General features: G+C 41.1%; 4 protein-coding genes and 1 long non-coding RNA gene across 19 annotated transcripts; 3 read left to right on the top strand and 2 right to left on the bottom strand.

The window, feature by feature from the left end:
- Positions 1–291: 291 nt before the first annotated feature.
- On the bottom strand, positions 292–3,823 carry LOC131251504 (uncharacterized). 4 transcript variants are annotated; one of them, XR_009173904.1, is made up of 5 exons: positions 2,890–3,823; positions 2,745–2,858; positions 1,694–1,769; positions 1,302–1,325; positions 859–1,226 (listed from the first exon to the last, which is right to left on the bottom strand). It is a non-coding gene; the product is annotated as an uncharacterized LOC131251504 (long non-coding RNA). The 4 variants fall into 4 exon arrangements; XR_009173902.1 differs by having other exon boundaries at positions 2,745–2,810; positions 3,054–3,710; XR_009173903.1 differs by lacking the exons at positions 859–1,226; positions 1,302–1,325 and adding an exon at positions 292–413 and having other exon boundaries at positions 2,745–2,810; positions 3,054–3,710.
- A 2,607-nt stretch (positions 3,824–6,430) lies between these two features.
- On the top strand, positions 6,431–21,522 carry LOC131250675 (uncharacterized). Its single transcript, XM_058250959.1, has 8 exons — positions 6,431–6,547; positions 10,206–10,356; positions 19,872–20,000; positions 20,071–20,309; positions 20,413–20,622; positions 20,705–20,797; positions 20,880–20,987; positions 21,073–21,522. The coding sequence occupies exons 1-8, from the start codon at positions 6,431–6,433 to the stop codon at positions 21,520–21,522; spliced, it is 1,497 nt and encodes a 498-aa protein (XP_058106942.1).
- Positions 21,523–28,670: 7,148 nt separating this feature from the next.
- On the top strand, positions 28,671–30,880 carry LOC131250676 (protein DUF642 L-GALACTONO-1,4-LACTONE-RESPONSIVE GENE 2-like). The gene is made up of 3 exons (XM_058250960.1): positions 28,671–28,776; positions 28,859–29,246; positions 30,205–30,880. The coding sequence occupies exons 1-3, from the start codon at positions 28,716–28,718 to the stop codon at positions 30,878–30,880; spliced, it is 1,125 nt and encodes a 374-aa protein (XP_058106943.1). The 5' UTR covers positions 28,671–28,715.
- Positions 30,881–31,827: 947 nt separating this feature from the next.
- LOC131251505 (uncharacterized) lies at positions 31,828–32,661 on the bottom strand. Of its 12 annotated transcripts, none has more exons than XR_009173913.1 (3): positions 32,532–32,650; positions 32,200–32,260; positions 31,828–32,116 (listed from the first exon to the last, which is right to left on the bottom strand). XR_009173913.1 is itself a non-coding variant. In XM_058252261.1 (3 exons), exons 1-3 carry the CDS (start codon positions 32,583–32,585, stop codon positions 32,053–32,055), a joined length of 321 nt encoding a protein of 106 aa, XP_058108244.1. In that variant the 5' UTR covers positions 32,586–32,650; the 3' UTR covers positions 31,828–32,052. The 12 variants fall into 12 exon arrangements, 1 of the variants encoding a protein (XP_058108244.1); XR_009173915.1 differs by having other exon boundaries at positions 32,200–32,297; XR_009173916.1 differs by having other exon boundaries at positions 32,200–32,297; positions 32,402–32,537.
- A 14,048-nt stretch (positions 32,662–46,709) lies between these two features.
- LOC131250677 (uncharacterized) lies at positions 46,710–47,801 on the top strand. The gene is made up of 2 exons (XM_058250961.1): positions 46,710–47,047; positions 47,141–47,801. The coding sequence occupies exons 1-2, from the start codon at positions 46,710–46,712 to the stop codon at positions 47,799–47,801; spliced, it is 999 nt and encodes a 332-aa protein (XP_058106944.1).
- Positions 47,802–72,089: the final 24,288 nt, after the last annotated feature.

Here is a 72,089-nt window from a genome sequence, read left to right on the forward strand (position 1 = left end):
ATGCCTTAAAATAGTTTGAGACACTACAAGAAAACTGGCCTTTACCGGCGGTTTTAAGCACCAGTGAAGGTCCAAAACATGCCGGTAAAGGATTTCCCAGCGGTCAGGCAACTGTCGGTGAAAGCGGCGTCGGTAAAGCCTTTACTGGCGGTCAGGGACCTTTACTCGCGGTTGTGCTGGACGCCCCTAAATCGTAAGTTTTTCATAAAAAGGTAAAAGGCTACGGGTTAAATCCGTAGCCTAGCCATAGAATAATCTTTCTCATTAAAATAAAAAAATAAATAAAAATAAATAAATAAATAAAAGAGAAAAGGTGACATGATCCCGTGCCCTACTTTTTCTAATCGCCTCCGCAAGGATCTAACTCGCACTTCTCAAATAGTTTAAAGATAACGTCACATGTATTATACTTGCTGCAACAGGGTTGAAAATTCATACCTGAAGGGAGACTAATAACAACAGAATGCAGTAAGATAACTGGCAACCCATCTTCAAGACAGATGTTGCTATAACTTCAATGGATACTTTTATACTGAGCAAGAACCAATTGAAGAAGCTCGCTGCGTATTTTTGCTCCTAGGAATCCTTCTGGTTAAACTGATCTGCACCTAGAGCTGGAAGTGCCCCTCGAATCCCACCCACTCCCAATGCCATTAAGAAGATTGCACTGTAAAACAATAGAGCTTGGCCACCTTTCACACATGACGACTTCTTGCATGGCAATGCCAGCCGCAGGCTCTTTTTATGTGCTTAGATTATGAGAAATACATATCCCTGAAAACCCAAAATCAAATTATAGTTTTAAAGAAATCAGTGAAAATTGCAATTCATTTAGTTTAGAAATCAGTTCAATCCAGATTTCACCGTTTATGAGTGTGTTTGCTGTATGAATAGCTGATAATCATTATATGAACATTTCTACTTTGAGTAGGAAAGAAGAAAATCCCAAAAACCAGATCAGTAAATACTACAATGTTCAGCAATTGTTTAATATAGAAGTTCATACAGCAAACCCATTTGAGTCCCATCAGATCAACGGTTTTGATAACGTATTTAGAGGCGACCAAGGTTCAAAATATTACAAGAATGGTAGGCTTGGATGTGCCTAGTCATTAGGCCTTTCGGCTACTTGAGGTCTTTTGGCTCGCTCTGTTAGGAATAGACATAACTCAGCCCATGGGTCACCAGGAAGTCTTTTGGCTCACTCTATTCTTTTGAAAGATAAACTGCAATCGAGTTTCATATATCAAGTTAACAAAATTTACTGCCTTGCGTATATAGTTTGTGTAATGAGAACTAACCTGCAAATGATGTGTTTCTTAATCCTGCAAAAATGTCAGGTAAAGAATTCAAATGAGCATATGTTAGCTATATTTAAAAAACAATAAGAAGAAGAAGATCAAAATCAGTATTAAAACACCAAATCAAATAAAAAAAAAACGATTTTACAGGAAATCTCTGCATCCAAATCAAAAAGAAAAAATAACCCAGTTGAAAAATCATCAAAAGACGAAAACCCCATTTCTGATAAAGCAATCCTATTGGATAGGTTAATTAGATGCCACACAAATGGTGGGTAGGGCCTCATGCCACACAGAGACTACATAGATGTTACATAAATGTTTTAGGAATGCTCATTTTATCTATGAATGCTTAATTTTTGAATCTTCCTTGAAAAAGTGGTAAAACTTACAAGCGTGGAGGACAAACTGCTACATTGCTGCCTAATTGGAGAGCTCGGACTGAGGTCGATTACTCAGCGTGCAAAGCTGCAGTAAGAAAATTTTCCAGCCAAAAATTCAAATGCATGTTAGATACTACACTGGTGATTGGATACATGTTGCCAAAAGAAAATGTATTGGTAAAAGAAGCAAAAAATCCCAGTCCCGCCTTTTTCGAGGCTGAACTAAAACCAGCTCATACCAACAAGTGCAAACTCCATTCAGAAACATGCACAATTATATTAAAAAGAAAATACACAGTATTTTCATACGTGATAAGAAACATTATTAGAGAAATGAAAATGAAACCGTATCCGAGTTCAAAGCACTACCAACAATTCAAAAACAGAAAAAGCCCCACCACAAAATGACAACAACAGTTAAAAGAAAAACAAAAATAACACTTGAAAAAAAAAAAAAAAAACTAGAATCTGACAATGTATATATGGTGGTGTACTAATCTTCCTGTTTAGTCCCTGTAATGAATGCATCTATTTAGGTGATGGTTCAACAATCCAAAGTCAAAACCATTGACATGATGGACCTCACCCTAGATGGCCCATACGGTATAAATCCCCCAGACTGGAAGATCTGAGCTATAAAATTTTCAGCCTCTTTCTTTCTATTGAATGTAACCAAAGCTGAATTTTCTTTCTTAACAGTCTGTTTGCAAGGCCACCTGTTAAAGAGTAAGGTTCTTTTTCTATCTAGGATCTTTTTTCCCCATTTTTGTATTTATAGTTCATTCAAATATGACACCATGTTGACTTCATTGGTTGGACCAGTTTGACCAAACTGCCCACAAAAATGGGTCCAGATTTTAAAACACCACTTACACCCAATGGAAATATAAGCCACATGAATATGACATTTTAAAAAATGGGTCCAGATTGCGTCCACATTCTCACAAGTGCCCAGAACTAATGGAATGTGTCAGCCAACCTTTATGCATTTTGAGAGAGAGAGAGAGAGAGAGAGAGAGAGAGAGAGAGAGAGAGAGAGAGAGAGAGAGAGAGAGCTTACTTTTAGAGGAACTGAAAGGTCAGCTCTGCGTAATATGGCTTCAGCAATACCATGTGCATACCAAGGCTGCAGGAAAAGAAGTAGAAGTTGCTCAAATGAAAAAATTAAAGTTACCTCTCAAAAAAAGAGAAAAAATTAAACTTACATCTCAAAAAAAGAGAAAAAAAGAGTAAATATACACACTTGGAACAATAATACAAGAGTACAAATAGTGCGTACTAGTACATTCACTTTAACATAGTAAAATAGTATGCTAAGCACATTACACAAAATACCTTGCTACTACTAAATCCAATTTTACAAACTTACAGTCAAAGGATATGTCACAGACCAGAGAAATGCTCCAACTGCAAGTGGGATTGCATCTAGTTGAAAAGTCCTTGTTCTACCGAATTTATCAGCTAATGCTCTCCCAGTGAATGAACCAACAGTGGCACCTGCAAGGGTTGTGCTAACAACCCATCTTGTCCAAAAATTTAAATGTTATGAGAAATTGTAATGTTGAACACTTGAAAGATAAACAATGGAGATCATATGAAACTCTGTTACAACTTACAAGGCGTGAACAAGTGTGGATTGAATGAAATTGTAAGGTCAGAAGGTTAAAATAGGTTAATTGTAGCATGCCATGACACTTAGTTTAATTGGACTGATATGAATAATAAATGCTGATTTGCATCATGATCAAAGAAACGCATCATTGCTGCACTTTCCTTGTAGCACGGTGTTCTCAGCAATCGCAAGATCCTTAGAAAGGTATTCCAGAGCCCCATTCACCACACTGCAGTAAAAGAAGAATATCATGTGATATTTTAGTAAGCACCTTGTCCATTTACATTCTATGATGAGAAATCATAAAGATGTCAACAAGCAGCCTTACTCCAGAAAAACATCCTAAATGAAATCAACCAAAGTTCTTAAAGCGATGAGTTTAGAGAACAGGTGTCATTAAGAAGGTGGCTTACAATTATCCGTTGGCTAGTGAAATCCATTGCTTTGAGTACATTGTTATTGCAACATGACATCTTAAAAGACAATTTAAGGGCATGTTTGGATCGAATTTAATTACGATTACTAGTGTAATGAATGGGTACGCAGATTCAAATTTCCTTGGACAGTCTTCAAATTGCAAGAATGCTATCTTCAAGCTAGACTTGAAAAAACTTAGCTGCAATATGAGGGAACCAGAACCAAATTTGGCCATTTTCCTTCCTATCGAAATGAATTTTTGCAATTCAATTCAGTTCAATTATGCATCCAAATGCATAACAAAACAAAATCAAAATGCTATCTGATAACATCTACGTACCGCTGTGAACAAAATATAATGCTTATCATCCGTAGACAGAAACACTCGTGATTGTAGTCTTAACAAGGAGCTCACATTTGATCTCGTGATAGTTCTTAGAGGGAAAAAAAAATTGGATAGCACGGAATGTGGAATCTTGACCGATTCACACAGTTCATGAGCTTGGCCCTACACCCAGATGGGACCGGATGTTGGACTTGTGATGATTATGAATGGAATATGAAATATGACTGTTGCAGAAGAATGAAAATCCTCAGATCTTGCGACCCAGCATTTAAACAGGAAATGAAAAGTGCCCTTTTTGACAATTTCAAATCCTAATCCACCAAATTCCAAGGTGCCAAACACAAGATTTTGGCATGGATTTGGATTCAAAATCATGAAGCAAAAATGAGACATCCAAAGCTAAAGTGGACCACACTACGGAAAGCAATGGAAATTAAATGAAGTATCATTGAAACCTTCTTAGGGCTAACCGTGAGGCTTATTTCTCATCTAACCTGTTCATAAGTTAACACATATAGATGAAGGTAAAAACAAATATCAGCTTGATCAAAGTCTATGTAACCTAAGAAGTTTTCAATGTTAGCATCAATTCCTACTATTTCTTGTGGTGTGGTCCACTTGATCTTTGTATCTTCCTTATTTTTGGGCCCATATTGTAGAATGATTTAAGAAAATGGATAAACGGTGTGGATCTAAAAAAATACATTACCCTGAGCCCACCCAAATTTCATAGGTCAAGAAATTTCAGATACTCATGCGTGGTGCGGCACATTCGTGTGAGAGAAGGAAACACACATGAAACTTCCATAGGGCATGCCGTAATGTTTATATCATATCCACACTTTCTATCCATTCTCATATACCATTCTAACGGAAGTTTTCAATGGTACTCACCTGCGTTATGTGGTGGGGCCTAGTTGAGCTTTGGATCTGCCTACGGATTGGCTACCGAATGGTTCGGTAGCAACTACCAATTGATGTCATCAGGTTTAGTAGGCCTCACCATGATGTATGTATTGTATCCACACCATCCATCCATTTGGAGAAACCATTTTAGGGCATGAGCCAAAGATTAAGGCAGATCCAAAGCTTAAGTGAACCCCAACACAAAATAGTGAGGATTGAACGCGTACCATTAAAAATTTCTTAAGCCCACAAAAGTTTCAGATCAAGCTGATATTTCTGTTTTCCCTTAGTTGAAGTCTTTTTTGACTTATAATCAGGTTGGACCTCAAATAAACATCATGGTGGGCCTTAGGAAAGAATCATTGGTGGGCGTCACTCTCCTACTGTTTTCTATGGCGGGGTTCTCTTGAGCTTTGGATCTTTCTCATTCTTTTGCTCATGCCTTAAAATGTTCTCTCCAAATGGATGGACGGTGTGGATATAACACATACACCATGGTGGGGCCTACGAAACCTGGTAACATCACTTCAATAGCGAGAATCACTACTGAACCATTCAGTAGCTAAACCACGTTCATTTTTGGACTCCTTTAAAATAATTTTAAAAAATTGATGAAACGTGTGGATCAAATATCTAAATTATGATGGACTTATAGAAGTTTCACAAGTGAAAAGTTGTGCATTAAAAGTTAGAAGTAAAATGGTGTACAGGCGGCCGCCACTAGAGAAAACCGGAATTCTTTGGCAGGAAGTTGTTGAGCAAGGATGCTGGGTGGGGCCACTGCACTGTACGTGAGAAATTAATTCCGTCCATCAATTTCACATAGCGAAGTTGGGGAAAAGAAATTCGTACCGTTGAAACCGTGTTAGGTTCCGTACGGTTGAAACTTTTGTCCAAACGTCATTCAGATGCAAGTGAAAACACAAAAAATATAGTCTGATTCAAAACTTTTATGGCCGTAAGGATGCTTAAACCCTATCTTAATGTTTATATGCTATACAAACCGTTTATAAGGTCGTTCCCAATGGGATGAAGTGAAAACCAAAAACCATCTATGGCCATAAGATTGCTTCAATGCTGCTCATTAAATTCCCACCGTTTCCTCTCGTGTGGCTCATCTGAGTGTTAGATACATCTCATTTTTGGTCGTACGTCCTAAACTGTGCTCAAAAAACGCATGGACGGAGTGGATTTTTCTCAAACATCGAGTTAGGCCTCACCCAACATGCTTGCGCATGAACTTCTTGGAAAGGCTTTTTGCAGGGAACCGGTTCTCTTCCTCGAGAGAGCCAAAAATCACCTCGCCGCCATTTCTCTCTCCTTCTTACTCTTTCTCTTTCTCCGCAAGATGTACTCGTTCCAGAGTTAGCGGCGGTGCAAGCTCTGCGTGTGAGTTTGGTTTCAACCTTCGCAGCTTCACTCGTCACTCGCAAGCATTAATCTTTTTACTAGATTTACAGTGAAAATGGAAGTCGACGGTGAAATTTTTCCAAAGGTCCCTCCGGGTTTTTCGGCTGCCAGAGGAGTCACCTTACTGAGGGTTGATGATGACGATCTTGTCGAAGAAGATGGCCCTTTAAAGGTATGTATATGTATATATGCTCACACACAACTAATGGATGGGAAGTAAATAGGAAAAAAGCTCCTATAAATATGCGTGAGAAATTATCCTATTTTATAAACATAGAAACATGGGTTAAAAGTTTTAATCCATTTATTAAATAGGGTGTAGTAATTAGGGTTTGGCGCCTGCATTTCTTGCTGGTATGGCCCACCGTTTGACAATCCAAATGGTTCATCTGGTGGAGACAACTATGGATGGCGGTTGCTGTAAAACGTTACCCCATTGGATTTTCTTTTTCTAATTTTCTATTGCATGTTGTTGATTTGAATTTCCTTTTTCCTCTCTCTCTTTCTCTCTTTTTGTTTTTTTTTTTTTAAAAGAATCTTTTGGTTCGCTGATCGCGTGTGCCGTTGTTCAATTGCTCGTGTTGGCCCCAGGGGAATCAGCTTTCCATTACGCAGTTTGGCCCGTTCGGCCCACCCTTGTGCTGATCGGGCCCTGATTGCCAATATTTTTTTTGAAATGGGGCCCAGCAGATCTGGACCATGATCAGGATCCGCCCCTGTGCTATTGGAGGCCCTGATCTGATGATAAATGGGTCAAACGAGCCCAGAGGAAATCCGATATCTGCTGGGGCTTACTGCTGACAGCTCGAGGTCTACTCAGATGAGATTGTTTCAGTGCGAAGCCTATTGGGCTTCAGACAACGGACGCGGTTTGGCTAGTGACCCCAACACCAACCATCTTTCTGGTTTCAAAGCTTTGTGGATCCCACCATGATGCATCTGTTTTATCCACGCCATCCATAAAATTTTCCATCTCATTTCAGGGCATGAACCCAAGAATGAGGCAGATCCAAATCTCAGGTACACCACACCAAAGTAAACAGTAGGGATTGAACGCTTACATTTGAAAACTTTTTGTGGGCCACGGAAGTTTTGTATCTGGCTGATATTTTTGTTTTCCCTTCATCTAGGTTTGAGATAACTCAACTGGTTGGATGGAAAATAAACATTACAGTGGACTTTAGGAAGTTTTTAATGGTGGACATTCAGTCGACACTGTTTTCATGTGGTGTGGTCTACCTGATATTTGAATCTGCCTCATTTTTTTGACGCATGCATTAGAATGAGCTGGAAAAATAGATGGACGGCGTGGATAAAACAGATACATCATGGTGGGGTCCACAGAGCTTTGAAACCAGCTAGGCTAGCTGGTATAGCCAAACCGCCTCCTGAGACAACACATTGTGGATCGGATCCCTTGGCATATGGCAACTCTGGCTGGATGAGCCTGATGTGGGGCCTGCTTCTATTTGATTACTCAATCCCTACTTTCCTAGTATTTTTTTTTTTTTTTTACATACCTGAATTGTTGAAGCTCTCTCTTGTTGCTGATCCAGCGTCCACCATGCATTAGTTCTGAAAGCGATGCCCCCCTATTTTCGATCAGGGCCCCGGAGAATGATCCATCCGTCGAAGGTGAGATCCGTTTCCCTACTCCTCCTCTAGTGTTTTGATGGCGATTACTGTGTTGTCGTGCTCGTCATGAGCAATCTTGGCCATTGGATGGGCCTGATCTTGAGTTGCAGATGATCAGTTTATATATCGCTGCCTGATAGTTAGTGGGGCCTATCTCATGATTACTGTTGCCCGGATGATTGATCTGACTTGTTAGATGGGTGGATGTCTTGCTTGCATATGTTTGGGCATCCATTCTATCGTAATCAACTGCATCTGGTGGGCCAACCGACAACTAAAAGTCTGTCCAAACAAAGAGTTAGCTGAGCCACACCAAAGTGAACGGTGTGAAAGCATTCCTAACCCTCTAAATTCAAGTGGTGCGCCCTTTTTTATTTTTAAATGCCTGCACCCTCGCACCCACACACACCACAACCCAGGTGGTGCGGCCTGCATAAGTCTTGGACTGTACTGAATTTTAGGAAATCCATCCTGTGTGTTGCATTAGATAAGTGGAATGGATGGCATGTACACACTATGGTAGACCCAACATACAATTTGAACGATTCTAACGGTGGGACTTCCCATCTTAACAGTTTTCCACTTTTGAGTGTTAAATCTTTCTCTATTCTTTTTTTTTTGGACCCTGGTGCAAACCAAAGGTGATGCAGTTAATGAAAGTGTGTGGATCTCATCCATGAAATTGATTTCAGCGGGTTCTCTGTCAATTTTCAGTTGAGTTCTCAAATCCCATGTGTCACCCCATATTAGGCCCAAGGACTAAACCAGCCCCATTTATAATCGAGGTCAACCACATGACTGGAAAGAGTTCACAGGGCAAGTCTTATCCTTGAAACTATAATTCTTAACATGGCCCCACCTAATTCCTAGATAGGTCTTACATTTGTGCTCTAGGCCTTTATTTTTGTTCTGTTACTTAATAGTTAAGAGTAGATTTCATATAATCATCATAATAAACCCCGTAAAAATCATGGGTGGATGTCTCTCTTCCAATTATTTCCTTTAGTATGGCCCCACCGAAATCAGATCTTGGCATCAACTTTTAACCATGAGCATAACTTGTGATTACACATCAAATGGTTGAAGTGAATTTTCCGACATATATCATGATGGCCCTGAAAACTCAAGGGTGCATATCCATCATGCAGTTGTTGAAAAAAGTGACTTTGATTGTAACAAACATCACTAGTGTCAGTACTGTACGTTACTGGAAAAGCTCTATGAACCCACTGTGATGTATACATTTTATCCATGCTGTCCATTTATTTTACCAACTCATTTTAAGGCATGAGTTCAAAAATTAGCCAATCCAAATCAGGTAGACGACACCATAGGAAATAACAGTGATGGAACACCCACCATTAAAAGCTTCTCATGAACTACAAAAGTTTTGGATTAAGCTGATATTTGTGTTTTTCCTTCATCAAGGTCGGTGTGAATCAATCAATAGGTTAGATGACAAATAAATATTATAGTGGGTCCCATGAAGTATTTAATGGTGGGCATTCAATCCCCACTTTTTTTTTTTTTTCCTTTTTAGTGTTTTCTACTGGCCTCATTTTTGGGCTTATGTCCTAAAATTAATATCGATTTTTTATTGCAAATTTTTTATTTTTTAATGATGAACATAAGATTCGATCTATGGGCAACCTCATGGCCAAGATAATGTGTATGGTTCTAATTAGTCAATGATTTTGCCTCAATGAGACTCTCATGGCTCTCGTTCGAAGTGATTTTGTGGTGGGACCCTCTATGGATGAGCTTGACCATAGAATGGACCCTTTCTTGTCCTTGTGATGCTTCTTGGATGTTTCTTGTTGCCGGTTGTGATTGATGCTTCCCTGACTTGCTTGGATGATTCGTGCGGTTGAGATGAGGTGGGGCCTGATGTGGGTGATTGTGGCTATTTAATGGGCCCAATTTCGGCTTTGCACTTTTTTTTTTTCCTTTCTTTTTTCTTTCTTTTTGTTTCTTTATATATATATATATTTTTTTAAATAAAAAAATTTCATTAGGTATCTTGTTGTCCATTCCGAATGGGGCTTGGATGTGATCATGTGCAGCTAGTTCGCGTAAGCCAGACCATTAAAATGATGTTGGGGCATCATAGATGATCGCAACCTTTGGATGGGTTTGATTTTGACTTGCATGACCATTTTCCCCATTGACATCTTGCTTACTACGTGAAAATGCAGTCAAAATCGACCACTAAATTGACATTTTACTCGTTACGTGAAAATGCTATAAAATCTGACCCTCTCCGTCTCTCTCCCCCTCCAGCAACGCCTCTCCCTCGAGTCTCCCCTCTCTCATCCCTCCCTCCAGCGACACCCCTCCCTCAGTCAGGTACTCTCTCTATCTCTCTCTCTCTATCTCTCTATCTCTCTCTCATCCACATCGTCCGGTTGGGATTGGGATATCTACATTTGTGGGACATGCATGGCATGGATATACATCACATTATCATGATGGGGTCCCACAATGTGGCTCCCAGCACACTTTCCAGAAGGACGGCGTGCATACACACACACACAGCATGCATTAGATGGGGTCCATGATGGTGGGCCCCTAAACGATTTCAATAGAGGGTGTCTTTGTCACCACTACTTTCTGTAGTGGGGTTTACTTACGATTTTGGATTTGCTTCATTTTTGTTGTCATACCCTAAAATGGGCTGATAAGTGGGGATGAAATGCATGCATCATGGTGCACCCCAAAAGGTTCAGTGTTGGTCATCATTATATATCTCCAATGTTCACTGAGTCAGGGTCCACTGAAGGGGTGGATAAAACACATAGATCGCGGTAGGACCACACAAATATCAGGTTGCACCAAAAGTTTTTAATGATCCAAATATCATTGTTTCCCATGGTGAGGTCTCCTGAGATTTGGATCTACTTCAAATTTGGGATTAAGTCCTAAAATGAACTATAAAAACAGATGGACAATGTGGATATAAAGCACATATATCAAGGTGAGCCCCACAATCAGGGATCTATCTTCAATGCATTTGGGGATCCACCGAAGCTTTGCCCATGCTTTGTAGGATATGTGTGTGGCTTCGGTGGATCCCGGATCCACCGAGGTTGGTGACCATTAATGTGAGGCCACCTTGATGTATGTCTTTCATCCATCCTGTCCATCCATATTCTAGATAAATGTATTAGATATTACTATTAAGAAATGATTTATGAGGGATGAATTCAGTTCTAACTAATTAATACCCTTACGTGTGTAAATAATTTCTTCAACGTCTGTAATTCTAAGCAATGAGTGGAATGTTGAAACCTAGGCTATCGGAGGAATACCTACAAAATTTGCAGAGCTTGGGAGTGATGATTAATATTATTGTCATTGTGTCAAATGTCATAATGTGGCAGGAGGAAGTAAAAAAGCTAAACCAAATTTTGAAACATTTAATCTATTATGGTATCGAAACGTCTTATACAATATGGATCTTCCATGGACAACAATGGGATAGAAGTCAAGTAACCATTGGGGCTAGTATGTCTGCTAGTAATTTTTCTCTCTGTACTGAATTTTAGGAAATCATTGGTGCACCCTCACACCCACACACACCACAACCCACGTGGTGCGGCCTCCATAAGTCTTGGACTGTACTGAATTTTAGGAAATCCATCCTGTGTTGCATTAGATAAGTGGAATGGATGGCATGTACACACCATGGTAGACCCAACATACAATTTGAACGATTCTAACAGTGGGACTTCCCATCTTAACAGTTTTCCACTTTTGACTGTTAAATCTCTCTCTCTGTTTTTTTTTTTTTTTTTTTTTTTTGACCCTGGTGCAAACCAAAGGTGATGCAGTTAATGAAAGTGTTGTGGATCTCATCCATGAAATTGATTTCAGCTGGTTCTCTGTCAATTTTCAGTTGAGTTCTCAAATCCCATGTGTCACCCCATATTAGGCCCAAGGACTAAACCAGCCCCATCTATAATCGAGGTCAACCACATGATTGGAAAGAGTTCACAGGGCAAGTCTTATCCTTGAAACTATAATTCTTAACATGGCCCCACCTAATTCCTAGATAGGTCTTATATTTGTGCTCTAGGCCTATATTTTTGTTCTGTTATTTAATAGTTTAAGAGTAGATTTCATATAATCATCATAATAAACCCCGTAAAAATCATGGGTGGATGTCTCTCTTCCAATTATTTCCTTTAGTATGGCCCCACCTAAATCAGATCTTGGCATCAACTTTTAACCATGAGCATAACTTGTGATTACACATCAAATGGTTTAAGTGAATTTTCCAACACCTGAAAACTCAAGGGTGCATGTCCATCACGCAGTTGTTGAAAAAAGTGACTTTGATTGTAACAAACATCACTAGTGTCGGTACTGTACGTTACTGGAAAAGCTCTATGAACCCACTATGATGTATACATTTTATCCATGCTGTCCATTTATTTTCCCAACTCATTTTAAGGCATGAGTTCAAAAATTAGCCAATCCAAATCAGGTAGACCACACCATAGGAAATAATAGTGATTGAACACCCACCATTAAAAGCTTCTCATGAGCTACAAAAGTTTTGGATTAAGCTGATATTTGTGTTTTTCCTTCATCAAGGTCGGTGTGAACCACTCGATGGGTTAGATGGCAAATAAATATTATAGTAGGTCCCATGAAGTATTTAATGGTGGGCATTCAATCCCCACTTTTTTCTTTTTTCATTTTTTTTTTTTAAATTGTGTTTTCTACTGGCCTCAATTTTGGGCTTATGTCCTAAAATTAATATCGATTTTTTATTGCAAATTTTTTTATTTTTTAATGATGAACATAAGATTCAATCTATGGGCAACCTCATGGCAAAGATAATGTGTATGGTTCTGATTAGTCATTGATTTTGCCTCAATCAGACTCTCATATCTCTCGTTCGAAGTAATTTTGTGGTGGGACCCTCTATGGATGAGCTTGACCATAGAATGGATCATTTCTTGTCCTTGTGATGCTTCTTGGATGTTTCTTGTTGCCCATGAGGAATGTGGGTTGTGCTTGATGCTTCCCTGACTTGCTTGGATGATTCGTGCGGTTGAGATGAGGTGGGCCTGATGTGGGTGATTGTGGCTATTTAATGGGCCCGATTTCGGCTTTGCATGTTTTTTTTTTTTTTCATTAGGTATCTTGTTGTCCATTCCGAATGGGGCTTGGATGTGATCTTGTGCAGGTAGTTCGCGTAAGCCAGACCATTAAAATGATGTTGGGGCATCATAGATGATCGCAACCTTTGGATGGGTTTGATTTTGACATGCATGACCATTTTCCCCATTGACATAATGCTCACTGGACGCGGATTGCGTCCTACCCACAGTGATTAAGGTACTCCCCATTGACATAATGCTACTCCCCCTGCCACCAGCCATTGGCTGGTGGTCGGTGCTCTGTGGGCCCTACCATGATGTATGTGTTTCATCCATGTCATCCATCTATTTTTATAGATCATTTTATGGTGTAAAAGAAAAAATGAGGTATATCTCAATCTCAAGTGGACCACATTACAAGAAAAAGTGTTGAATGAACGTTGACCATTAAAAACGTTTTGGGGGCTATAAAAGTTTTGGATCAAGCTTATATTTATTTTTTCCCTTCATCTGGGTCTTTATGACCTAATCAACATATTGGATGTCAAATAAACAGTACAGTGGGCTTTAGGAGGATTTTAATGGTGGATATCCAATTATTATTGTTTCCCTGTGGTGTGGTCCACCTAAGATTTAGGTCCCTATAATTTTTGTTTATAAATCCCTAAAATGATCTGTAAAAATGTATGAATGGAATGGATGAAACACATACATCGTGGTGGGCCCACAGAGCACCGACCACCAGCCACTGGGCTGGTGTCAGGGGAGTGGCCAATCCGTCTCCATGTGGTTGCTTACATGACGGTGGGCCCTACAGATCCCACCCGGTAGGACGCAATCTGCGTCCATTGCTCACCCTGTGAAAATGGAAATCGAATTGCGTCCTGAGTTACTAAGCTCTTATCGTACTGACTAAATTCAGTTGGGCCACATTGAATGTATGTGGTCTATCCACGCCGTCCATCCGTTTTTCCATATAATTTAAAGGTTGAGCCCAAAATTGAAGCATATCCAAAGATTAAGCTGATCATACAACTGGACACAGTGGGGATAATGATTTCCACTGTCGAAACATTTCTAGGCCCCGCGGTGATGTTTATTTGTCATCCAACGTGTTCACGAGATCGTAAAGATATGGATGAAAGGAAAAATAAAATAAAATATAAGCTTGACCCAAAACTTCTGTGGCCCTCAAGAATTTTTCAATGGTAGATGTTCAATTCAACTGTTTTCTGTCGTGTGTTCCATTTGAACATTGCATATGCCTCAGTTTTTGGCTCAAGAACTAAAATTATCTTTTAAAATGGATGGACGGAGTGGCTAAAGTATATAAATCATGGTGGACATCAAAGAGTTTACTCAGTACGGTAAAGTAAAGTAGTGAGATACTGCGCAATCCGCTTCCGTGAAAATGCTGTCAAAATCGACCACTAAATTGACATATTACTCGTTACGTGAAAATGCTATAAAATCTGACCCTCCCCGTCTCTCTCCCCCTCCAGCGACGCCTCTCCCTCGAGTCTCCCCTCCGTCATCCCTCCCTCCAGCGACAACCCTCCCTCAGTCTGGTACTCTCTCTCTCTCTCTCTCTCATCCACATCGTCTGGTTGGGATTGGGATATCTACATTTGTGGGCCACGCATGGCATGGATATACATCACATTATCATGATGGGGTCCCACAATGTGGCTCCCAGCCCACTTTCCAGAAGGACGGCGTGTGTGTGTGTGTGTATATATATATATATATATATATATATATATATATATAACACATTAGATGGGGTCCACGATGGTGGGCCCCTAAACAATTTCAATAGAGGGTGTCTTTGTCACCAGTACTACTGTCGTGGGGTTTACTCGCGATTTTGGATTTGCTTCATTTTTGTTGTCATACCCTGATATGGGTTGATAAACACTGGGGATGAAATGCATGCATCATGGTGCACCTTAAAAGGTTCAGTGATGGTCATCATTATATTTCTCCATGTTCACAGAGTCGAGGTCCACTGAATGGGTGGATAAAACACATAGATCGCGGTAGGACCACACAAATATCAGGTTGATCCAAACTTTTGTTGCTCACCAAAAGTTTTTAATGACCCAAATATCATTGTTTCCCGTGGTGATAGTAAATTGGCCTTTTATCGACAAACTTATTTCCGACGAAATCAATTTCGTCGGTAAACATGATTTTCCCCGACGAAATCATATTTCATCGGTAAAAGATTCCCGCCACGACCAAATATGTTCCCGCCACCATTTACAACGACGGCCTGGAAAATTTTCCTGACGACATTATGTATCGTTGGTGAAAACTATTTTCACAACGATTATTTCGTCGGTAAATATAATTCTTCCCAACGAACCAAATAGTTCGTCGGTAAAATATCCCTTGGTGTCCTTTCCGATGACGGAGAGGCTATTTTTACCGACGTTATACAATATCTTCGGTAAAGAAACTTTTTACCGACGAAAAAAATCGTCGGTAAAGGAGATTTTTACGGACGAAATAGATACATCGTCGGACAAAATGAACGGTGGACATTATTTCACTTTGCTTGGTTGATCATGGATGTTGAGTTGTAATTTTTGTTTTTGATGTAGCTAATAAGTATATTTAAAAACATATGTACGAAGTGGATGGGGCTGATAGAGTACGGGTGGGCCCAAATATTTTTGAATCCTTTTACCGACAAATTGTAAAAGCTATCACCGATGAAAAGTTTCATTGGTAATAATATTATGTTTTAAGTCGAAAATATTTTTTACCATTCCCTCTTCTTACCCTACCCCTCTCTCCCGCCCGAACGAGCGCTGCTGCCTGCCCGATGCCCCTATTCCGGTCACCCTAAACCCTAACTCGCTGCTGCCTGCGCGACGCCCGATTGTCTCCCTCTCCGTCTCTCTCGTATCAAATCTCTCTTATGTTGGTCGAACAGGTAATCTGTATATTTTTTCTCTCATCGATTTCTTCTCTTTCACTTTAAAAAAAAAAAAAAAAATTTTAAATTCTACTTTCTACCGATTCGATCTATTCCATATAGATTACAATCATTGGATGTATATCTATTGTGAGTTTTTCTATTTTTGTCATTCGATTTGATGATCGATGGAAGATTCTAGGGCTCGGATGGTATTTTATTTCGTTCTTATGATTTCAATCTTTTTGAAACGGGGGGTAAATCAATTTTCGTTTGGATGCCCGTAAATGTTTTAAGTGGTAATCAATCATTTACAACATGTCTTGTTTTGGCTGCAAGGTGTAAATGATTGTCTATCTTTAGATAGCCTGTAAATTTTTTAAGTCCTGTAAATGGAGAGCCAATCTTTTCATTTGAAGAGCCTGTAAATGAAATCCGACCTTTTTGCCAGTAAATGCAATGATGGTAAATGCTGTACCCACAACACATGTTAAAAGTTTTTATGAAATTCCCATCTTAAGAGAGCATTTTGGTATATATGTGTGTGCCCAGGGATATACATACATTAGTGGCATCCCCTCCTATGTTTGGTGTTAGACGGATTTTTGGCCTCTGTTGAATAGGGATGGAGCAACTGGAAGGGGCTTTTAGGAGCCCATGTAACACAATGCTTGGTTGGGCCCATCACAATGTCCTTATAAAATCCATTCCATCCATCAGTCTCTTCAGCTCACATTTATCCTATGCACGAGGCAGATCTAAAACTCAGGTGGGCCCCACCACAAGAAACAATAGATATTAAATGATTGGGGCTGGCAGAAGTTTTGGATCTTGCTGATATCTTGTTTTCCCTTTATCCTGGTGGAAATCAACTTGTGAATGGGCCGGATGGCATATAAACATCACGGTGGACCCCACATCATGGATGGCATATAAACATCATGGTCGGCTCATCACAATTTTTTTTTTTTGTTATTTCATAACTCAACAAAGCAATCTGCTTGGCTACCATTTTCGAAAATGATCCATGCCTTGTTCTGCCTTTAAAATAAGAAAAAAAATCCCCTTATGCTTTGTTGCATGTAGATGTTTGTTAGAATACTTGGGTGTATTTTAACAGTATATGTTTAGAATCTAGCCTTTGTATTCGGGGTTATTTCTAATGATCCAAACCTTTCATCTATTGGGTCTACTGTCCATAGTCCATATGGCCTACCCCAAAAAATCACATTACTCAAGTGATTCTAGCTATTAGCAGGCTCTCGAGGATTACAAAATCCTTGGACCAGTGGCTAGGATCATCTTATTGGTGTGATTTTGGCATATGCTCCATCCATGCTAGGGTACAATATATGAATAGTCTGCATCATGTATGCTAGTGGACAGAGATTGAGTGCTTGACAACAAACTTAGATATTAGTATGTAGCACTGGAATTTGGATGCTTTCTTTTAAAATAAGAGAAATATTAAAATGTCTAAAAAAAAGTCTCTAGTAACAACACTATTAGAAAAGTTGGCATGCCATTACATATTATAATCTTATATGAACAGTGAAGCAGCAAGTGCCATGCTAGGTCTACTGTCCATAGTCCATATTAAATGCTAATGATCAGATTGTTACAGTTTCTAAATTGAGGTGGCATATGCATCGTATTGTATGACATATGTTGGATCTAGTGGATAGGCTAGATTTTTTTTTATTGGATTGTCTAAGTGTCCAAATGAAACTACGAGCACCATAACTTGTAGTACTATGAGAGCACTGGAGCATTTTTCTTATATGATACTTATATTAGAAGGAATTTTGAGCTGCACTTTTAATGATTTTTCTTCTCAGTATGGGACTATGGGGGTATTCAAGGAAGAGCTGGCAGGGTGTGGTGGATGATACACGGGTGTAGAAAGTTCCAATCAAACAGTCCAGTTTAAATGGATCCTTCTATTAGGGAATTAATGCCATCCATTTGCATGCACCCTTTTTTTTTTTTTTTTTTTTTGCGTTGGATATAACAATCTGTAAATTTAAAATGGGTGTATGTAAATCAATGAGTGTGCATAAACATCAATTCCCTAGATAAAACGATCCATCTAAATTGCACTGTTTGATTTGAACTACTTGTATGTTGCATATCCAATTTCATAGTAATTTCTCGGTATTAAACACTAATTCCCTAGATAGAATGATCTATCTAAACTGGACTGTTTGATTTGAACTACTTGTATGCTGTATATGTAATTTGTAAGTAATTTCTCAGTATTAAACATCAATTCCCTAGATAGAATGATTCGTCTAAACTGGACTGTTTGATTTGAACTACTTACATATAGCCAATGCAATTTCTAAGTACCTGAGATGTGTGCTGGACCTACTTGAAAATCTAGACAGATAGACTGTTGAAGTGTACCACTGCAACTCGGAGCACTGAAACTTATAGTGATCTAAAAGCACTGTAGCATCTCCCAATACTCTGTTTGGCAAATGCTTTAGGGATAAAATTATTGTCAATGGGCCGTGTTTGAGCCCGCCAAAATCAAAATTTTGAATAGGACTGGCCCATCATGCCTAGCTCAAACAATTCAAAATCTATGAAGAAGTCAACCCCAAGCCCATAAATTAGACATCCAAATCCCAACAAATGTATAATTAACTAATTGTATTACATTGCTTCTTTGCTTTTCTCATTATTGTCCATTGTATATAGTTAGCTTAATATTTATTATATTTTTTTTCTTAAATTATTATTGTGACTTGTTAGTTTATAGTTGTGACTTGTGAGACAATTTTTTCTCAAAAGTCAGGCAGTTTTACTCCTCGGTTGGTGACAATATGCAAAGTGAATTGACAATCAAATGGATGCTTTTTATCCATCCATTTGTTCTATATGCTTTAGCTCACCTGAGTTTTGAAAGAGCATGACCCACCTGATGGAGCATACCCGGATGTGCGTCGAAGTTATCCTAATGTTGAGCGGTGGTCCGTGGAAGGTGAGAACCGCTGTTATGACCATGATGAAGCTGTCCATTTCCTTTGGACAGAAATATGGGTGGCCTGGCCATTTGGATAGACCCGTGTTTATGTATTAGCTCGAAATTGATGGAGTAGACCAGGATGTGCATCGGAGTTATTTGGATGTTGAGCGGGGGTCCCTAGAAGGTGGGAACCGCTGATATTTATTTTTTCCCTTCATCAATGTCTATGTGATCTTGTGAATAAGGTGGATGATAAATAAACATCACTACAAGCCCTAGAAAGGTTTCAATGATGGAAATCATTATACCCACTGTTTCTTGTGGTATGGTCCACCTGAGTTTTGGATATGACTCAATTTTAGTTTCAACTCCCTTGAATGATTTGGAAAAGTACATGGACGGTGTAAATAAACTACATATATTTACAGTGGGCCCAACTAAGCGTACTGAGTAACTCAGGACGTAATCTGATTTCAAGCGTAACTAGCTTAGTGGGTTAGGCCTTGACTGTGGGACCCAACTCGATCTATGTGTTGTACATCTACGTCGTCCATCTGCATTTGTCATTTTAGAGGATGTCCCAAATTGAGGCACATCCAAAGATCAAGTGTGGATCGCACCACAGGAAACCAATGGTGATTGAATGCTCGGCGTTAAAAACTTTGTTGGGCCCACTATAATGTTTATTTGGCATCGAACATGTTGATAAGGTTAAACAGCCCAGCGTTAAAAACTTCGTCGGGCCCACTATAATGTTTATTTGCATCAAACATGTTGATAAGGTCCAACAGATCCCTAACCTAAATCTAAACCTAAACTCGAAAACCTAAACCTAAACCCGATCTCAAACCCGAACCAGGTAGGAGATCAGGTCGTTCGCGCACTGGATCTACCCCTTCCACCCGTGATGCGACGGAGACAACATCGACGTTGCATGCTGCATCACAGGCGTCTGAGCCCTCAGTTGAGCATACACCGGGCACTGAATGTAAGTCTAGACATATATTTATTTAGTGACTTCTGTTTATATTTAGACTTAAATATTTCTTTTACGATAGCATCGTCGACCAACCGACGAGGACGTGGACCCACGCGTGGGTTAGTTTTAGAGCGACTTACGCGTGAGGGTAGGGTGACAGTAGAGTTCCCACAGGACTGCCTTAGACCTATTGGGGACAATGCCAGGTTGTTTACGTCAGATGTCGGTGTCCTATGCCGATCTCTGATCCCCGCCACCACCCCCCGTTGGACAGACGTGACAGATGATGTGCGGCAGCTCATCCGTCAGCGCCTTCAGGTAAATTTTAGTAAATTAAATTTTCTTTTGTGAAAGTTCATTTACGGTTAAGTTATTTTCTTAATAAGTTTATTGCCTTAATCTATTATTTACGAAACTGCAGGATAAATTTGTCTTAGATCTGAGTGTTCCTTATATTTCCCATGCCGTCGACGACATGGTCAGGGAGCGGTTCAAGGAGTACCGCGGAGAGTTACACCAGCGGTACAAGCGGTGCAGGACCCACGATGAGGCCGTACTGTCCGCACTGCTGCACGTGACTATAGACAACTGGCGGATACTCTGCGAGAGATTTTCGTCTGAGGCTTTTCAGGTAATATTTACATATTTACGATATCTTAAGGTAACAATTAAATTCGCAATTAATAACAATGTATTATGAATAATGTGTTCAGAAGAGGAGCAGAATAAATTCTACGAACAGGGAAAAGTTGGAAGTGAACCACGTAGCTGGTTCAAAGTCATTTGTACGACATCGTTATGACATGGTAAGAAATTACTAGTGATTATTAAATTGATATATTCTTTCCATGCATTTATATTAACTCTATTGTCCTTTTAATTGCGCAGCGAGATTCCGTCACCGGCCAGGAGCCTGGACCAGTAGACCTCTACAGAGGGACTCACTGTCGGCAGGCGACGGAATCTTGGGTTCATCCTAGAGCCAGCGAGAATTGGGTAAAAATCCTTACATTGTAAAATTTAATTGCATTGAATTATAGTAATGTCATTCGTTATGAAAATTCATATATTTTCATTACAGGCGGCGATGGACATCATACGCAGTCAGCCCACTCTCGATGGTAGTCAGCGGAGTGAGCTAGATATCCTGAGCGAGGTGCTTGGCACCCGTTCTGGATATGTGCGTGGGCTTGGCCATGGTGCCAAGCTCATGGCACCCGCTAGACCTACCTCCAGCCGATCCGTCGCTGGCGAGAGAGCCTTACACCGAGCTGATATCGCAGAGAGAGAGGTTCAGCAGTTACGGGTCATCGTCGATGAGATCAGAGAGCAGCTGGAGAGGCAGAGGGAGGAGAACGAGAGGCGACAGGAGAAGCAGGAGAGGAGGATCGAGGAGATGAGGGTGGAGCATGAGCGACAGATGCAGGAGATGTTTCAGGCTCTCGTTGCACGCTTAGCCACTGATACCTCACCACTTCCACCTTCATCTGATGCCCCACCACTTCGCCTTCATCTTCGTGATTTTTTTTAAATGATTTTTTTTATATACTAATGTTAAACTTATATGTATTTGTGCGTGGATGAATGTGATGTGGATAAGATTGTTTGTGTATGGATGGATGTGGTTTGTGTTTTGATAGATGTGAATGTGAATATGATGAAAATGTATTGAAACAGCTGTATATCAAGAATTTTTTCTTGAATTTTGAAAAAAAAGAGAATATTACCGACGAAATATTTTGTTGGTAATGGTAAGTCGAAAACTTATACCAACGAAATATTTCGTAGGTAGAAATTAATACAAAGATTTATATCGACGAAATATTTTGTTGGTAATAGTAGGTTGAAAACTTATACCGACGAAATATTTCGTAGGTAAAAATTAATACAAAAATTTATATCGACGGAATATGTCGTTGGTCATGGTAGGTTGAAAACTTATACCAACGAAACATTTCGTAGCTAGAAATTAATACAAATATTTATACCAAGGATTTATATATGAGATATACCGACGAAATAAGTCGTCGGTAACAGCAGGCTTATGCCGACGAATATACTCGTCGGTAATGTTGGTTTTAGCGGGCCTATGCCGACGAACATGCTCATCGGTAATAGTGGACTTATACTGACAAATTATTTCATTGGTATTATTGTTTTACCGACGAAGATATTCGTCAGTATAAAATGTGTTTACTGATGAAATATATTATTTTTTCCTACCAAAAGTAACATGTTTGGCCGATGATTTTATTCGTTAGTATTTGTTTTATTATTTCCGACGAAGTCATATTTCGTCGAGAAAAGCCTTCAGCCACTTTTTATTGCGACGATCCTAACGACGACATATTTGGTCGGTAATAATCATTACTGACGAAAAAAGATGAAATACCAACGAATTATGTCGTCAGTAAAAGAGCAATTTCCTGTAGTGTGAGGATGTTGATTGGATCGTATATAGGGTTTAGATACCAAATAATATAGTATATAGCCGAGTCGAATAGCCAATGAGTTAGAAAAGCTCATTTTTTGATTGAAGGTTTGAGATTGCCCACGTGGTGAGATTTTTGTCCACCAATAACACGGCCATCGGATCAATGGTTTGGATTATCGAACATTAAATCAAGGTTCCACATTAGATTTTGGAAAAACCAAGTAAAGGTTAGAAGTGAACTATATTAAAAACCTTCGATAGTGAATACCGATACACTTAAGAAAAGTACATCCGTCGTGAGTTGAGTAGGCAAACTGAATCACTCTATATGTTTGTGTTTGCGATTGTGAATATTTGTAATTCTAATTCATGCTTATGTGTTTGATTAGTTAAATTCTCCAAGTGCTTGGATTAAGTTGTATGTTATGTGCTTGTTAAGCACACATAAGTACACTATCTATATAGACTAGTTGCTTGATTGGAATATCATTTATATTATATGTGATTGGACCTACTTTAGCTTGGAAGCCTTAATATTAATTGGCCTTCTTATCTTTAATTGGTAAATTGATTTAAGGTAGGCAATTGTGTTTTTAATAGTAGAATTTTTAAACTAGTCCTAATGATAGGAAGTCTTAGCTTTAAAGTTCCATATCTTTAGTATCACATGTTTATTGCTAAAACTATCATTGGTCATTGTTATTTCAAATGATATATCTTTTCAAATGACCGTATATGCATGCTCCATGTATTTAATGTTTATTATCACCCTACAATCCCTTATTAGTATGTGTTTATAGTAATGTATGATTTAAAGATTTTTTTTTTTTTTTCATATTTTTCTTTTATTGATATATTAATGGAATTAACTATTTTTCAAATACTGATAAAAATGGAGACAAAGATCAAATCCCACCAAAACAAGTTTACTATTGTTTTATAAGATTTGTTTATTATTGCAAGGAATTGATGAAGATAGGGAGAGCAATTGTGGGGGAGCAATGCAAGTGTTACATGTCTTTGTGTACTCGAGTTGTAAATCTTTATATTAGATATATAATATTTTAGTTATTTTGGTTTGTCATTGGTATGGACCATGACAAGGTCTATGTTAAGTTTTTGTCTTGTAATTGACAAAGGGGGAGATTGTTAGTGCACTGATTTGTGCACATGTTTTCTCAATCACGTGAGTCAGTGTGTCATATAGTTGGTTGAGCCCTTGGAAGTTGAAGATCAAAGACACAGGTAGACACGGATCATCAATGTCATGCCCTAAACTCAGTGAACAGGCTTACAGAATTCCCGAGCTTCGAATCCGGCGGTGAAAGCCTCCTTAGTACACCACATTCTTGGCTCTCAGCTCATATATGGCAGGTTCCGATCCTGTGATTCCAAAAGGAGGATTTCAATGTGATTTTCTTTTTCACATGAGCATAACCACAAGTATACCAAAACTAAATACATCATCACATTTTCACTATAATATCAGTTTAGTACAATGCTGGAAGGGAAATACATAATATAACAAAAGTCTAAAAGATCAGGCATATGCTCCTGCCTCAATGTTGCTATGGTCCAGCATAACCTGCACGTAAACAACGTGTGTAAACTTACTATGAAGCTTAGAGAGTGCGTGTATGTGTGTATGTGCAATGTATGTACAAAGCATACAAATATCAGAGTAAGCTTAATAATGGAGGGCTAGACTGGCAAGTCCATAGATATTATCAGCCATACCTAGGATATGCAATGTAGAGGCCTACGAAACCAAATGTCATATGCTAAGGATGCAATGTAACATACCAATCCCGATGTCTAATCTGCATCTCTTAGTACAATTCTCATCTATAATCATCGGGGTCTAGTACACTCAAACACTGGCCTGGCGGCCCATCGCGCACATAACCCATCGAGTGAAAGAGACCTCATTATCCGCCTCATTAGTGATATGTCAATTCCTACCCGGCTCGTTGATAGCGGACCTATTTCACAAGCTGGTCAGACTCAACCTAGCTAATAGCTCCCTTCACCCGAGCGGATAAAGTCACACCCCCTTCTAACTAACTCCGACACAGTGGAAGATGCAACCTACTGATATTTGGCACTTGAGCACTCATGCTATCTACTCGGTCTTAACATTGGAGTATCATGTGGCCTATAGGATTTAGAGACTTTCACCCAAGGAGATCTTACGTGCCCAGTAATTGTAACCAAATTTCTGATGTCTATATTCAAATTACCCACCATGATGATCCTATGGTGGCCACAACCTTGATGTCGCTAGGGTATGGATGCAAATGCATCATGCAATGTGTGAATGCATAAGTCCATCATCTGAGTCATGCAACCATCTCATGCAAGCAATACATACACGTAGGGTGGCCCTATCTCATATGGGTCCCTTGAAAATGCCCCAAGTTGTAAGGTCGTTAATGTGTCCTTGCCGCACATAGGCAGTAAAAATTCATGAATTAGCCATCATCCAAGTCATGCAACATGATGCAGATGAGATATAATAACGTAATACCACATCAAGCATAATAGAGGTACTCTGCCAAACATAAGAGCAATGTTAAATCAAGAGTAAAATAAATGCTACATCTAGCATGGAGTAAGTGCATCCTCAATATAAAGAAAGTGTCACATCAATGTAAAAAAAGTGCAATAACAAGTACAAGTGTAAACCTTGCACTAATTACTAATGAAACACTACATAAATCATCAAGTGTCATACCAACATAAATGTAAAAAATTAAACCATCATAATGGGGCAATGCATCATTCACAATAGGGGAAACCCACTTGGAAACCAAGTCTAATAGGCCCCGAAGAGCTACACTTGAGTGGGCTTTCAAGTCGGTGGGCTCACTCAACAAGCTCACACGTAGGGGGCCAAAACTTCCAACTATTGGCACCCAAATAGGACAACAAATTGTAGGATCCACAAATGATGATGGTAGTTTCAAAACCATCATCAAAATGGACCTTACATCTATCCCCAAATGAGGCCCAAGAAGGATGGCCCACAACTAACTAAACATGGCCCTCGCATACATACAATACATACACTAAGGTAAGCTACCCGTCACATCACACTACCAGCCTCAAGGTAGACCCGCAACATGGCCACAACTCATACATCAAGACGGCCCATGGTATGGACACATTATACGCATCAGGGTGGGTTTCACTGCGTGAATACAATTCATACATCAAGGTAGGGCCATGGTGCCCATACAACCCGTACATTAAGGCGGGCTAATGGTACGGGCACAAAACATTATGGTAGGCCCTATAAATGTTCCAACGATAGCCAACAACATGCTTGCTATTACATTCAAGTTGTCCCACTGTCTAGAGGACCACCTGAATAATCACATACATCCCGGTGGACTTTACTATCCACAAGACCCCTCAAATACACACATCATAGTGGACGCCACTGGATAGCGGGCCACGTGAATGGAACACATACATCACCGTGGAACCCTGTATAGTGGGCCACGAACTTAGGACAAGGCTGATACTCACGCTTTCCATTGCCAAAAAAGGGGCAACACCGACGGTTAAAAACCGTCTGTAATGACATTCCCCAACGGGTAATATCCGTCGGACGATTCGTCGGGGCATTGCCATTGCTCGCCGACGGATTTAAACCGTCGGCGTCTTCAGGAAAATAGATTTGAATCTGTTTTATTATTAATTTTTTTTATCACGTCACAGGAAAAATTAGTAGTGTGGATATACAAAAGGCATACCAAGTTGGGCCCCACATGATAAGGTAACACCCACCTAATTTGATCCCGTTTATTTCCTAGACAGCCACAAACCTAGAAGAAGGGAATACAAAAGCCAGCTTGACCCAAAACTTACGTTGCCCACAATAAATGTTCAATCTCCATGGTTTATTATGATGCGGTCTGCTCAAGCTTTGGATTTACCTCATTTTTTGGTTCATATCTTGAAATAATTCGGAAATATGGATGAACGACGTTTTTTAAACAAATACATTATGGTGGGTCCCACGAGGCTTTGACCAGTACCTACCATTTTCAAAGGTTACTACCAAGTTCAATTTCGAGTTCGAATCCTGAGTCGGAGTCGAAGTAAGAGTCGCGGTTGAAGAAGTGGTGATGGAAGCAAATTAGGTGCTACCGTGTTAATAATAGTAGGTGTTACCCTTATCATGGGGCCCACCTTGATGGTATCTTGTATTATCGACATTGTTCATATGTTTTTCAGCTCATTTTAGGACGTAAAATTAAGCAAATCCAAATGTCATATGCACCACACCAAAGGAAACAGTGGTGATTGGACACCAACCATTAAAAACATCCCAGGAGCCACCAAAAGCAGATCCCTAATGTTTATTTGCCATCTGAACCGCTGATAAGGTCAGCCAGACCTCAGTGAAGGGAAATACAAAGACGAGATTAATCCAAAACTTTTGTGGCCTTCAAAAAGTATTTAAAGTGTAGTCCACCAAAGATTTGGATCTGGTTAAAGGATGGGTGACGTGGATATACAACATATGGACGCAGGGATGAACGTGATGAGGACGATCACCGTCTTCCTCAAGGATAACTACTCCGAATCCACGGAGCTTCTCTGGACTCCTCACAGAGACTTCTCGAATCCACGAGGAAAGAAAGCAAGAAAATAGAAATAAATTCTAATAAATTCAAAATTAATTAATTGATTATTGATAAATTTTCTAATGTGTCTCCTTACACCATTAATATAGAAAAAAATAAACTAAAATTCGTAATTACCAAAAGTAGCAAAATTCTAACTCTACTAAAAATCCTAATTCTAATAAAACTCTTCTAAGGCCTAATTTCTAAAAATAAAAATTACAAATAAACTTTCTCTAGAAGAGTCCTAGTATAACTAAAAGTTATTTCTAAAAGGAAAGAAAATCTAAAACTCTAAAAATATTAAAAAATCGGAATTACTAAAAATAGTAAAATTTTTCTAAAAATTCGTTTTTGAGCTGAAAGCGCACGTTTTCTAACGAAATGGACAGATGCGACCCACTTTGTGGGTCGGTTCACCTCGGATGGCCCGTTTCAGTAAAGATTGATAGGTTGTACGCCCCATGACGATACCCGGATCAAAAGTTATGGTCAATTCACGGTCCGTCTTCTTTTGGCTCAACCATGCTGGGAACGTATCTGTGACACGTTCTACATCACATATTCATGAAGGTGAGCCCCACACAGTAAGGGTAACACCTACTAAGGTATTATCAAGGCAACATCCATCCTGGGTATAGTCACCTAAGCCAAGTTTAGGAGCCCAAGCTCCACCCATGAGGATTGGGTTACTGGGGCCGGGGCCAGCCACCCATAACAATGCAGCACACTTTGTTAGAGCATCCCAAGTTTTCTTTTCTGCTTGATTTTGCACCATTACTGTGTTTGATTCTCCTCCTCAATTGTGGTGATGGTGTTGATGTACCGCTATAAAGACCATGATTGAGCAATCTTCTATTAAATAAATGATTAAAAGCAAAATTGTGAGTGGTTCAAATTCAAAGGGAAATCATATTGCGAAAACTTTGATTTTTTTTTTTATTATTAAATTTTTAAATTTTTATTTTTATTTTTTGTTGCACAAACTCCATCCATGGCTAGCTTAATGATTTGGACGGTCTAGACTGCCATAGGACCATGCTATGCGTACTTGAGGAGTCATCTTTTAAAAAATTTAGAAAAAAAAAAAAAGAATTTTTACCACAAAATTCATTCTTCAGTAGTGAGAATTTTATGAAATAATAATGACTAAGAATAAAAAAACACGGATGAAATTAAAAAATTACACCCATTTGTTTTTCCTTAAAAAATGATATAAGTTGAGAATTGTGGGGCACATGTTGTATGTATATCACATCGAACCTGTCCCACAGCTGAATCCTATTCGAAGATCAGACAAATGAAAATTCTGGCAGATCCAACCAAACAGTGGGCCACACCATTGAAAATAATATCCACTGCCCAAAAATATCCAAATTGAGGTGTAGCTCATCTGATGATTGGATCGACCAGACCTTTTTGTTCCAGAGATGATCTTGATGTTATTCTAGGCTATAGACCATAAATGGTAGGGGCCACCTGATGTACAGCCTGGATCCTGCACGTGTAACACACGTATGGAAACAAGAGTGCTTGTTGACTGAGATAAGATCAATAGCACCAAATCGTTCCCATTAGAAATCCCATCTAGTCAAAGTCAACTCAGCACTCTCTCTCTCTCTCTCTCTCTCTCTCTCTCTCTCTCTCTCTCAAAACATGATGCAGGGAAAGCTGTTGCTCCTACTCTTCATAGCAGCAGCAGCAGCAGCTGAAGAAGGTAAGTTACAATTCTTCCACTGACCTCAGCATTTCAACACAATTACAGAATTACCCTGCCTAACAAGCCACCTTCTCCACAGATCTACTCCAAAATGCTGGCTTTGAATCACCACCGTTAAACGTAACAGCAAACTCCACGACACCATTCGTGCTCTTGACACAAACCAACCCCATACCTGGCTGGACCTTTAGCGGGACGGTCCAGTATGTTACAGCGGGCCCCAACATGTCATTGCCAGGAAATGGCCACGCCATACAGCTGGGCACTGATGGGAAAATAAACCAGACCTTTAGAGCTAATGGAACAGCGATGGATTATGTACTTACCTTCACACTCGCTCCAGGAGGCGACAACTGTTCTACGTCTACCACCATGAATGTGTCTGCTCCGAGTAGATCATCACTGGTTGCACTGGAACAGCTGTATGGAAGCAAGGAGTGGGAAAGCCATGCTTGCTACTTGGGGAGGTGGGTGCCAACAGCGGACCAATCAATCTCAACCTTCATATTCAACCAAATGAAGCTGGCCCAATATCACATGTGGGCCCGTGGTCGACACGTTTATTCTCGAGGCGATCGGGACGCCAGTTGAAATCCAAGGTGAGTTGTTCTCTCCCACTTGGGGATAGTCATTTGATGGTTTAGATGAAATAATGGGCAGTGATTTGATAAGCCTATGCCGGTCTCCATGGCGTGTGGGCTTCATTGAAGATGACCCCGTGCAAACATCAAGCTAATCATCTCATGTGGTGGGCTGCACTGTATCTAGAAGCACAGAATGCTGGCAATTTCTTAAGATGTAAATGTAAGCCCACCGGATGGATGGAGATGCCTGATAATTGGTCAAGATATACAAGCCTATTGCTCTATTTTCATCAGTGAAGAAGGAAAAGAAAATGAGCTATATTATGTTGGTACTAAATGAAAATTTGGAAAAGGAAAAGAGGTGTCTCCGGGGCATCCCACCTATACCTGCTACATATGCCAGTTTGGTTGGAGCAAGATCCAGGCAGTCCATGGATCTGACCATGCAGAAGATCTGGCCCCAAAATCAGGCTGTTCTATTCTTCAGGTGGGCTACCATGTTAGAAGCAGTTTAATGGTCTATAAAACATATGAAGAAGCATTTTCAAGCCATCAATTTATTTCTAAACTGTGCATAAGCGTGATTTTTAGGCTAAGGCATCTTCAGAGTGGGCTGTAGAAGTGCTGTCTTGTGCAGGTTTGTGGGCTGAGCAAAGCTACAGCCCTTTCTTTCTCATTCGATAATACCAGAGCACAAAGCAGTACATCTTCTTACCCAAAAAAAAAGAAAAAAGAGGTGTGTATCTATCATGGAGTAGCTCCCCAAAAAGGGGGGAAAAAAACAAACAAACAAAGACCAGTAACCAGAATATCAAAACATGTTATTCTCTAGTAAATATAGAATCCCTTCACATTCCCAATCATTTCCAATTTTAGTATTTTCTGCTGCTGCTCTCCCAACGGATGATCCGATGGTGGAAATTCCAGACAACTTGCTGATAAACGGTGGATTCGAGGTGGGGCCCGCTTTTGTGACTAACTCCACTGAGGGCATTCTACTGGAAGAAGACAGAGATTTCACTCAATCTGCATTACAACAGTGGTCTGTGATGGGAATAGTGAAATATATAGACTCCAAACACTTCTCAGTCCCACACGGCAATGCTGCAATCAAGATTGTCTCAGGCGATATCTCCGGGATCCGAACAACAGTGGCTCTCAAGAAGGGTTCTACCTATAACTTGGAGTTTGTGATGGGTGACACCAACAACTCATGCACAGGCAATTTCATAGTAGGAGCCCAAGGAGGCCCATCTACTCAAAACTTCACATTACAAAGCGATGGCAAGGGCACTACCCAAAAATTCTCTATGTTGTTCAAAGCAAATTCAAATCCTACTCCTATCAGTTTCACCAGTTTCACTCAGGGGCAGACAATGGATTTCGCATTTTGTGGCCTTGTGATTGATGATGTGGTTCTTCGTGCTGCTTCATGTGGATTGAAATCCGCTGTCAAGAGTGGGGTTCTGTTTTCTTGTATTGTTTTCATTGTGAGTGCCCTAAATATAATTGGGTGAAGCAACTGTTTGTTTCAATAATAATTCAGCTGCCAGTGAGGCATTATTCTAATCCGAAGTTGGCATTTTAAGTTCTTAAAATCAGTGTTTGGCCATCCACTCCTATTTTGCAGGATGCGTTTGGATGCATCGTTGGATTGAATTGCAATAATCAATTCGATCAAAGGAGTACACTCCGAATTGCCATTATTTGCTTTCAAGTTGGACTTGAAAAATAATGCATCTGCAATTTGATGGCCGCTTTGTCCATTATGAATACAAAGGATGGTAATTGCAGTGTGGTCATTTCCTCTCTATTGAATTAGTTAGTACAATTCAATCCAACAGTGCACCAAGATGCAACCCAAGAGATTAGTATTCTACCGATTTTCATGACTGAATATGATGTTGCTTATTTTTGTTGCAATTTTCGTAAGAATATCATCAGCAGAGATAGAAGAATCAACAGAGAATGGCTGTTTGTGAGCATTTGATTTACAGGAGAATTTGCAATGTAGGACGCTGGAACGAGAATGGTGCTTGCTGCCAATTGAGCTTGAGAACAGTATGCCCATAGGTTTTTGCTCAACAAGGGGATAATGTGAGCGTTTCCAAGTCCACAGGCACTTCTCCATGCACCACCTGCAGCTACATGTGTGTTTGACAAACACACTAGCTGACCATCAGATCGGTCCACTGTGTCCGATGACTAGCCCATAAAATTAGAATGGTCCACTTATCAGAAGGCCAACTTTACACTGAATGCGGACCACTGAAACAATCCATTGTTTTTATTTGCCCATCTACTGAGCAAAATGACCATGTTTGGGCCAATACATCTACACAAGGGCGCCCGCTTGATGCACGGCCTGGTTCTCCCATACATGAAAGGTTGGCATGTATGGCTGCATGTGTGGGATTAGCAAAGCTCAGGGTACCGATTTCATTAACAAAGGAGATGATCCAAATACAACAAGTATAACCATAAACCAGTAGTGACTCGATTTGCAAATTTTTTAAATGAGGCTATCACCATAAAATGTATCAAAATACAAATTCAGGAGCCCTCAATGATAATTGCTTTGGCATGCTATAATTGTCAACTGAATTGATGTTTCTTCTATAGCCCACTTGTAGAGTATGGCCTTCTATGGTTTTAAGTAAGCCAATCTAACCGTACCTTGCCGGTCATTTCATCTCAACATACAGCGTTCAACTTGTTTCTGGTCTTTGCAGATGTCCGTTTGATGTATCACCCTGAAACCATGCATCATAAGACAATAGCACGAATCAGATAATTGAACCTATCAAAGAGTTTTGCTGCCCTACATCCAATCTACAAGTTGGTCCCATGTGCAAGCCCCCAGCTACTCATCCAGCAGGCCACAGAACAGATGTGCCCTGGTTTGAAAAGAAGGCGGATCAACAAATCTAATCCCTGGGTTTGAAGAAAAATGGACTATTAGAAAAAGAAATGCAACCAACCACCACAATAAACACAAAAATCCAGCAATTGGGACTGTCCATTCCAAACTGTTTGACTTCTGGCATTGAGAGCAGAGCCCACCTGATGAGTGGCTAGGATCTCAGACATGGTGGGGCCCACCTTCTGGCATCTAGGATTAGCAAACCTCACTAACTTTTCCACCACATTATCAGTGACAATACTTACAGTATTAGACAACTGATTCCTTATATAGTGCAAGGACCCGAGCATTGTTTCCATTGTATCTTTTGCCAATTGGAATTTGACCTCTGTTTCCCCTGATAAAGGCTGTGTATCATCTTGAAGCTGCACAAATCGATCGATATGATGTCAATAATTTTTGATAAACCTGAAAAATTTTCATAAGAAAAAAGAAAAAGAGAAAAAAAAGAAGCAGTTTAGCCCATAGTATCATACAAATCGATTGATATGATGTCAATAATTTTTGATAAGCCAAAAAAAACCTCCTGAATTGCTTCTTTGGTTTTGTATCCATACATCCATAAAATCTAATGATCACAAAAGTTGATAGACATGATAGACATCAACTAAGGGTTCCTCCAAGTGAATTGCTCAAATCATGAGGCATAAGTTGTGGCAACTCGTCCATGCTACATATGGCATACCTGCACATCAATCCAAACAGTCCAAATAGTGGGCCACATTGTGGGCAAAGCATAGCCTGAAAATCAGGCTGATCAGACAAATCATTACCATCAGATTGGCAGCCATTAAATTCACGCTTACAAATAAAATGGTCAAGGGTCCAAATACCATAGTCAAACTAAGATGGTTAGGAACATTGGTCAGTGCAATTTCAAGCTATGATCCACTTTGGTAGTCTGGATTTGCTTGCATTGAATGCCATGTGTATCATGGATGATATGAAGCAACTCAGTAATTAGTGGCAAACACGTATTGTAGTGTAACCCAAATATCCATTAACTATGGTAGAGGGATTGAAGAAACTAAGAGCTGAGATACTCTATCGGTGGCTTTGACCAATCTCATGAAGCTCTTCATTACAGAAATAATCGAAGGGTTGAAATTCAGAAACAGTAACAAAATGACAAACCTGGTCCTTGAGTGCATCATCTCGCCACTCCCGCTGAAACTTTTGCAACAGAAGGGTAAGCAATCTTTGTAATTCAGGTGAGACCTCTTGAGGAAACAGCTTATGAATCTTATCCTTGCTAAAATTTTTGTACACACACCTTCGCATTAGTATGCGAAGGCACACCAAGAGCTGCAATTTAAAAATGTAAATGAACAAAGGTACATAATGGAATTGCAAAGTCAAGCATAAATTAGCGTCCATGAACCAGAGAAAGAATTCATCCCTGGACATGCCCAAAGAAGGATTGGGTATGTGCAATTTAACGGGTGGTTGAGGTAATTTAAGCATTTATAGATTTTTGGTGTATTTTTTAACATTTGTTCAAGCTTTTAGTACGTTGGGTATCATGGTTTTAGAGTTGTTGTTGACACATGTGTTGAGTTGCCAATAGGCCTCCTTGACTAAATGATTGCAATCTTGACTCACCACTACTTTTAACCTGTTATGAAACAAGATTCTAAAAACATTTCTTCTTTGTGTTGCAGCAAATCCGAGCAGGGTAATCCAAGACGTTTTGAGCCTGTTCAAGGAAAAAAAGGATATAAGAGCAACAACCGTGTACTGGGATAAATAAATAAATAAATGAATAAAGAAATAAATAAAGAAAATGTGAGTGCGCGCACACAAAATCAAGCTGCAGCTTACCTTCCTGCTCGTAAATAATCCCATCACGAAGGCGATGCCCAGCCTCAATATCTCATGGCAGATGGCACCCTCTCAAGTTGGTCATTAGATGTATAAATGCTTGCTTTAATAGGATTGTAAGTAGACACTAGACCTATTTTGATACAGAGAATCCAATATATGGAAATTGAAAACCCCTGTGGAATTCTCGTGAAATGGATAACTGTGGAATCCAACAACAATTCTTTTGTTTGGTTACGAGTGTTATTTTTAATGGAAATGTTAAAATGTGAACATTCAAACAGCAAGAGCTGTCTCGTGTAACAGTGGAAATCTACAATTTTTTTTTTTGAAAGGTGAATACACACACACCACATGGGTTCTCGAACCCATGACCTCAAGAGTAGAAACACAGTGGAAATCTACAAATAACAAGTTTTCTTTGGGAAATAATTGATTTCCCCCATGTTTTGGATTCTAAAGCAGAGGAAAGAGGAATTCATATTCTTTTCAATGATTTTGTCTCCAAACAAACAGACCTTTACAGAATATTTGAAGGAGAATCCATACATTAGCTTTGGTCGTCTTCAGAGATTGCATACCAAGGAGAGCCTTGATCTTCTCGTGATTTGCTTCAATTCCTCGCCGACTGACCAAGAAGCCGAGGAACTTTCTCGAGCTAACCCCAAAGGCGCATTTGTTTCGGTTTAGCTTCATTCGGTACTTTCGAAGAATAAAGAAGATTTACTCAAGGTCGGTGATATGATCTGTAACTTGGACACTCTTGACGAGCATGTCATCAATATAGACCTTCATTATCCGCCCTATCTGTTGGGCGAACATTTTGTTGATCAAACGCCAATAAGTAGCGCTCGCCTTTTTCAATTCAAATGACATGACTTGTTAATAATAAAGACCTTTGTCAGTGACAAAGGCGGTTTTTTCTTTATCATGTGGATGCATTACAATTTGATTATAATTGGAATACGCATTCATGAAACTCAGCAGTTCATGTCCTGTTGTGCTATCGACCAGTTAGTCTATCCGAGGGAGAGGAAAGTTATATTTGGGATAGACCTTGTTCAGGTCTGTATAGTCCACACAGACCTGCCATTTCTCATTAGCTTTCTTCACCAAAATGATGTTGGCTATCTAGTCTGGATAATATACTTCCTCAATGAACCTGGCCTTGAGGAATTTGTCAACTTCTTCTCTGATCATTGCATATCTTTCGGGGATGAGCGTACGTCGCTTCTATCGAACTGGTCGATGAGCGGGGTCAACGTTCAGTCGGTGTTCGATGACCTTGGGGTCAATGTCAGGCATGTCTTTGAGAGACCATGTGAAGATGTCCACATTATGTTGGAGGAGGGTTATCATGTTGTCCTGTAGGGGCATGGCCAGGGACGACCCAATTTGGATAGTCCTGGATGGGTCAGATTCATCGAGTGGGATTTGAATGAGATCTTCCATGAGACGACCTCTTTCCTCGGATTCTTCATGCAGATCCAAGGAAGCGATAGTCATAGTTTGGTGCGGGGTCCTTAGTGCCATTGCGTAACACTGCCGAGCGTTGTATTGATTGCCCTTCATCGTTCTAAGGAAGCGATAGTCAATCTTCTCTTAATTATATTGGCCTTGTGCTATTTATCTTTAAGGCTTGGGCATGTGTCTTGCTATTCCAGAATTCCCATAATTCAATCTATCTCTCTATAAGTGCAAGTGATGTGTAGGATGTGAAAGTGTCCTGGTTTGTCAATTAGCGTGAGTGTTGTGTCAGTAAGACAAAGGAGCCCCATAGGAAGATTGATCAAGCGTCTGCCTCAACTGGATGTGTGCCCGAACTCGTCACAGGTAAATCTAAGCAACACATCCCATGTCCCAAAACAATAGGTAATTAAAACCCTTAAAATTGAATAGAATATCCTAGGTTTTTTTGGTTAGAAAACTTTTTCAAATAGAATAGAAAAATCTCTAAGTTCTTTACCTTTGTCAATTTATTGATACATGGCTCGATGAAATCGAACCCTGTTATCGATGTCCTCAAAGCTCACTTGATATTATCGAAATGAGGACTTATGATGTCTAGCAACCACAAAGATCTCTGGACTGAATTATCGATGAATCGATGGACTGCTCAATATCATCGAAGTTTGAATCTCGAGTCCATCGAGTCGACTCAATAAAATTGACATCTACCCAGTTGTGTCCAAAAAGCTACTAAGAAAAATCAAGTGATTCTTGATATATCAAAGGGCTCCTCGATATCCTCAGAATTCAAATCTCGATGATATCGGTAGACCTTCGACGATATCGGATTGAGACACAAATCTATCCAGCAAGTTGTTCAAGTCATTTTTCTTGGATCGAGGTCACTCGATAAATTCGATATTCAAATATCGATCATATCGAGGCTGGGTCGATGTCATCGAAATAGGACAAAAACTGTCCATCAAGCCTATAGGAAAATTCCTTGGAATTATTGATGAATTGACACTATCATCGATATCATCGACATTCAAATTTCGATGATATCGAGTGATGCTCGATCATATCTTGACCTGAAATATTTCAAAGGTAAGCACTCTCACATTTTCAAATGTCGAGGAATCGAAACTCATGTTGATGAAATCAGAGTTCGAAATCCGATGAAATCGATGCATGTTCGATTTCCTCGACCAGTTGGCAAAAGGTTTCAAAAGAGTTTGACAGTTGAGTTCGTATCATCGAGCGGCCAGTCGATGCTATCGAGAGTATACGCTCAATGATATCGAACTCTGTCAAAATTTTTACCGTTTTATATCCGTTGGAACCTTTTGCCTATTTAATGAGAGCTTGCCCTTGGTTGTTGGTAGAGAAAACAGAGAGTGCTTTTGTGTGTTTAAACCTAGATCTTATACCTTAAGCCTTTTCTCTCATAAGAGTTCATCCTCTAATCCGTACTCATCATTGACATTCAATAGAGTGGATTGGGGAATGAACTTCCGCATTCAAGGATCCTCTAGCTACCATCTTAATGAAAAATCATTAAGCTGGGATGCCTTAAATGCATAAATGATTGGAATCGCTCTGTCTCTTTTATAGGAAAACATTTAATAGAGTAGGATTCCATCATAACCTTGACTCAAACCGTTGCTTTACATTGGTACATCATCTGAGTTGCGGTTCAAGGGAGCTGAAGATTCTTCGTTATCAAATGAGGAGATCTTCGACAACGTGCTGAATGGGCTCATCTACTTATCTGTAAGTCATTAGAGTCTAGAGGTCCCTTGTGATCATTCCTTCTATAGGATTGGTCTAAGGTGTTTCTCGCCCATTTCAAGTCTTCATAGGAGGCCTCCGACAGGAGTATATGTGGTGGGTGCTTTGTGTTGACCCTTGCTCTGTGGAGAGCATAAACTCTTAGGTCCTTGTGTAGGTCCTTGACCTGTGTGGTCTAAAACTTGGGTGCTTTATGTTGACCTTTGCTCATGGGAGCATAAATTGGTGAGGTTACTTGTGTGGATCCTTGGCCTGTGTGGCCTAAAAGTTAGGTGCTATGTGTTGACTCTTGCTCATAGGAGCATAAACTTGTGTCGTGTAGACACGTTGTGTCAGCCTAAGTATAGGTTGTACTGGTTTGAGGTGAACCTGTTGTGAAACCTCCGTTAGTGAGATCTGGTACACTCAAGGGTTGAGTGCGTCCGCCGAAAGTGGAGTAGACAAGTAGTTGAACCACTATAAAAATAACTATGTTTGAGATTGTTATTGTCTTCTACTACTTGTGTGATTTCCTGAAATATTTTCATATCTAATTATCTAAGATCACACCTTACACACAGTCACGTCCATCATAAACTATGTTTTGCATCTTGTTTACCTTTCAAATAGTTTTATGACTGGATCCTCTATTTGGCTTGGAAGCCATTAGAGTTACTTTGAAGAAATCCTGATACATGAATATTTTCTTAGGATAAGATTGATAGGATTTTAAAATATCATAAAATATTAAAAAGTCCTATTCACCCCCCCTCTAGGACATATTGGCATATACCCACTTCAACTAGAGCGGTCATTACCGCAATTTCAAGATGTATCAAAACTAGTGATTCAAATATTTTATCATGGACGTAATGCGATCTGGGTAGAGACCTTCTTAGTATCACCTAATTTCATGGGTTCTTGGGTCGTGGTGCACAAATAGATGTGTGTAATTCACAAATGCAGTGTCACATTACTTCCAAGATTGGACGACGTAAATAGTCGCTCCGTGATCAAATTGTGTCATATAATTCACCCGACTCCTGTGTTGTGTGCCTTAAAGTGTTCACGTAAATCTACGATAGCGTTGGCCATGCCGGCGAATATCCGTAGTTATGGATGCGGGTCAAGCCGGGTTTTCTATAAATCGTATTCTACATTATGATGATCACTATGTATGATGAGCCCCATGCACTTTGCTAGGTATGTATCTCATGTAGGTTGTTTACGCATTCTGATATCCCCGTATTAGTGGACTATGGAACATATCAGAACCCTTACATATTTCTATAAATATCTTGAATTATTGTTCATCTTAAAAGATAACCATCATTATGAGTAGGGCGTTGACCCTCTCCAACCGTACAGATGATGTAGGTGACGTATAAATTGAAGACCTATAGTACCCTCTCCCTATGGAAGATTATGTTGAAAGAATAAGACTATAGTTTTATAAATTGATTTTATACTTCCACTACGAACTCTAAAATGTAATAAGCTTCCTTTGAGGGGGCATTTGATTATTCTTTTATTCTGATGAAATAATCAATACGGTCGATTTTATTCTCATGAATGTTACCTTCATGAATGTATCTGGGTGTGATCCAAATAAAAAAATAATAAGGTGCGATTTTTAAAGCATCTAAGTTATACATTATTAACACCCGATTTTCTCAGGCACAAGTACAAACTCTGGCTATGAAAATTCAGGATATTACAGTTGGTATCAAAGCAGGAGAATGAGATTAACTGGGCTTGAGGGAGTAGACCATCATAAGCTTTATGTGACTAGGATACAATCTTGACTTACATATCTATACTTTGGACTATTTCCTAAAGGAACTAGGAAGTTGAAGAATTAGAAACCCACATTCAAGTTCCTTATTGGAAACTTTGAGTTAGACGTGATATTTAGAATCTAGATACCCCGGAATAAATCCCCAAAATTCCAAACAGATTTGTTCTGAACTAAAAGTCATCCTTAAATAGTGTCACCATCAAGAAAAATAAGTTTCCCTAATGAGAATAGAGATTTCCTAATTTTTCCAAAATTTTCGACTAATTCAATGAAATTCTAACATGCTGTGAAAGATCCACTGATTATGGTAAGAAGACACATTGAAAAATTTTAAAAATTTTCCAATAGATCACTAAGGTCTCCATCAACCTTCACTTAAAATTTCATCTCCATTGTAGTCTAGTTGGTTAGGATACTCAGCTTCACCCAAGCAACCATAATTAGGTAAGGCATAAGCAAGTTAATCCAATTACCAAATCTCAGGGTCCAGATTTTGTTTAAGGGTAGTAGGCTGTAGCGTCCCAATTCATATGGCCAATCATACACCCTAGACACACACACACACACACATATACTTACCTCATGAATAATACATTGAAGACTTTAGCATAAAGAATCGGTGAGAATGATAGAAGAGATTAAATTTTAGGTGGTACATTAGATAATTAGAGTATGTAGTGAAAGCGTAATGAGCCATGTAAACTTATCCCTTACGAGAATATGAGATATCGTGATATCCCATTGAATTTAGAACAGTCAAGGTTATGGACTGATGGAACCATGTTTATGCAAAAGTGCGCAGTTTGACTCAGATTCTAAGTCCTAGAAAATCTCAAATGATCACGATGCCCTGATCAAGCAAATGATTGAGATTTAATGGGATTATGAATTGATACTAGTAAATCCTCTATACTATGCAGGCCAAGAATCTGTGTATCGGGCACAAACCCGCTATAACCATCGATTTGTATTACCTCGAACACAGGAAGTAGAGAATCCTTAAGAGGCATGGAAAATGGCTTGTGTATTAGAAGCACTAAATTTCGAAGACGAAATTATGTTTAAGGGTGGTAGATTGTAACACCCAGAATATTTCAATACCTAAGTATTGAAAGTTCTCCAGTGTTACCATGAAATATAATGTAATACGTACCTGTGTTCGATACCAATCTAGCTATCCTAACCTTACACTTATTCTCTATCGTGAATTTGACCGTTGGGAACGATCGTCGTCCATGGATCAAGTCATCCGCCCGGTGATTTTAAGATAAGATCGTCATATGTTCAAGTGAACCCACTTGTGATCATCTGCTTACAAAACTAATCATACGCCCACCTCCGTACATGACTAGATTACTAACCATCAAGCTTTCCTATTCTGAACATGTCATCTAACCATTCATCATGTGGTTTGATACATGTGCATTTCCTTGATTAAGTTGGTGAATAACTGGTTATTCATAATAATTTAAATATATATCCTTTTTCTTAAAAATATGCCTATAACCATCTATAACCATTAGATTTTCTAAAACTCTTGGATTATCAATAATTACAAAAATGTCACTAACCTAGACCCTTGAATTCTATATCACTTGGTTCCCATGATCCATTTGATGTGAAATTTTATATCATGCTTACCTAGCAATAATTAATCATATACATCAAAATTTTATATCATGTCTACTGAGCCCTCCTTGACATGAGCTCGCCTCGGACAATGAAGGAGATTCGGTGCCTCACTGGAAGAGTCGCTGCACTCAACCGGTTCATCTCCAGGGCCATAGATAAGTGCCTCCCCTTCTTTCAGCAGCTGAAGGGTCATAAGAAGGTGGAGTGGACTTTGGATTGTGAGCAGGCTTTCCAGCAGCTGAAGCAATATCTAAGGTCACCCCCGTTGTTGTCCAAGCTAGAGAAAGGGGAGCCCCTATTTCTCTACTTGGTAGTTTCAACATCAGCCGTCAGCTCGGCTCTCATCAGAGAGTCTGGAGGAAAACAACATCCTGTTTACTATACTAGGAAGGCGCTGGTCCTGGCAGAAACAAGATATCCGATCATGGAGAAGCTTGCCTTGGCCATGGTCGTGTCTGCGCGACGACTACACCCATACTTCTAGGCACATTCCATCATCGTCATCACCGATTCACCACTTCGGTAGGTGCTTTAGAAGCCTGAGGTATCCAGACGCCTGACCAAGTGGGTCGTTGAGCTCGGTGAATTGAACATCCAATATCGGCCGAGGACTATTATCAAGGGCCAGGTAGTGGCCGACTTCACAGCGGAGTTCACCACTCAAAATGATGAACCCGGAGGATTCGACCCAAATGCACTTGCAGGCTTAATGACGAGCCTCGTCATTCTCCAAGTTCCTTCACCCTCTGAGGATGACGGAGTAGAGATGAGAAAGATTGATAAATGGACCCTATTCGCAGACGGGTCGTCCAATTCAAAATGAGGAGGAGAAGGAAGCGTTTTAGTCGCGCTTGATACGACAACCATTTAGTACACTATAAGGCTCGGCTTCCGAGCCTCGAATAATGAAGTAAAGTACGAGACCCTACTGGCTGGGCTTAGGGTAGCAGTTACCCTAAGAGTCCAATTCCTTGATGTTCGGTGTGATTCTCAACTCGTCGTAAACCAGGTGTCATCAGAGTATGATGCCAAGGAGGCTAGAATGATAGCCTACCTGGGCGAGGTACAAAGCTCATGGGTAAATTTCAGGAGTGTATTTGTAGCGCTCCCGGGTTTTTGGAACCTGAGTATATGACTCGTTTTTCAAAAACCCGAGTGTTAACCTCTAAAGATATAAATTTCACGTGTTCATATATATATATTTCAGAGTGAGCATTTAGGTGGAGTATGAACAAATCGAGCATAGATGGAATCTTCATACATATTCAAATATACGAGTGGTTGCCCATAACAACTTATACAAACCAATGTATCAACGTTTAGCAAGTACAAGAATTACACAGTTTAATACATGAGAAATATTAAAATGCATATAAACTTAAGCCATAAGATTGGCAGATACAACCATGCATCCTTGACACTTATACTCTGCTCCTCATTAAATCTGAATATGTATATCATCTAAGCCACCTGTACTACTTGTACGGTTATATATTTGATGAATGAGTGATCAACTCAGTGTGAATTCCCTTCAAGATTACACACCACCGCATTAGGTAAGCATAGTTATAAACAAAAAGGCATTCAAAGCAATACACGATGCAGTCTTATTAAATGCATGGATGCGTGAATGCACATCAACTGGGGATGCTCATCCAGTTGGCTTTTGGGCAAAACCCATGCATGTGGCTGGTCACTAGCAAAAGTACATCGTACATGCATAGTATTAAACTCACCAAAAGTGGGCCGATAGTCGATGGTCTGGGAGCTAGCGAAATGATACCCCAACTAAATCCTATTAGATACATGCTACACCATCCAGAATTAGCGACCCGTCATCATCCGTATGCCATGAATGCATGATTAGCCCATCCGTTATTATTCCATTTACAACCAGCCAGTTTAATAAAGCTCAAAGGTCATTACAGGATGTTCATCACCTAGCATAGGCCGACAGCTTGGACATAGTGTCCCATTCCATGCCACCATCTTCGGCTCCTAAGACCTTCACTTTAAGATGTTTAATGGAAGCCCATCGACTAGTGACCAATCATAATTCAGTATATGGGGCTTACTATCGCATGGTTGCACAAAAATAATACATCAAGCCCACATGGGGTAAATACCAAAATAAAGCCACATAGGGCAAATATCAAAGCTAAGCCACATAGGGCCAATATTAAAACTATATAATAAAAGACCATTCTCAAAAACCACTTAAACGCAACAACCCATGGATAGCAGGCCAACATCAATATTCTATTTAACCCATCATTTAAGTAGCTACTAAGTCAAAGGTCCATTATTATCACAATCAATCAAGTTACATCCCAAGTCTGGGTGTACATCTATAAGTGAGGTTTCTCCACAATGTACTAATTCAAATTTCATAAGCAATCCACAAGCACTAGAAATATGCAAGTGCAACATATAGATGTTCATGCAGGATAAATATTGAGCACATAATCTAGGATTTAATTCCAACAACTAGCACATGTAATTATAAGATGAATATATCAATTATTAACCAAAATTAAAATAAAAAACTATTACTTAAGATAATGAAAAAATGGAAAGCTCGAGGGGAAGAAATCATCACCTTATAAACTTGGAACCACTTCTCAAGTCATTAGAATGAAACTTTGTACTTTAGACACAAATCCTAACCCCAAACATCATTAACAGATAGTTAGGATCAACCTTAGAGTTTTAATAGAGAACCCTAATGTAGCTAAATCCATAACCCCAATCCTAGGTTAATGTTGGAAAATTTAAGTTTCATGACATACTTCTTACAACGCAAATGAATATGGATTTCTACAAAAGAGGCATATAAATTACTAACCTCTCGGTTTGAAGTTGTATGATTCGATCTAGATCAACCAAGATTGGATGCAACTCGATGAAGCGTGAATTCAAACAGAAAAGTTGGGAGAACAAGATCCCTGCACCCAATCTAAAAACATAAATCCATAAACTTAGATTCCAAATAAACTCTCAAGTAAGGTTTGAGAGGGAATCCTACCTTGCAAGCACAGTTCGTAGTTGTCTCGGTTTTAAACCGAGTCGACTCGGCGACTCCTCTTCCTCCGCCTTCTTTTCTTTCTTTCAAACCTATCCAGCAAGGTTGCTGGACCAAGATCAACCTACAACTTGGTTAGCAACTCAGCCAAGTCGAGTTGGTGTGGCACAAATGCATCGACTCGCCTCAACTCACTTTCTTTCTTTCTCTACTTCTCCTTTCATTTTCCTCTATCTTAGAGATGGGGCATCCAGCAACCCTAGGTCTGAACCAGACTTGCCCTAAACACACCAGCCTTGACTGGTGACTCAAACGAGTTGAAGCGGTCAAGTGACTAAGCTCAACTCGATTTCCTCTTCTTCTTCTTGCTTTTCTCTCTCTTTCTCTTCCTTTTTCTCTCTTTCTTTTCTCCCTTCTGTCCCCACCGCTGGAAATGCCCCGCAAGATCCAGATTAATAGGTTAGCAGCTTGACTCGACTCACACCCCAGTCGACTCGCCAGCTATCTCCTTCCCTTCCTTCTTCTTTTCTTTTCTTACAGAGAGCACTTGGCAACTCTAGATGACTCCGACCAGAGAGTCAGGAGGTTGACTTGTTCTTGAACCAGGTCGAGTCATGCAGCGAGTCTCGACCCGACAGTGAGTTAGTGCGGCACAAATCCGCACCCCCTCACCACTCTCTCCTCTTCTTTCTTCCTTCTACTTCTTTCCCTCTCTCTTTCCATAAGCTGGAGGTCCTATAAGGTCAACTCTCGACCCTGACTTGTGGCTCGAGTGGGTCAGCATGGTGCAACACCCACGATGAGCAGCAGCTGCCTACTTCTCTCTCTCTCTCTCTCTCTCTCTCTCTTCTCCATTCTCTTTCTCACCTTTCATTTTTGCTTCTTTCTTCTTCCTCTGCTCCTCTTCCATTCCTTTCCTCTCTGGTGCACCCACAATGCAGCCAGCAGCAGATTAGCAATCGAGGATTGTTGAGGAAGACGACCAGCTCCAGTGGTGGATCTCGAATGGGACTCTATCTTCTCATAATGAAGCCACTGGACAGCTCTGATCGGTCTCACAATGCTTCTAAATCATAGATTTCGAGCCCCAATGACGATAATCCAGTGGGTTTGAGCTTGGAAGCTCTCGGCTTGATTTTCTTGGGTGGTTGCTATAACGAGAAGGGTGCTTTTGCTGAATCTCCTCCTTTTAAAGCTAATTCCTTCAGGCCGGATGAAGGATAAACGGCCTGGATTAGGTCTTGGGCTTCCCACTCACCCTCTCTCTCAATAACCAGCTTCTATCTTTCACACAGCTGGCGATCCGCGTTTTGTGGTTTGAATGGCCAGGATAGCATCACATGGATGCTGAGATTGAGGGATTCCACCTCACTCGGATTGCCATCCTAGCAAACTGAAAGAGAAACAAAAGTTTTTCATGTTTTGAAGAACGTACAACACACAACCAGTTTTTGCCCATGCGTGCGCTTGTCATCATGTGAAATAAACGAGGTTTTCGTCAAGCGTGGATGCTCCATCAGATGGGCGGTTTGGATAATCCAACTGGGAGGGGATGGTGGGCCATATCTCGATCAAACAAGAAGAAGAAAAACCACAAGTCGTTTCAAACGGCTGCAGGCGGGAGTAGCGGGAGAGAAAATCTCTCTTTTTTGGCATTTGTCGAGTCAGCTATGTTTGACCAGGCTGATAGGTTCGGTGCATAGTGGGTGTACCACCCCTAATGTACACGCACCATAATTATGGGGCCCACCGTGATGTACTTCGTAAATCCACTTCATCCATTCCAGTTGGAGGGCCCAATCAAAGTTTTCGACAACTCGGATTCAGCAAGGCAACAACTTAGAGGTAGTTGTCAACTCTCTCCTCAACAACCTACTTGCTACCAGGGAATCGCTTTCCAAGCTTGAACTCATGGAGGAGACGTTTTGGAAACAGAAAGCCAGGAACAACTGGCTTCAAGAGGGGGACAGAAACACGGGGTTCTTCCATGCTTCTGCAACTGAGAGAGCCCGAAAAGCTGTCATCTCCTCCATCCGCCTCGAGTCGGGGGAGACTGTGGAGTCGCAGGAGAACATCAAAGCAGCAGCCGTCTAGTTTTTTCACTCCCAATTCTCGGCTGGGATGGTTGATCCGGGAGATCATGTCTTGGAAGTCATCCCATCTTTGGTTTCGGAAGAGGATAACACCATCTTGATGAGTAAACCGTCATTAAAGGAGGTCCTCTAGGCAGTTACATCCATCCCTGCTGATAGTACAGTTGGCCCAGATGGTTTTTCTGGAGCCTTCTTCTTTGAATGTTGGCAGATAGTGGGCCATGACCTTTTGAATGCGGTTATTTCGTTCTTTGAAGGAGCCTCCTTACCAAGAGCCTTCACGTCATCCCTCCTTTCTCTCATTCCAAAGGAAGATCCTAAGTGCTTCGCGGATTATAGGCCCATCAGTCTTTGCAATGTGATTTATAAAATATTCGCTAAAGTCATTGCCAACCGGTTGAGCAAGTTGCTCCCCTCGTTAACTGCTCCAGAACAGGGTGCTTTTGTTCAAGGCCGTTCTATATCTGAAAACATCACCCTCTCTCAAGAAATGCTTAGGGAGATGAACAGAAAAGTTAGAGGTGGGAACATTGCAATCAAGCTTGACATGGAAAAGGCATACGACAGAGTGGAGTGGCTCTTTTTAAAAAAATCTTTGAGTCGTTTTGACTTCTCTGGACCGTGGATCCAGCTTGTGGAACGTTGTTGGAGCAACTATTGGTTTTCGGTTCTTGTTAATGGGGAGGTGGGTGGCTTCTTTAAGTCCACCCGCAGCCTTCGTCAAGGTGATCCTCTGTCCCCCAGTTTGTTCATCTTGGCTTCTAAGGTTCTTAGGAGAGGCTTCTAAAAGCTGGTGAATACAAGGTCTTGTCTTTCGTTCAGAGGAAGGAAAGGTAGTATGCAGGTGTCCCATCTTCTCTTCACAGATGATACACTTCTGTTCCTTAATGAAGGCATCCATTCCGTCCGATCAGCCAAGCAGTTCCTTGACCTTTATCAGCAGGCCTTCGGGCAAAAGGCAAACTTCCATAAGAGTGTGTTCATGCACCCAGAAAACATGGCGGCTTCTAGGATTGCGGCAATCCAAAGGGAATTAGGGTCGTTCACTCCGGTCACGAGCATGGTGTATTTGGGGTCCCCATCTCGTCGGGTCGAAGGAGGAAAGACTCTTTTCAGAGACTTGTGGAACGGGTTGATGGCCGGATTAAGGGTTGGCAAGCGAGGTTCCTCTCTATGGCAAGTAGAGCCACTCTGGTGAACCATGTTCTGACTAGCATTCTAGTCCATACGCTGACGGCTACACATGTCCTAGTTGGCATTCTCAAACAGTTGGAGAGTCGATTTGCGGACTTTCTTTGGGGTTGGAAGGATGGCAGGAAAAAAACTCCTGTGGCGGAGTTGGCAGTTCATTGCTCTTCCCAAGAGCGAAAGGGGACTGGGAATTCGGCATCTTCAGGATGTCATGATCGCTTTTCGGCTCAAGATGGCATGGACAGCTATGAACTCAGTGGATTCTGGGCTATGGGCATCGTTCATGCGGACTAGGTACAGCCAGGATTTGGAGTGGGGTGGTCAGCAAAACCTTGCTCCGTTGGTCTCTCCATTATGGAAGAGAATTAGAGCCCTTCTCCCCTCCATCAAGGCTTCTACCCAATGGCAGATTGGGGAAGGCAATTTACACCTTTGGAAAGACAATTGGTCTGGGCTGGGCCCCTTGCAAGATAGCCTGTCGACCACCATTCCCTCAGCTCTCCTTGAGTTTAAAGTGAAGGATTTTCTAGGGCAGATGGGTCCTTTCCCTCCTTTAGCGGTTTTCTCTGTGCTGTCCCAACATCATATTGATGCGATTTTTCATGGAGGTTTTTGCGTGACCGACGGTGCTGATACCCCGTTCTGGACTCCGAATCCCTCGGGCAAGTTCTCGGTTTCCTCGGCTTGGGAGATCGGGCATGCGTGCAGTCCTCAGATGTTTTGGGGAGGAAAAATCTAGCATGCTATGATTCCCCCGAAGTTGTCTACTCTTGTATGGCGGATCCTCAGAGGGGCGGTTGCAGTGGATGACGCCGTTCGATCCCATGGGGTGCAAATGGCCTCGAGGTGTAGCTGTTGTGAGGATTCAAGTAGGCAGAGGCCCTCAGTTGAAACCGTAGAGCATGTATTTTTGCACGGTGCCAAGGCAAGAGTGGTATGGTCCCATTTTGCCCATTTTTACGGTGTCCACATGGTCCGTAGTCTGTCGGTCGAAGAGTGGCTTTCCCACTGGTGGGGCTCACGTTCAGCTTATGGACCCACAGGTCCTTTGAAGAACCAGTTGTCGTGCTTCATTTTGTGGGAGCTTTGGTCATGCAAGAATGTCTCCAGGTATGATGGGGTTTTGGTGAGTCCGGAGATCCTGATCTTGCGCATCTCTGGTTGGCTGAAAAGAGTCATTTACAGTCGGGATGCATCGGGTTCTTGTGCTGCAAATCACAGAACTCTCAGCAGGGGGATCGGTTCTTTGGGGATGGAATTGCCTCCCCATCTTGTTGGGTCCCACGTGGTGCGGTGGTTGAAACCACCTCGCGGGTGGGTCAAACTCAACATCGACGGTTTGTCTCGGGGTTATCTGGGGCTAGTTGGAGGAGGGGGAGTGTGCAGGGCAGAGGACAGAAATTTTGTTTTTGGATTTTACATAAGTTATGGAATCGCTTCTAACACTAGGGCTGAAATGCATGTGGTTCATGACGGTCTTGCCCATTGCATCCATCAGGGCTTCAAAAACATCATTGTTGAATCCGACTCATCTCTGGTGGTCAGTTTTCTGTCGGGAAGCGCGTGTCTGGGTTGGAAATGGAAGTGTTGGTTGGACAAAATTAGGATTCTTGCGTCCTTCAGTAATGTTGAATTTCGGCACATCTTCAGAGAGGGTAATGGGCCGGTAGATGGCATGACCAATTTAGGCAGCAAGACTCAACAATCCGCCTTTCTTCTCTCCTTCGCGGCTCTCCCCCAGGAGGTGAGAAGCCTCTTGTTTCTCGACAAGACGGGCTTGGGGGCAGTCAGAAAATGGTTCCAAAAGTAGTGGCAGTTGGTGTCATTGCATCTTAGGTGGTTTCTTTCTAGAGTTTTTTGTTTTTCCTTTTCTCCTTGTGGCTCCTCTATCAGTTTTTGTTCAAGGGGAGTTGTTTTCCTTTTATGTGCAGCTGGGATATGATAGGCGGCCTATATAGGTGCTTGTAGCCGCCCGAACGTGGATCTTCTTGGGGGAGGCCCGTCTCTTTTCATGGTGCCCCCTATTTTTGTATAGCCCCCTTTTTTGTGGAACGAAAGCAAAGGTTTTTTTTTTTTTAAAAAGAAAAAAAAATCAAAGTTTTCGACTAGATATCAGGTGGGTCCAAGGCTCAAGTGGGCCCAAGATATCCCCTATCGGTATCGGTTGGTGTAACGGTGCCCACCGATATGGATACGGATACAGGGGTGTATCGGGAATACAGGGGCTTAACGGCTTGTAACGGAGTAATTTTTTTTTTGCCAAAAAAAATATGAAAAAATATGGATTAAATCCGGAATATTCTAAGCATTCCAAATATGCATTCATTTATAAATTGGAACATGTTTATGGTGGTGTAACGGTCCACTCTTTGGTGAGAAGCTGTATCGGACTGGCTGATGAATTTATGAACCAGACAACCTGGTATTGGCTATCCATATTTTATATTTAATTATCTAACTATATAATATCAATATGAATTAATTAGAATGAATCTAATAACAAAATATCTCATATTTGTAGGTATTGGTGTATTACATACCTTGTGACTTGTATACATTTTATTTCAACATACAATCTAGGGACTTTTATGTCCAATTATATAATTCATATATCTAACAAATTAATATAATTTTTCCTAATAAATCTTAAGAAAATATTTGAAATTATATTCAAGTAAATAGTGTTGTCGATTTAGAGCTGATTTGGGTGGACCATTTGATGCCCTAAATCAACGTTAAATTCATGCAATCTATTGACACTTATCTCACTAATGGATTGGTGGATTTTATTGAACAGTGATGAATGAAAAATATCAAATGATCCTATTTCAGAAAAACAAGTGTTTACAAATTAACGGTGAAAATCATTTAAATAATTTAATTTTGGAATTGTGACAGGGCAACAATAGTGCCATAATTTAATTTATTAATTTTGAGTTAATGTATGCCTCATGGACAATTTTTATGGTCATGTACATAGGGCCCACCATGATTTATGTATTGTATATCAATGACATCCATCTGTTTTATCAAATCATTTTAAGGCATGGTCCAAAAATGAGGTAGATCCATATCTAAGGTGGACCACTAGTGGGTGAGGCCTTGAAATTGGGGTCCGCCTTAATGTATTTGTATATCTGTGTCATCAATCTATTTTGCTAGGTCACTTTAAAGCATGATCCAAAAAAATAGGCAGATTTAAACCTTACATGGACCGTTAGTGAATGACGCCCTGAACATAGGACCCACCTTGAATTCTTGATGCATTTGTTATATATCCATGTTGTCCATCCTTTTTGCCAACTCATTTTAGGGCATGGTCCAAAAAATGAGGCAAATCCAAATCTTTGGTGGACCACATAGTAGGGATTGAATTCCCACAATTAAAACTTTTATTATTATTTTATTTTTTAATTTTTAAGCTGCGACTTTTGTTTTCCTTGATCCAAGTCCATGCAACCTTATCAGTAGTTTCGATGGTAAATAAACATTACAGTGGGCCATAATAAGTTTTTAATAGTGGGCATTCAATCCTACTGTGCAGTCCACTTGAGATCTGGATCTACATCATTTTAGGGACCATGCCTTGAAATGATCAGGAAAAACTGATGGGTAGCATGGATACATAATACAACACATAAATCAAGGTGGGCCGCATGCACTAAAACAATGCAAGTGCACAGTGGGCATTCAATCCTATTGTGCGGTCCACTTGAGATCTGGATTTGCTTCATTTTAGGGACCATGCCTTGAAATGATCAGGAAAAACTAATGGGTGGCATGGATGTATAATACAACACATAAATCAAGGTGGGGCCACATGCACTAAAACAATGCAAGTGCACAGTGGGCATTCAATCCTACTATGCGGTCCACTTGAGATCTGGATCCGTTTCATTTTAGGGACCATACCTTGAAATGATCAGGAAAAAATGATGGGTGGCATGGATATATAATACAATACATAAATCAAGGTGGGCCACATGCACTAAAACAGTGCAAGTGCACTAAGCGGCGTGCACCGCAGACCACTTAAACAAATAAAACAGCCATGCACCCATTCATTTTTTTCCAGACCGAGAGAGAGGGAGAGAGAAATGAGAGGGAAAAAGAAAAAAATGAGATGGAAAGAAAGGGAAAATGAGAGAGAGGAAGAAAACGAGAGGGAAAGAAAGAGAAAATGAGAGAGAAGGAGAAAACAAGAGCTGCAGCTGCAGCCCGAGAAGAAGAAGGAGAAAACGAGAGGGGGGGGGGGGGTGGGCAGCCAAAGCCCGAGAAGAAGAAGAAGAAGGAGGAGGAGAAGAAGGAAAGAAAGAAAATTTTCTTTAGGCCTGTAACATTAGTTATGGGGCTGTAACGACCGTTATAGCCCGTAATAGCCGTTACGGCCGTTACAGTCACAGAATCGGGGGGTGCCCATTTTGACCCTGTATTGCGTAACGGTCTGGGCTGTTACCATTACGTATCAGCCAATATGGCCGATACATAAGCGATTCGAGATACCTTGGGTGGGCCATAGTAAGTGATTTTAGGTTTTAATTATGGATTCCCACTAATCTTCTGGTCGGATCATCCCGAATTCGAATATTACTGGTCAAAAGACTCCTAAGAGGATATGTGTCGAGCGATCAAGTATCTCTAATATCCAGGGGTTCCTATGGACAGAAGAGTGTTAATTTCTATCGATCCAACGGTTGGATTGTTATCAAACATGATCAACTCGCTTCTATGAGTCATAGGGTCCTAGTAACTATCTAGATAAGGTTTTAAAGTTGAGTTTTAAAAAGGCTGGTTATTGAATCAGTGTAGTTACATTGTGCATTGATTGATGATTCGTCGTGAAGCAAATAAATGGTGATCCTAATGATTTTGGTCCCAATTCTAAGATGATATAAGATAAGGGCTTTCCATGGCCTGTATTGGATGGTTTTGATGGTCGATTTAAGGGTCAAATGCTTTAGATTTCCAATCAACCCAAGTCTCACTCGTTTGATGACCGCCCTTGCAACCCAACAACTAGATTGTCTCAAAAAGTGCACTATAGGTGTCCCACGACGTCTTCTTAGAATATTCAAGCCTAGATGTACAGATGATCCATACAATTAATGACCAGATCTGCACACATACACCGTGAAAGGCTCGCAACGCTTTATGGTGTACTTCCCACTGTTATGATTGGATTTCAATGGTACAAAGGACTTGTTTTCATATTGGGGTCATGATTTAAATGATCAAAGTCATTAATGGTCGATCCCTAAGAGTTAGATCGCATCTAAGGTTGGTTTCCATGGTAATACCCGAGTACAGAAAAGTATAAGGTGTTACAGTATCATCATTCAAATACCAAGAGGTAAAATTTCCTGGGCTGTCGCCCTCGCAATATTGGCCTCGACAACTGAAGGGAGTATCCCAAGGATCGTCTCGATGAAATTCCTGGATAAGTCAAGCATCGATCGCGCCGACCAGGGGGCTGTCCACCCTGTACAGATGACTACGAGTTGGATGGATCCTATAGTCGGGTACCTTATGGACGGCAAGGTTCCTGAGGATAAATTGGAGGCTTGTCCCTGAGTTGGCTCAGTTTGTTCCACTGAGTTAGCCCGCATTGGTCACCTGTTTCGACCGAATGGTGGTTGAACTCACCTGCCGTGTGCATGGTAGAAGATGAGAGAGAGAGAGAGCCAAGCTGAGTTGACTCAGTGAGTCGACCCACTATTTTAATAATGGGTTGCTGGCCAGGACTCTATTAGCCATCGGGTTAAGGAAGAGAAAGGAAGAAGGAGAGGTATTATTTTCGCTATTTTATTTAGAATAAGAATTGCCCTTATCATTGTTATTATTATCAATACAAATTCCTATTGAATTATTGTTATTAATTATTTTTATTATCATCTTTGATTTTTAATATTTTCAGTTAGATTATTATATTACTGAAAATTATTGGTATTTTAATTTTAAATTATTAAATCATTATTACTATTGATTTGTATTATGTTGTTGCGCAAATTAGACTTCATATCCTTAACTTCTAAACATTACATCAAAACCTTAAATTTATCGATCGAAATACCTAGTTTAACCCTGACCGTATAAATTAGGTATATTGCGATCTAACCGCACTAATTATGGTAATCATGTTAGATGTTGATCTTAAAGTGTGAACATTCAATTCTATCAACACCGAGAGATAATCCAACCCTAATGTGAGGATTACCTTCAAGTTTCTTCTACATCTTGATAGTTAGCTTGTTTATTCATCATTATTCATTTATCTTATTAATTGCTTAATGTGGTTCATTGCTCTTATTGATTTTGATTCCTTATAATTGATTAATGAATTGGATGTAAATTCATATATCTGAACGTGCTATGGATTACAAACATTTATATTACAGTTTAAGATAAGTACCTTAAATGTGTAATTGCTATCGATGTTGTTCATGGCTTGTTTTGCCACTTGAGGTTACTTGATGGTGTTTTAGGAGATCCTCAAACTAGTGTCCACCTATGAAATGGATTAAATAAATTTACATTGTGGACTTAACACCTTGTGAATCATTTGTGCCTATGTGGCTTTTGGGGAATAATCCCTTCTTATCACACCATTAAATGGAATGTTTGGCCCTTGTGACTTTTATAGAATAATTGCCCCATGTGGCTTTAATGGATTATTTTATACAACTTTGCGACGGTAAGTTCTACTTGTTGAACTATGATTGGCCACTAGTTGAAGATGTTACCTTCAAACAGCTTATTTGTTAGAGTCTCATGAGCCAGGGGATGGTGGTATGGGATACTGTCACGCCCCAAACTCGAAAAACGGGCTTACAAAATTTTCGATCGCCGAATATGGCGTCGACAGCCTCCGTAGTGCCCCATTCTCGGATCCTGGCACTCACGTGCCCGATTCCGATCCTGGGATCCTACAAGGAGGATTTTCAGTATGATTTTTTTATTATAATGGAGCATAACCACAAGTATAACCAAGTCATAAAGGCAACATCATCATCACATATCCACTAATATAATCATTTGAGTACAATGCTGAAAGGAAAATACATAAATTGAAAATCAAGCTCCAGAAGACCGCTGCACACTCCAAGCTCAACACTGCTGCAACCTAACATCACCTGCACGCATCTATCGTGTATAAGCTTATAAAAAACTTAGAGGGTGGTGTAAGTGTGTGCACAAGATAAGTGTCAAGTATACCATAAAGCCTATAAATCATACATAATCGGAATAAGCAAAAATACTGACAAGATCATGAATCATACGATATCAGAGTAAGCGGAAATATACTGGTAAGTCCATGAGTGCTATCAGCCGTACCAAGGTTATGTGATGCAAAACATAATAAGACAATAATAGATGCTGAGGATGCAAATGCAATATGCAAATCCTGAGGAGTCACGAAATAACATCAACCTCATCTAGGCCATATAAGTGAAAAAAAATATAGTAACCCAAAATGCTAAGTACTGCGGATGCAATATAATATGCGGTGCGAATGAAATGACTATGCTGGAATGTGAAGTCAGGATGATAGTACGTAGTATCGCAGGCTACGGGGTCCATCACAAGGGACTTCTATCCAAACTAGTCCTATACCTAAATTTGGATAGTCAGACATAATGTGGTAAACTCCTGATCTCAGGTTAGTCGCGCGTCCAACCGAAATCTTTACAATTATGAAGGTACACAACAATTAGTTGCGCACCACCAGCCCAAGTGGATAGTGAATGAATGAATATGCAACTCCTGCTCAATAAGTCCACATATCAGTATGGTTACTCTCTGGGGAATTATTGGGGTCTATTACACTCCAAACCAGATTGCTGCCCCATCGCGTGCAATAAGGTGGGTGAAAGAGACCTCACTATCCGCCTACCAATATTGGGCTCGGCTCGTCGATAGTGGACCCATTCCTTGAGTTGGTCAGACTCAACCTAGCATTGCCCCCTCCTCTTGGGCAGGTAAGGCCGTACCCCCTTCCAACCAACCACGATACAGTGGGAGACGTGGCCTACGGTATACGACCCTCATACGCTCATACATTCACTTGGTCTAGACGTTGGAGCAACCTCTGGAACCAAGAGGGTTCTGGGACTTTCACCCAAGGATATCTATAACACCCCATGTAGAACAGATTTTCAGTGTCTCATCTGGCCATCCATGATATACCTGTGGAGGCTACGACACTGATGTCACTAGGGCGTACGGCAGTCATATCACAAAATACGAGATGCATGAGTCATACCATCCAGTCATGCATCAAACTTGCGCGGACCGCGCGCTCATGTGGGGCAACTCCGCCTATCAAGGAGTCCCATAAATAACTGGCACTATAACATATGTAATGGTTAATCATATCTCATAACAAACATGCAGATGATGTGTATAGGCATGTATCATGATTCTATGCTATCACATACTCATAATCGGTATCAATAACCGGCATCAACAATCGGCCTTGACAATGTGGACATTTAACTAATATTGCCCCCAAGGGATGGCCCACATAGGGCCTAACATATAGTGGACCCATGGCCTCATACAAGGACCTAATATACAACACCATGGGCCTTACTCAAGAGCTTAACACATTACAATGGGCCTTTCACATGGGCTTAACATACAATACAATGGACTACATCACCTGCCCTCAAATGCATCACAATGGGCCTCATCACATAGGCCTCATATACATCACATTATGCTTTAAACACGGCTGAATACGCATCACAACGGGCCTCAAATACGGGCCGCATATACATCACATTGGGCCTCAAACACGGCTGAATACACATCACAATGGGCCTCAAATATGGGCCGTATATACATAACATTGGGCCTCATCAATCGACTTCGATCACTAATCGACAATCAGCCACGACAATCGGAATTGATCAGTAAAAGGAATTGGCAAATCAGTCACGTTAATCGGAAATGAAATCAGCTTTAACAATTAGCCTTGATAATCAGAATTGGCCTCGATAATCAGAATCGGTAATCGTCCTAACAAAGGGCCTAAGGGAAGGTCACAATGTGGACATTAAACCATCATTGCCCATCAATGTGGATGTTTAACCAATATTAATCCCAAGGAGTGGCCTACCTAAAGCCAAACGTATTGTGGGCCCATGGTCTCACACAAGTTGTAAGACCCGTGTCCTAGTCCGTACCGTTCCATATGCTTCCGCGATCCTACCGGTCAAATTCCGGTAACCTTCGCACCATATCCGACGTTTGCGCGCAATCCTAAACCGAGACCTGTATGCCAAAGTTGGCTTGAACTGAAACCTATATCTTGACGACCACGTCGTCGCCGCGGTTCCAACGTCGCAACTTACGCACCGAACCGATACCCAGGCTAGGAGATGTGAACCTGCGTTCATTCTGGAGAAACGCCACGTGTTGCGATTATCAAGGAAATCTCTACGATATGTCTCATCAATCAATGTCAAGTACAACCATACCTCTAGTACAACAACCCATCCCTACTTTTTTTCAAAAGTCCACTCTCTTTCCACCTCACCATTCCTCTTTTTCCCATTTTCAACCACAACCATCTCTCTTTCCCACCAATTTCAAACTAAGCCATACCTCTCATCATCCTTTTCTTACAACCACCACTCTACCCATCCCTTCATCCATTATTTCTATCTCTCCCTCTCATTCTCTAGTAATTTTTAAAAATCTCATGAGAGCTCCAATATCCAAGCACTCTCCCAAATAACAAGTGCGACCCACCCTCTCATCCCTTATCCCCACCATCAAAAGTCCATCAACCTCCATCAAAAGGCAAGGCAAGGAGCATAGAAGGCTAAGGGATCAAGAAGAAGGAAGATAAGGTGGGTGATCTACCGTTGCTTTCAATTTTAAGGGCCACTTGTTGTGGGACCCACTTGATGTATGTATTGTATCAATGGAAGGCCCATAGTGGCGGAGTCCCTCCTATCTATCACCATATCTCTCTCTCTCTCTCTCTCTCTCTCTCTCTCTCTTTCTTTTCCCTCCCTAGAATGAAGTGGGCCCTACCAAATCATGTTAAATCCACTCCATTCGTCAATGGTGAGGCCCACCACATTTTAGGCAAAAATCCACCATCCGGTGGGAATATATATATATATATATATATATATATATATGGTATATTATACTATGCTAATTTATAAATATACATATATACATATAGTTGGTGGGCCACATCCATGTGGGACCCACCACAATGCATGTGTCTATCCATACCGTCCAGCGTCACTGGACGCTGGACGGACGAGGCTAACATGGATTGTGTATGTGACATGGGTGTGTACTTGCAAAAGAAAAAGGAGAAAAGAGAAAGAAGAGGTGGGACACTCATGCAGGCCCCACCTTGATGCATATATTTAATCCAAGCCATCCATTCCATTCTTGGGATCATTTTAGGCGTTGAGCCAAATTTTGGAATCAATCCGACCATAGGAAATAGAGGTATCACCATTGAAACCCACTTTAACCCTTCCATTCGCCAACAACACGTTACATATTGGTCTCATTTCGTCGATCATGAGTCGTAGAATCCTATGGATGGGTCGGATCGGATTGATGTGGGCCCTACCATGGAGAATCTGCAGAAAAACTATTTTCTTTAAAAAGAAACAAAGACAAAAGGAGGAAGCAGCGCTGACGCTGCTGCTGCCGCTGCCTACGGACGCTGACGGACAGCGGACGAGCTGGGCCTCACGCCTCCAGCTGTGGGCCCCACTGTGATGCGTGTCGACCATCAACACTATGCATTTTATGGGTCCCCTCAGACCAGGAGGCTTCCCTAAATATCAGTTGTATCAGAAACTCAGGTGGGCCACACCATTTAAAATCATGTGGAGACATTCCTAAACATATAAAAACACTTGGCGGGGCCTACCTGAAATTTGGATGCGGCTAAAACTTGGTTTGAATGTTCAGCCAAGTGGGACACGCATAATGGGCGGGCTGGATCAGTGGACCACATCACAGTAGGCCCCCAAACCGTGACCCTATGAACGATTTAGATGGCAAATAAACATTCCAGCGTGATCCTATCAACAGTCTGGATGTAAATAAACATTATGGTGGGCCCTGGTCCACTTGACTTCATGAACAGATCAGAGGCAAATAAATATTACAATGGGCCCTACCCCCGGTCCACGTGACCCTTTGACAGGTTGGATGGCAACAAACATCACTGTGGGCCCTACCCTCCTATGGTCCACATGACCTTATGAATAGATTGGATGATAAATAAATATTACAATGGGCCCTACCCTGGTCCACATGACTTTATGAACAGTTGGTTGGAAAATAAACATTATGTTGGGCCCTGGGTTGCTTGGAAAATAAACATTACTGTGAGCCTCGGTCTGAATGACCTTATCAATGGGTTGGATGGGAAATAAACATTATGGTAGGCCCCACATGAGACCCACTTATGTATGTATTGTAAACCATACCCTCCATTAGAGTGGGCTCCATCATGATGCATGTGTTTCATCTAACTGTCCAACCATTTTGGAGATAATTTAAGGCCCATTGTTGAGGCCCATTGTGAAGTATGTAAGACTCGTGTGTTTAGGCCCAGCTTGATGTATTTGTGGCCTGCTCACTAAGGCCCACTTTGATATATATGAGGCCATGGTTTGAGGCCCATTTGATGTATTGAAGGCCCATGGGTCGAGGCCCAATGGGATGTACATGAGGCCCATAACAACGTGATTCTACCAGGGTTCATGTGTTGACTATTGTAGTGGGCTACGCCTTGGGAGCAATGATGGTTTGACGTCCACATTGAATGGATAATGTTGGTTAAATGTTCGCATTATAACTGTCCCTAAGGCCCACTGATAGGCCCATACTTGTGGTAAGTAGGCCGTCGAGGCCCATCTCCGTTATACACAAAGCCTATCTCTTTATACATGTTTAGTATAGATCCATGATTCATGATCATTCGCATCATATGTATGCCTGATGTGAGGAGTGACCGATCATAGCATATGCCTTCGGGCGGACTGTTTATGGGCTCCCTGATAGGCGGAGTTGCCCCATATAAGTGCATGGTACACGCAGGACTGTTGCATGACTGATAGTGTGATTCATGCACTTGCATTTGTGTGATTGAAGTTACTGTATGCCCTAGCGACATCAGGGTCATAGCCTCCACAGACACATCGTGGATGGCAGGATTGGATATCGAAAATATTTGGTTCTAGCATACGGGCACCATAGATGTCCCTGGGTGAAAATCCCTAAACCCGATGGTACCAGAGGATGACTCTAACGTCGAGACCGAGTGAATACATGAGCGGCGAGGGCCGTATACCAGTAGGCCGCGTCTCCCACTATGTCGTGGTCGATTAAAAAGGGGTATGACCTTACCTGCCTGAGTGAGGGGGCAATTTCTAGGTTAAGTTTGACCAACTTGAGGAATCGATTCGCTATCGACGAGCTGGGCCCGATATTGGCAGGCGGATAGTGAGGTCTCTTCCACCCTACCAGTTGTGCGTCTGGATAGGGGCGACAAGCTAGTGTAGAGTGTACTTGACCCCGGTGATTATCCAGACTGAGAACCGTACTGATTTGATGCGCTAGTGAGGAGCTGCATTGATATGTGGATGATGGTTGATATGCTTGACTTTCATTCTGCATCGCATGGCCTTGGTATAACTGATTGCATTCATGTACTCATCAACATGATTCCGCATTACTCTGACCTTGCATTCTGAGCACGCTTACATTGCGCACACACTTACACCACCCTTTAAGCTTTCTATAAGCTTATGCACGATTGATGCATGCAGGTGACGCCAGGACGCAGCCGTAGCCTCGTCAGATTTGGAGTGTGCAATCGAGCTTTTGGAGTTCCTGTTATTATCATTACCTTGTATTTTCCTCTTACTCGCATTGTACTCAAAAGTTTTTGATCATAGTGGATTTTGTGATGGTGTTCTTGTGTTTATTATTCGTGGGTTATGCTTTTGGTTATGCTCATTACAATTGAACTGATGATTTGAAACCCTCCTTGTAGCATCCTAGGATCGGAACTTGGTGTATAGGTGCCGGGAGCCGAGAATGGGGTACTACGAAGGCTGTCGGCGCTAGATTCGGTAATCAAAAATTTTGTGAGTCCGATTTTCGAGTTCGGGGTGTGACACAAGGGCCTAATATACATCACTATGGGTCTCACTCATGGGCCAAATACTCATCACAGTGGGCCTCGGCACATGGGCCATGATTACATCACATCGGGCCTCATCATATGGGCCTCACATACATCACAATGGGCTGCAATACATGGACCTCATATACATCAAATGAGACGTACTATATGAGCCTCATATACATCAAATGAGACGCACTATATGGGCCTCATATACATCAAATGGGCCGCATCACATGGTCCGCACCAATGGGCCAATATACATCAAGTGGGCCGCATCAATGGGCCGTACCAAAGGGCCTCATACACAACAAGTGGGCCGCATCAATGGGCCGTACCAATGGGCCTCATACACAACAAGTGGGCCACATTAATGAGCCGCACTAATGGGCCGAATCAAATGAGTCAAATCAAATGGGCCAAGCCAAATGGGCCCAAACCAATGGACAGTGTAGATACACAATACATGCATCAATGGTAGGCCCTTGGACGGTGTGAATATAGAATACATACACTAAGGTGGGCTCCATCACATGGGCCTAATATATATAACAGGTGGGCCTCGCATACGCAACAAATGGGGAATGAATGACATAGATAAGACATAAAAAAATCAAGGTGGAGGCCACACGTGGACGGTGAGGATCACAAATACATCATTGTGCGCCCCACATAGCTGTTACATGGACGACATGAAATAACATACCCATCATTAGGGCCCACCGTCCCTAGACGGTGAGAAATACAAAACATACATCACAGTGGGTGCACACAGCACTGTCCAGAGATGGATGGTGCGGGTACAGAATACATGTATCAAGGTGGACCCCACTCCTCACACGTATAACACGTGTGGGAGTGGGTCCCATGGCCAGTCCAAAATAGGTGTATGGCATGGAAGTACAGATATATCACAGTGGTCTGCATAGCACCGTCAGACGGATGGTGCAGACAACACATTCTTCAAGTTGGACCTACACAGCACCGTCCAGATGGACGGTGCAGATAACACATAGATCACAGAGAGGCCCACGTGGTAATAGTCCACATGTCCCAAAAAATTGGACGGTGTGGATAAAAACCATACATCATGGTGAGGCAGGTCCCACCGTCCTAGATAGTGGACGGTGAGGATGAATGCATACAATATGGTGGGTCCCACGTGGGGCCCATCAGATGTAATATACAATTTATATTATATAATATTTTATATACATATATATATATTATGTTATATACACATCATATATATTATATTATATATATATAATACAGCATCCAGGGGAGCTTGGATGTCCGTTTATTGGACGGTCTGGATAAAACTTATATGCCAGATGGTCCACACGATCTGGACAAACCAGATCAACACATACCTCACGATTAGGGCCCACAAAATTTGATGATGCCAGTACAGCAGCCATCTGCTGCTATAAGATGGATGGACGGTGTGGAGAGAATACATACATCACTGGGGTCCCCACTATCCAGTACAGGGGACAGCGTGGACAAAACACATACACCTTGGTGGGTTCCACTGTCCACTACCGTGGACGGTGTGGATAAATCACATACATCATTGTGAGTCCCACGTGGAACCCACTGTAACGCTTATTTGTCATCCAGTATTGACGTGGTCAAACAGACCCGGATGAAGAGTAAAAACAAATTTCATATTAATTCAAAACCTCTGCAACCCAAAAAGGTTTTCAATGGCAGACGTTCAAACCCCCACTGTTTCCTGCCGTGTGGGCCACCTGAGTCTTGTATATGGCTGATATTTGGGGTGGCCCACTGCCCCATAGGGGCCTAACAGATGCTCGGTGTGGATATTCAACACACCTCACGGTGGGGCCCACGGCTGGGACCGTGGGTCCCTGTTGTTCATTTGTCAAACGCAGCAGCATTCTCTGCTGCGTCCACAGCAGCAGGCGCTGCCTGTTTTTTTTTTAAAATCATGTTTTATCACGGTTTTTTATACGTGGGGCCCGCATCGGAAGAATCCACCCCGTCCACTGGCTCCCATAGCTCAAGACAAGCCAAACAAGCCCAATATTCAGGGTGTTTTGGCGTATAGAAACATTAGGTAGTTTTTCAATGGTAAAAGTCACAGTTTTCTAAGCTATGGCCTGCTAGATAATCAGATCGGCTTCATTTTTCGGCTCAACGCCTAAAATAAGCTAGGGAAAGGGATGGACGGCTTGGATTAAAACCATACCTCAAGGTGGGGCCTATATGAGTGGCTCACCCATATGCTTAAGAATTAAGCTAATATTTATGTTTTCCCAGTTCACGTCTAGACGCTGGACGGTTCTAGGCAAGGCAAATACATTTAAGGTGGGCCCTACTTAGGTGGGCCACCACATGGCTGGGTGGTGTGGAACAACATATATACAAAGTGGGCCCCCACCTACAAATGACTTGGATCAAATACATGTTTCATGGTGGGGTCCATCCGGGTGGGCCACATGGACATATCATCACATAAAAAGAAAAAGAGAGAGAGAGAGAGAGAGAGAGAGAGAGAGAGAGAGAGAGAGAGAGATGGAGGGACCCCGGCACTATTGGCCCTCCCTTCCATGTTCTACAACATACATCAAGTGGGTCCCAATACATGTGGGCCCACCAAATCAAAGATCAATGGTGGGGGTTCCTTCTCCACCCAAAATGGACGATCTAGATGACATCAATCCATGCAAGGAAAACAAACATCATGATGGGGTCCATGGAGAATAACCCCATCATGGAATGATCATGAAGATCAAGGTGGGCCATCGGCCACACCTAGGGTCCAAAATGAGATCCATACCATCAATCGGTAGGCTTCATTTGGCCCTTCATAAAAAAAAAAGAAATCTAGGCCCAATAGAGCACCCACCGTTCGATCTTCTTGGTCCATTGGAAAGCCGATCTCCTTGTGCTTCTCTTTGATGGAGGGTGATGAGGTTTGAATGGATAGGATGAAGGATTTTTGGAATAGGGAGTGGGCCACATACATCACACTTTTCTCTCACTTGGGAAAGCCATGGACGTCCACTCTTTTGCTCTCTTTGTTGCTTGGAAATTGTGTTGGAGAAATGAGAGAGAGAGAGGGTTGTTGTAAGAGAAGTGATGGTTGATGGATGTGAGGTGATGGTGTACTTGACTAGCATGGGCGTGTAAGAGAGAGGGTGAGAAAGAGTTAAAAGAGTTGACTTTGGGGTTGCTTGACTTGAGGAGAAAGAAAGCATTGATTGATTAATTGATGGGACATTTCGTAGAGAATCTCTTGGGATTGAAAACGCGCGGTGTTTTTCTTCAAAATAAACGCCGGCCCATATCTCCCTACTAGGGTATCGGATCGGTATGCAAGACGTGACGTTAGAACCATGGCGACAGTGTGGTCACAATGGTATAAGTCTTAAATTAATTCGACTCAAATCTACGGGATTTGACTTACGGTCGCACGCAAATGTCGATTATAGGTTGCCAGTTGCGAAAATTTGACGGGAAAGATCATGAGAGTCGATGGAACAGTACGAACTAGGATACAGGTCTTACAGATACTATGCCCAAGTTATTGGCCTATGCTAGGTGACAAACCCCCCATAGTAACCTCTGAGCTTTCCTAAAATGGTTGTTTGAAATTGGAATAATAATGGTTGGGCTAATCATGCATCTTCATGGCATACGAACTTTACCGGGTAGTCGATGTAAGACATGGAGTTTCTTGTGTCACTATGGGCTGTACCATAGAGTATTTCACCAGGTGATCCTAAGTTAATATCACGTGCATTCTTACTACTATAGGTTGTCCTTTTCGCATGGAATTTTTCGAGTGTTTAGTCCTCCTTACGGCATACTTGTATATACTTTTCCAGGAGACTAATTCACCTTGGGTATCCTCATTGCATAGTCTTTTCTGAGTGCCCAGTCCTCCTTAGGGTGTACCTTTGAATACTTTTCCGGGTGGCTAGTTCTCCTTGGACGACTTTTTGCCAGCTAGATGTACATCCCCATGTCTGTGAGCATGTGCATGTATTCATGCATTTAAACAAGAATATCTTTGTGAAATTTATTCAATATGCGCGTATCTGATAAATTCTGTCATATTACCATAATAGTTGTTATGAAATATTCATTATAGACTATTCTTGATAATTATGCTTAATTATCTTGATGCTTGACAAATCTTAGGGGTTATACCTTACTGCGATAGCCATTGACGCTATTAAACCATATTCAGTGTGCAGGAAATGTAGATGATGCGTATGTGGATGCTCATGTAGAGTATGGGGAGTTAGATGATCTTACAGCTCTCCATTTTAGATTTCCTTCATGTTTAGTTTATACTTTCATATATCTTAAAGACTTAAGACACTATGTTGTATAAGTTTTCGGGTAACCACTTGAAAATTGGGTTATATATATTTGGACTCCCTCTTATACTTGATTTGTTCCTATTCCGCTTAATTGTTAACTTTGATAAAGAAAAAAAAAATGTACATGAAATTTTAGCCACCTTTAAAGGTTAACACTCGGGTTTTTGGAAAACGAGTAGTGTACTCGGGTTTCAGGAACCGAGGTGTTACACAGTGGGACCGGGATTGTCCTAGAGACTTCAGATCATGTATGCATGCAATATGCTTTAAGATTTGGATTCGAAGCCTCCAACAATGTAGCAGAATATGAAGCATTGCTCGTTGGACTTAGGTTGGCAGACACCATTGGAGCCCTACACCTTGAAGTTTTTAACGATTCTCAATTGGTCGTCAATCAAATAGCTAAGGAGTACCAAGCTAAGAAGGAACGCATGAAAGCATATCTATGGAAAGTAAAAGAATTGATCGATAGATTTCAAAAGTGCAACGTTACCCTAATCCCTCGAGTAGAAAACTTAAAAGCTGATATGTTGGCAAAGTTAGCCACAATGGATGAAGATGATATCCAAAGATCAGTTCCGATCGATTTCCTTACCAAACCGAGCATTAGTGAATTCAACCTTGCCGTAGTTCTCTTGGTAAGCTTGGAGTTAACCTGGATGGATCCGATCATCAATTTCGTCAAGGAAGATAAGCTATAAGAAGATCGAGTGGAAGCGCGCAAGCTGCGAACCAGGGTGGCACGCTATGCCATGGTCAATGACATCTTTTACAAGAAAGGATTCTATCTCCCTTATCTCAGATGCCTCTGACCTGATGAAGCAGAGTATGTTCTAAGGGAAACTCATGAGGGTATTTGCAGAAACCACTCCGGAAGTCGGGCCTTAGCCCATAAGATCATTCGGCATGGGTACTATTGGCTGACCATTCAGGCCGATGCTTAGTAGTACACCCGGAGGTGCTATAAATGCCAGCACTCTGTAAATATACCTTGGCAGCCTCCTGAAGAATTGACCCCCATGGCTGGACCATGGTCATTTGCCCAATGGGGGATCGACATCATCAGTCCCCTCCGGACTGGCAAAGGCCAGACCAAGTTTGTTGTGGTGTCGACTATTTTACGAAGTGGGCCGAAGCTAAGCCTCTGGCAAAAATAACTGAGAAAAAATAACAGACTTCGTGTAGAAGAATATTATATGCAGGTTTGGTATTCCCCGCATGATCGTCTTAGACAACGGGAAGCAGTTTAACAATAAGAAGTTTCGAGGAATGTGCGAAAATCTCTGGATCCAGAATGTCTACCCTTAGCCACGACATACGCAGGCCAACGTGGAGGTCGAAGCAGTCGACAAGATCATCAAACACCAACTCTGGACCAAGCTCGAGAAAGTCAAGGGAGAATGGGCAGAAGAACTCCCCAATGTTCTTTGGGCATACCGAACTACAACCCGGACAGCCAGTGGGGAAACTCCCTTTTCCTTAGCCTACGGGGCCTAAGTCGTTACTCCAGTAGAAATCGAACTACCAACAAGTCAGACTGAGTCATTCGACGAGTAGTATAACTCCAAGCTGATGGCTCTGGATCTCGACCTTTTCGAATAAAGAATGGAACAAGCTCGGATCGGAACTGACATCCGACAACAACAAGTGGCACGTTTCTATAACGATAGAGTAAAGGTTAGGAGGTTCCGAGTTAGGTACTTAGTCCTTTAAAAAACTTTCCAAAACACTAAGGAGCTTGGCTCGAAAACCTTGGGGCCCAACTGGGAAGGACTTTACGTGGTAACAAGTACAAGCCAACCTGGATCATACCGTCTTGAAAATCTCAAAGGTCAGCTCTTACCTCACCCCTAGAATGCCGTGCATCTTAAGATCTATCATCCTTGAAGAACTAATTCATAGTTTATTTTGTATTGATCCCGTTCAAGTTAGTGTAATGAAAATCATGCAGTTTGTTTCCTGCTTCCATACTAATAAGGAAAAGTTATGACTACTACAACTAAGGTGATCGACGGAACGACCCTCTTCTCAGATGTCGATCAATCTACCCAATTCGATAAATCTATTCGATCCGGTCTGTCTACTTAAAAAAATCACACACAAGCACTTTTGCCAAAACTGAATTATATTGATGAAAGCTCTAAAGAGCATATTACATTGAAGATTCACAAAATTACAAGGAGAGCTGGTCTTTAAGCCTCGAGGGGCTACTCGGAAGGCGCGTCTTTGGCGGAGGCTTTAGATTCAAAGTCAGCAACCTCGAAGCCAAAGAGGTCTAAATCTGGAAAGGCCTCCTTCACTTCTTCAATGCACTTTGTAAACACCATCCTGTACAAGGTATTTCTATCTTCCAAATACTCTACGGAAGATTTGTACTCCTTGGCGGTGGCCTCTTGAGCTGAAGAGATAGCCGCCTGAGCCTCTACCTTAGCCTCCTTAAGCTTCGCCTCAACTCCTTTGAGCTTCACCTTCAGCTCCCAAATTTTACCTCTGGTCGAGCCAACCTATTAAAAGCATTGGCGCGAACCTTCTTCATCGCCTCTAGCTCGGCCGCTAGGGCCAAAGAACGAGCTTCCGAGACAGAACAGCCTGATCGGCTGCAAGAGCTGCAGCTCGAAACTGTTCTGCTTTAGTCCCCTTCTGCAAAAACTTCTGCTCACTCTCCCATGCCACCTTCTGCAACTACACAATATCGCGGTGCACTTTCAGCATGCATGGGGCGAACTGCCAAAGGAGTAAGAAAAGATGTCAAAAGCCAAACAGAAAAAAAGGGGAAAAAATGATGAAAACTTAAAGGATTCGATTACTCTGAGAAAACTCTATGTCGCGGACACAAGGATCGCTTCTGGAGTGCAATCTTATGTGTGGAAGAATTCCTTTTTGGGCAGATTTCATTCTGCCAAGGTAGAAGCTCTCCTATGACTTCACTAACTGTCCTAGAAGGAAGTTCTCCCCCCTCCCAAGCCTCAGAAGTCCTAGCAGAAGGCCCACTAGCCTCACTAGCCTCTACGTGTTGAGCCTCAACAGAATACTTGACAGCTAACTGGACCTTTGTGGGAGCGGCCTCCTCACGGACGATCGCCTCAACTGCCGCCTCAGCAACAATGAGGGCAGGCTGTGCAGCTGTCACCTCTTCTTCAATCTCCACAATAGTGGGAAATGAAGGACCGACTCTCCCCTTGCACTTGGAGAGCATCTTCTTCTTCTTCACCTTCTTCTCCGTCACAGTTTCTTCGAGAGAAGGTGCATTGCGCTTGGAGATTTTTACCTGTGAGTTTACGGTTTCTTCTGGCATACCTACATCAAGATGGAAGAAGAGTTAGTCACAAATTTATGAATTTTTTTTAAGTGCTACAAGTCGGCAAAGATTTTTACCTGTGAGCTCAGTATCAAGGCCTGATTTCAACAAAAGCTTTGGTTGGAGAAGACTTTTCCAAGATTGACCTTCCTCTCTTAATGACCTCGCTCCTTGAATCCAAGCAAGAGATTCATCTCCAAGGAGAGAAGGGTGCTTGGGAATATCTACATTAAAGACATGCACGAACTATTAAGAAAACACTAGAGACTAATCAATTGAGAAACGACTGAAAAAGAGCTAAATACAAGGAAAGTCGAGCTGGACCAATGAATGTGGTGGGAACCAAGCCACGGCGTAAGGTCAAGCCTGAAACTTCCCAACTGCAAGAAGCCTAGAACCATTTGTCCTTCCAATTTTTATTAGAGGTCAGGACATCTATGACCTTGCCTCCTCCGGTCCCCCTCCAAGCGGAGAGGTAGTACTAGCCCTTATGAAATTTATTGGGCTTCACTTGGTACAGATGGAGGAACTCGTTGACAGTAAGGCTACTTAAGGTCAGACCAAAGGACGGAACAATCGATCAACGCCCTCCAAGCATTGGGGATCAACTGTCTTGGAGCCAACTCCAGACGAGTAAGTACTCATCTTACTATCCCCTACAGAGGGAGCCTCCGGCCGCATTGAAGGGCGACCTGAAAGATGGCAACCACTCCCTCTAGAGGATGAGTTGGTTGCTCGTCTGGAGAGGGGACTCGGAGCTCAATCGACTCAGGTATATGGTACCCCTGTCTAATCTAAGCTAGGTATGCCTCATAGGAAATTTAAATGTGTCATTCAATATGTCCATAAGTTAGGTATGTATGGTTATTGGGAGCTGTGCAACCTAGAGCTCTGTAGGTCCTGTTGAGATATGTGTGTGAGATTGTACTCTATCCTCAAGTTTGACTAATTCATATTAGAACATTTGCTCAAAAATGAAGAAAATTCAATTAGGCAACTTGACAAGAGATGATGGGAATTTAAACATGTGCCATTCAATATGTTCATAAGTTTTTTTTTTTTTTTTTTCAATAGGATCAAAAGAAAGCACAAATATTAGTCTAATTTGAAATTCCTGTCCTCACAAAGGTTTCACTGGTGGCCATTTAATCCTTAACATTTCTCGTGGCATAGCCGACTAGAATTTTGAACCTGATTTTCTTAGCTCTTATCCTGACATGAGCTAGCACGACTGATGTACAATGTAAAAATAAGAAAAGTACGCTACCAGCACACAAACCTTGGGCTTACGCCGGGCTACCAAGAGCAAGGATGGCCTACAAACACTGCTAGCGGTTGGAGAGTGGTCTGCGTACGCTACCATGTTATTTGTGTTCAATCCATGCCGTCAACCTAGTTTGTTAAAATATTTTAAGACATGAGCCTGAAAATTAGACAGATCAAAATCTCAAGTGGACCACACAATAAAAAATAATGGTGATTGAATGCCCACCATTAAAAACTTTCTAAAGATTATTGTAATGTTTATTTTCTATCCAACTTATTGATTACATCACATAGACTTAGAAAAAGGGCAAACACAAATATCAGCTTCATCCAAAACTTTTGTCGCAGTCAAACAATTTTCAATGACGAGCATTTAATCAACATTGTCTCCTATGTTATGTCCTTATCATGAAATGATATGGAAAAATGGAGGGATGGCCAAGATAAAACACATACATCATGGTCATCCATGCTGCCCATCTATTTTTGCAGTTCATTTTATTTTATTTTATTTTTTGTATGAGCCCAAAAAATGAGTAGAAACATATCTCAAGTTTTGGAAAGACGCCTGTAAAAAACTTCTTAACGAACACCAAAGTTTTGAATCTAACTGATGTTTGATTTATTTATTTTACTTAATCCAAGTTTGTATAACAAAATGTTTTAAATATCATTATCGCGTAATGTATCGTGCCCTTAGGATATAGATAAATATCAGTTATCGCATGAGATATACCGATTGTATTGCGTAATGTATCGCTGTTGTTGGGAAACTTGAGAAATTGGTCAAATGTTTCAATGAATCTTCAGAGATTATTGAAAAACACATCAATACACACTTAAAAATTAAAACATTACCAAAAAAAAGTGCGCATAGTAGGGGTTTTCTTTGTATGGGGTCTTAATAAATGTGCTTTCCAACTGAACTAATAAAAGTATTTTCAAAGTCCATTCATATAATTTATAGATCTTAGAAGACATGTATTGAAACATAAGCAATATATTCAAAAGCAAAAGAAGAATCACTAGATTGGTTTACATATATGTTTAATTTTGTGTTTGGATAAAAAGATTGCTACTGACCCATCTCTCCTAAATCTCGAAATCGAAGTTTCAAATCCATAATTTTTCATGGAAATATGAAGAATCATAGATTTGTAACCATTTGACACTGGTTTAAAATGGTTTACAACAAAAACATAGGTGAAAAATGAAAATGTTAACTGAATTGAATAGGTGGAATATATCGATACTACCTGTTATGGAAAAAATAAGGTGGTCCACGAAAAGAGGTCGAAGTAACAACCATCATGAATCAATGGGCCAAACTACCCAAAAGAAAACTACTGGCTCGGAAGGGCCAACCATAAGGTAGGTCGGCCCAATCATAGGTCGGCATGACCTTCGACAAACTTCCCAAAACAACAGCCTAATAAGGACCGTTAGGCTCGGCAAAGGAAGCTGAGGGCTGCTGGGATCAACGATCACAAGGACATCATAAGCCGATCAACATCGAGATGATACCGACCTATTGAAAGCTTGGTACTACCTGCCTTCGAGGAATCATTTGTCTCAACCATCCGATCTTGCCTAATGGTCGAATGGACTTATCGTTTCCGACTAATGTTTGGTCTTATCAAAAGCAAACGTTTTGTGTACACTAGAAATCGGTGCCCACGCACTCTTGGCGAAATTATTATGGTTATTGTTGTGGGGGTGATTGGGCTGATTTGATTTGATGATGTTGTGTTGGAGTCGCAACTAGCTGCTTAATCTCATAATCCCGCAGTTGGCTAGAACCCATGGAATATGCAAGATTGGAGAAATCTGAAGACTCTCTTACCTTAGATTGATTCCTAGTCTGCGATCCGGGATTCTGAGTAAGGGATCTCGGTTACAAACAGGGAAGGTGTTAGGCACCCTCTTTGCACGTACAACTTGTACGATCTCTACTTAGTGTGGTAAACAAATCTCAAGGGATGAATGATTTGATTGGATTAGAACTACACACATGTGAGTTTCTGATGTAGAAAGATCGGAGATCTTGGTAAACCACAGAGCATACGTCCAAAAATATGTCTATAAAGCAGCTATGATGATGCTTATGCCAAAATGAAGAAAAGTTGATTAGATTACTAGGAATTTCTAATGTGACTGGATCCGATGTACGGCAAGCCACAGAGCATACGTTCACTAGACATCTAGAAGAGCAGGAGGGTTGAGAAGGGAATAGATGTCATGATGAATGCTTTGTATATAAAATGAAATGATCTTTGGCTTACTCTTAAGATGGCTAGAGCATGGAATACACCATGGCCAATCTAGGCTAGACTAAAGGGTTGAGATGGTTGAGGTGAGGCTAAGAAGTGGCTGGAAAATCAAGACTTTGGGGCTTGAGAGCTCCTCACCCTCACTTTCTTTCTCTCTTTCTTTCTCTTTCTCTCTCTCCCTTGGTTTGGTGTCCTGAAATGTGAAGAGGAGAGGGTTATTTATAGCCTTCTCCAATGGCAATGCTGTAATTATCGGGTTTGAGAGGCTTAAAAGCTGATGTGGTAGCTTCTAAGTGGTTGAGGAGAAAGGAACGCCACGTGGTGCACTCCCATTGGCTCTTGGGGTTGGTAAAGTGGTAAATAGTGAAGGTTGGAGGGGTAATTCCATATGAAACTTGACTTTCAAGCACAAAGACAACTGTTGCTCGAAGGACACATGCGTCCGACGAGCGGAGGTAATCGGATTACCGCTCGAGCTAGGTTTGGTACGAAACTCATGTGGCTGGCTCCGCGCATGTTTTTTGAGAGGAAACGGTAGTTTGACTACCAAACTACCGTTCGGGTACAGTTTCTCCCAAAATTTAGCTGGTGGGTCCTTTTTTAAGTCCTAAGAGCGGAACAAAGTCCTTTTTGAATATTCATCTTGAAAATGACTCAA

This window comes from Magnolia sinica, chromosome 7 (genome assembly GCF_029962835.1).
Source record: "Magnolia sinica isolate HGM2019 chromosome 7, MsV1, whole genome shotgun sequence".
Taxonomy (NCBI): domain Eukaryota; kingdom Viridiplantae; phylum Streptophyta; class Magnoliopsida; order Magnoliales; family Magnoliaceae; genus Magnolia; species Magnolia sinica.

Bases quoted from the DNA above. Each gene is read 5' to 3' on its own strand.
- LOC131250675 (XM_058250959.1), top strand. From the start codon at position 6,431: ATGGAAGTCGACGGTGAAATTTTTCCAAAGGTCCCTCCGGGTTTTTCG. The intron at 6,548-10,205 runs GTATGTATATGT...GTGAAAATGCAG, and splicing joins AAGAAGATGGCCCTTTAAAG to TCAAAATCGACCACTAAATT. The intron at 20,988-21,072 runs GTAAAAATCCTT...TTTTCATTACAG, and splicing joins CTAGAGCCAGCGAGAATTGG to GCGGCGATGGACATCATACG.
- LOC131250676 (XM_058250960.1), top strand. From the start codon at position 28,716: ATGATGCAGGGAAAGCTGTTGCTCCTACTCTTCATAGCAGCAGCAGCA. The intron at 28,777-28,858 runs GTAAGTTACAAT...CCTTCTCCACAG, and splicing joins AGCAGCAGCAGCTGAAGAAG to ATCTACTCCAAAATGCTGGC. The intron at 29,247-30,204 runs GTGGGTGCCAAC...TAGTAAATATAG, and splicing joins CATGCTTGCTACTTGGGGAG to AATCCCTTCACATTCCCAAT.
- LOC131251505 (XM_058252261.1), bottom strand. From the start codon at position 32,585: ATGGAAACAATGCTCGGGTCCTTGCACTATATAAGGAATCAGTTGTCT. The intron at 32,298-32,426 runs GTGGGCTCTGCT...CTTCAAACCCAG, and splicing joins AGATCCTAGCCACTCATCAG to GGATTAGATTTGTTGATCCG. The intron at 32,117-32,199 runs GTAGATTGGATG...GCATGGTTTCAG, and splicing joins CTTGCACATGGGACCAACTT to GGTGATACATCAAACGGACA.
- LOC131250677 (XM_058250961.1), top strand. From the start codon at position 46,710: ATGCAGGTGTCCCATCTTCTCTTCACAGATGATACACTTCTGTTCCTT. The intron at 47,048-47,140 runs GCAAGTAGAGCC...ATTCTCAAACAG, and splicing joins AAGCGAGGTTCCTCTCTATG to TTGGAGAGTCGATTTGCGGA.